The sequence below is a fragment of the Coptis chinensis genome, chromosome 6 (assembly GCF_015680905.1).
Source record: "Coptis chinensis isolate HL-2020 chromosome 6, ASM1568090v1, whole genome shotgun sequence".
NCBI lineage: Eukaryota > Viridiplantae > Streptophyta > Magnoliopsida > Ranunculales > Ranunculaceae > Coptis > Coptis chinensis.
In genome coordinates, this window is record NC_141461.1 from 14,772,363 (window position 1) to 14,826,868 (window position 54,506).

General features: G+C 40.8%; 4 protein-coding genes across 4 annotated transcripts; all 4 read right to left on the reverse strand.

Moving 5' to 3' along the window:
- Window positions 1-20,370: 20,370 nt before the first annotated feature.
- Window positions 20,371-20,811, reverse strand: LOC147491654 (uncharacterized). Its single transcript, XM_086567297.1, has one exon. The coding sequence runs from the start codon at window positions 20,809-20,811 to the stop codon at window positions 20,371-20,373; it is 441 nt and encodes a 146-aa protein (XP_086423423.1).
- Window positions 20,812-21,012: 201 nt separating this feature from the next.
- Window positions 21,013-22,149, reverse strand: LOC147491655 (uncharacterized). Its single transcript, XM_086567298.1, has one exon. The coding sequence runs from the start codon at window positions 22,147-22,149 to the stop codon at window positions 21,013-21,015; it is 1,137 nt and encodes a 378-aa protein (XP_086423424.1).
- Window positions 22,150-23,619: 1,470 nt separating this feature from the next.
- On the reverse strand, window positions 23,620-24,126 carry LOC147491656 (uncharacterized). The gene has a single exon (XM_086567299.1). The coding sequence runs from the start codon at window positions 24,124-24,126 to the stop codon at window positions 23,620-23,622; it is 507 nt and encodes a 168-aa protein (XP_086423425.1).
- Window positions 24,127-29,892: 5,766 nt separating this feature from the next.
- Window positions 29,893-32,462, reverse strand: LOC147491657 (bifunctional adenosine 5'-phosphosulfate phosphorylase/adenylylsulfatase HINT4-like). Its single transcript, XM_086568935.1, has 6 exons — window positions 32,280-32,462; window positions 32,146-32,192; window positions 30,997-31,073; window positions 30,830-30,893; window positions 30,336-30,413; window positions 29,893-30,244 (listed from the first exon to the last, which is right to left on the reverse strand). Exons 1-6 carry the CDS (start codon window positions 32,367-32,369, stop codon window positions 30,163-30,165), a joined length of 438 nt encoding a protein of 145 aa, XP_086425061.1. The 5' UTR covers window positions 32,370-32,462; the 3' UTR covers window positions 29,893-30,162.
- Between the last annotated feature and the right edge of the window lie 22,044 nt (window positions 32,463-54,506).

Consider the following 54,506-nt stretch of genomic DNA (forward strand, 5'->3'; position numbering starts at 1 on the left):
AAGCTATCTTTGTTAGTTCTTAAGGAATCTAGATCTAGTTAAAAAAAAGTTTAGTTTTGAAGTTAGTTTTTACTTAGTTATAATTGATAGACTTAGTTTTCATTTCAAATTAATTAGTTTTAGACAAAGAATTATTTTTATTTAGAATCAGATTTAGTTTTATAATAAAGAATTAGTTTTATGATTCAATTTTTATTTAGCTTTAGTTTGTTTTCCATTCATAATTAGTTATTCATAATCTTAGTTCTAAATTAGTTTTAAATTCAGTTTTAATTCATTTTGAATCTTAGACTATTGTTCAATTAGATTAATAAGGTTTAATTACTTATTCAATCATGACTTGTTCTTATTGTTTTTGTGTTAGAAATGGTAGTTTAATGATTCAAGGCTAAAACCTCCATTAGAGGGGTTGAGGAAGCCTTGATGAAACTTGATTGTATTAGTGTAGAATTGATTGTAATAATTTATTCCATTCTAGAAAGTAATTAGTTATCCATGAGAATGGGTTTGATTGTTTCACATATTGATTGTTAGTTGGTAGACATTACCATAAATAATTAGGGATTAGAAAGACCCAATTGTTATATGAAAGCATTTCAATTCAGATTATGACTTTTTTCCGTTAGTTTATCAAGTCAAATCAAGGTGGAATCAATCCCCCTAATTCCTCCTCATATTGACAGTTTAGTATTTTTGTAGTTTCAATTATCGCATCTTGATTGTTGATTCACCATCGTAGTTAAATTCAATCCATTACTCTCACGACTTTGTTAGCTTACACGAACTTGGAAACATTACACCTAAACGACTAGAAGTGGAACGAATTCTCTACTCTAAACGTATTACATTGATAATGAGAGTCGAAAACTTTCATACAATAAGCCAGTAAATAGTTTTAGTTTTACTTACATTTGAGTTTCATCGCTTATGCGTAGGTAAAACTATCATTTTACAGTTTATCAAATGGCGCCGTTGCCGTCTTAGTTGTGTTTAGTTTCATTTCCTTTAGTAGTATTAACCCTTCCCAAGTCCCATTAAACCCACCCACCCTTGTTTGGTTCTAACTGTGGTAGTTTGCTTTAGAACTGATTTTTTTTTTGCAGGAATACACTGAGCGCACCCTGCGTCCTTGTAGGCCAATTTGGAGTGCACCCCGTGCCCAAAGTTCTGGATATAGGACAAGGCACGAGCGCACCCTGCGCCCACCAAGGCAAATTCAGACCGCACCCCGCGCCCAAAGTGCCTGGACCTCGAGTCAGGCACAAGCGCACCCCTTGAAAGGTAAAATCAGAGCGCACCCTGCGCCCTCTTCTGAACTGCTTGATTTCCATAGGTTAGTACAAACTTCCATTTCTTCAAGTTATTCAGTGTTTCTAACTTGTTAAATACACTGAGCTCGCGTATACAAGACGCTATTCATAAGCAAAGCAAGGAGGCATTCAGGTACTTCTTTCTTCCACTCCTCGCCTCTCTTATTAGAGGATTTATACTAGCATATCAGGATTGTTTTGATTGTTGTCGTGTTTCTTTAATATTGGATTGAGCCTTGCATGAGATTAAAGTCAGGTAGAAGAAAAACGTCTAACGTAATCAATCGTCAACGTCAACACACACGCATATCTAGTATACCACACATTACAAACCTAGCTAGTATACCATACACTACACCTGAAATAATGGCTGAAGAGAGAGAGACTCCTCTCTCTCGACTTTTATAAAGCCTTGAACGATAGCCCTAAATCATGCATCGTTCTTGCAGACCCAGTGGGGGATTTCCGAATCCCCCCGAATATATTTAATTTGTTACCAGTTTTTCATGGGTTAAACCATGAGAAACCTTATCAGCATATGCGTAGGATTGAACAAGTTCTTACCACATTCCATCATCCTACGGTAGGTGCAGAACAAATTAAACTGAGGGTGTTTTCTTTCACCCTAGCCGATAAGGCGGCGTCTTGGTTAACTTCCTAAGCGCCTAATTCTGTGGACTCATGTGCCAAACTTGTTCAATTGTTTATGGAACATTTTTACCCACCACTGAAGACATATGAAATACTTTCAAGATTTATTTTTTCCGCCAGAATCCTCATGAATCCTTTTCAGAGGCTTGGAATCGTTTCACTGACCTTCTTATAGAGTGTCCACACCATAACCTTATGAAAGACACGTTAGTTCGTGCTTTTTCAAGGGGCTTCTACACCATCACAAAGAGGTCCTTGATGTAATGAATGGGGGTAGTTTCCTCAATAAAGGAGTCTCAGAGGCTTATAAATTTTTAGAAGATCAAACAAAGTATATAATAATAAGCGGGGGTAATGATGATATCCCCCGCTCAGCTAGTTCTTCTTCAACAGTTAAGGCTACCAGTATGTTTGAGGTTAAATATGATCTTGAGCTTAAAACTTTAATCGAATCTCTCACTAAAAAGGTAGAAGCTATTGTTGTTCAACAAAAGCTTACCCCTGTCATGAATGTTAACTCTATTCCCTGTAATTTATGTTTGAGTCCTGCACATCCCTACTCCTATTGTCCTCTAGTCTATGAACAAACATCCACACAGCTGGACAATGTTTGTTCCATTAATAGTAAACCTAACACACCTTGGCAACAAAACCCTAACTATGGTTGGCGAAATAATCAACAAGTTACACCTCAAGGGTATAATAATCAAAATGTTAGGCTAGCAAACAATTACAACCAAGCTCCACCGAGACAAGGACAAGGACAAGGACAAGGACAAGGACAAAGTAATTATAATAATTATAACAATAATAATTATAATGCTAATAGAGGTATCATTCTGATTAATCATAACTATCACAACCCACCTGTTAATAATCAACGTGAGATAGTTCCTGTCACACCACCTGTAACAACTACACATCCACAACCGTATCGTTTCGCCTTTATGCAAACCTAACAACATATTTTACAGTCCATCCAACTTTCTTTACAGTAGTTAACCCAAGAGAAAGTACAACCCAAAGGTGTGTTTCCAGGTCAAGTGATACCTAATCCTAAAACAACAAACACAGCCTTTGAGGTAAACGGTAATACTAGTAATGAAAATGGAAATGTAGGTGAGCTAAATGCCATCACCACTCTCCGTTATGGCAGAGTGGTTGATAACGCCATAACTATGCCTGTAGTTACCCTACCAGTAGTCCCTACACCTGATATTTTACTAGATATTGAAGTAGTAACTGAAGAACCTACCTCTGTAGAAGTACCAGTTAAACCACAACCTAAGAAACAAAATGCCAAGGTTAAGCATCTAGTTGATCCATATGCTAAATATAGAGAGAAATCACCGTTTCCCCAGAGGCTAACTATGTTAAATAAAGATACAAATTTTGACGAGATTAGGGAAGTTTTTAAAAATCTAACGATAAACTTACCTTTTCTTGAAGCAATTAAAAAGTTGCCACAACATGCCAAGTTTCTAAAAGAGTTGTGCACTACTAGGCGTAAAATAAATATTCCTAAAGACGCCTTTTTAACTGAACAGTTTCCAACTTTATCCGAATATAATGGAATTGTTAAATACAAGGACCCTGGTCGTCCTACTGTACAATGCATCTTAGGGGATACTCACACGACCACTGCTTTATTACACCTGGGGGCGAGTGTTAACTTACTCCTTTATTATTTATATAAACAAATAGGTCTATAAGAGATGCAACCTACTAAAATAACGTTGCAATTAGCTGATCGGTCTATTAAGTATCCCAAGGGTGTTGTTGAAAACGTGCTGGTTAAAGTTCAAGATTTTTACTACCCAGCCGATTTCGTTATCCTCGATACAGAAGTCGCTAATGACTCTGTTCTTATCATCTTAGGGCGCCCTTTCTTGGCAACTGCCAACGTACTTATAAACTGCCGTGATGGTTCGATGTCCATGTCTTTTGGCCATCTTTCTGTGGAGGTAAATGTTTTTAAACCGACGAAACAGTTCCCAGATACGACTGCTGATGGAGAGGTTAGCATGATGGAGAGCTTAGCTCAAGATTATTTCGACAACTCGTTTCTAGATAATCAGATGTACCAAATTCTTTCCTTCGGAAGTTCCAACATTAACGCCATGACAGAAGACAAATTTTTCACCCACTATCCCAGTAATTCTTCTAACCCACCTATTGAAGAATGTCTTGCATATCTAAAAACTTCTGATGATATCGACCTGAGAGCTCTAGCAGAACACCATTCACCCACCTCACATTATCCTGTCACTCATTCACCTTCCATTAATGTTCCCTGCCCTCCACCTTTTCAAAGGAACCTTGAGTTTGGACTTGACCCTCTTGTTTCTCCTGTGCTTCATGATTTTCTAAACTCTCCTAGTAAGAAACTACTACCTAAAGTGCCACCCGAGTTGTCCATTTTCAGATGTGTGATTATACCAACCCACTCCACCAATGAATGTTGTGATAAACCCACTCTCTCATTTCTTCCATTTCTTACTTCTACAATTCATCCATATCCACCATATCTTCCACAACCATCTATTTTCGCAAAATCATTCACGTGCCCACCCTTTCGTTGGAAAATCAAGAAGACTTTGCATGCTAGGCTAGATTCTAGATTCATCAGTATTCTCTCTCATCCCATTATGCCACGTCATGGGAAATCATGTAGGAACCGTTATTTCAAAACGAATATTTCTACAAACCGCGAGAACCCATGCGTAGCGGAATCAATGGGGTTCTCATGATTTTGAATAGAGAAAACATACCTTTGAGAACCAGTTTAGATAACTCTGAGAATCCAAGCTTTATGAATCCGAATCAACAATCAACCACTTGATCTTCTGTTGTATTCCTTTAAAATAGATTGGACGTTGTGTGAACAACGATCTACCAACCCCCTTCTTTCTCACAAGATCAAAAACGAATTCAGATCTACTTTTCTTGCCTTTTTTCTGTTCAGATGAATAGTGAATTTTGACCAGAGAGAGATTATTCTATTTATAGGCTACAACAGGGACCATGAGGAGAAATTAGGGTTGGGCCTCCAGTCGAGCTTGGGCTTCCCATGTTCTCCCCGAACACATGGCCCAAGTCCGTCAACAAATGGCTTATTCCACTAAAGGCCATTGTTGCACTACCGCCCTAATCCCAAATTACGTGTCAGCGTTTATGGGCTCCATATTATATGCTTGTGGATCTCCCCGTGTTTAAGATATCGAATGTCCGTTAATTAAGTCAAGTTACTGACAACTACATTAATCAACTTCTTATGTCCTTGAGTAGTACCACTCAACCTCATTGTCATGTCGGGAATAAATCCACTGCGGGGTTTACATGACAATCTTTTTGAGCTCCTCGAGGGAACATCATCAACCCGACTTCTGCGGGGCCGCGGAGTTCCTTCTATAATCAACAAAGACACCTTACATACAATGTCATTACCCAATTCATCGAGTTTGTTGATTCACAAATGAATCTCACTCATTGATGATTTAAAGTAATATATAATGCACGTAAGTGCCCGCTATTATTATATCGGATTAAGAGGACAAACATCCATAATAACATAGGTGTTTGTTCTCTTATATAGTCGATATAAGGAGAAACAATCTCACTTGGTCTGTTCAATACACACAAAGTGTACCGGTGTAATCCTATAGTCAAGATAGACTAATGCAGATTATACTACAACCGTACCAATGGTTTGTCCAAATCCATCTAGGTTGTGAGCGATTACTTATACTTTATAAAGATGCTCGATGATATGATCTTCTGTGTGTTCACACCATATCATCTACAACATAAAGTATTAGACACATGCATATAACTAATAACATATATAATATGCATAACATTTGTCCATATGATTCTCATTCAAAATATAAAGAACTAGAGTTAATACAAAAGTACTACTTTTAGTATATAACCCTATCAAATCATGATGCTTGATTGTGTTTGGATATGTTTTCTATGATCATTATTTATGGAACGATCCACAACTATTTCGGTTGTTGATATATGGTAAATTGCATGTTCATTATATACATATATTTTAGATAAAGTCTTGAGTATCTGACATTAAAATACTCATTTTATTGTTTGGTGTATTTCTTTTCACTTCCATATATTGGTAAGTGTATCATTCAGGTAATCGGGCCCTCCTTATAGAGTGTGTGGCTGTAAATACCGGATCCTAAGTCCACGTTTAACATAATTCACGTTTTCCACTCTTGCATATTTTCTCAGTTTTTGAGACATGTTCCTCTATAGTGTGAATTATGTCCTTATTGCTTTTTGTTTTTCCTTATATTAATCAGTATTCATAAAAAGAAAAAAAAATATTAAAACCATAAAAATAGTAATCTAGAAAGTCTCAGGAATCTGACTTTAAAAGACCCACGTTTAAAATAAATTTTCTAAACTCTATTCTATAAAAAAAAATTTGGGGGTGGGGTGTTGGTCTTTTCATTCTTGATTGTTTCCAATTTTGTTGCTTATGCCGTTTAATCGTATTGTGATTAAGGTTGACATTATCTATGAATTTAGATTTCATTTGTTCGCATAACTTACGTCATTCACGCACTTTGAGGCATTTTCCACCTTTTTATATGACAATCGCAGTTAGAATAGAGTGTTTTATAGATCATTGGATTGGGAATTCTCTCCTGATCGTTTTCATATCTCATTCGCAAAAATCGGACTGGTAACGAGTCGAAAAATTCAGTTTGAAATTTGCGCGCGTAGAGACAAATTGGACATTTTCCGAAATTGTTTGGGCTTGGGCCCAAGTCAACAGTAAAACCCAAGAACGGATCGCGTTCTTCTTCTTCCTCACCCAATCAGCTCCATTAACGACCAAACCTTAAAGGAAAAAAAAAGGGAAAACCACCATCGAATTTAACCACCACTGATTCCTTTCCACTCCAATCAACCACCCACACCAAATTTCGCCCCCTCCAGTTCACTTCTCTCTCCAACAGTTCGTCCACAATAAAAAAAAAGCCCAAATCAACCAACCACTCAAACCAAATTTTAGTTTCTTTGATTCAATACCTCTCCTCCACCTTACCCTAAACCCATTTTCGATTTTTAATATCAATGGCCCAAAAACGCAAAATCCTCCCGGAACAATATTTCAAATCGGACCATTTTGCATCGTTTTACGATGACGAGATGAAACATAGGGATTGACAATGGTTGTGGTATACGGAGGATGAGTTTTTATCATGAGGATTTAGTTTTGAATTTTTACAAGAGGCGGGAAATCGAGGGTAGGAGGATTTTTGTGAAGGTAAATGGTGCGAAGAAAGAGCTGAGTGCGCCGATTATGACTCATGTTCTGGGCATTATGCCAAAACCCTAGCTTGTAGCCACATTGCAGGAATCCCAGTATGGCGGGGTAGAGGCATTGATGAAAGACACGGTTTTGGAAGGAGAGTACAATCTGAAATCGCATTGCGTCCGACAGCGGTCACTGAGAACCAACCAACTGGTTGTAGCTCAGTGGGTTGGTAAGAATGTCATTGGGAAAGAGAAGTTCAGTGACATTGGTCTAAACTATCTGCACTTACTTTGGATACTACAGAAACAGAGGTACGATTTTTGCATCATTGACTTCTTGTTCACTATGATTAGAGGAGTTGGAGTAAGTACCGCACCTTTTCTTGTTTTAATTACGAAGATTATGTTGTCTTTGGGTGAGAAACCGAAAACTGAGCGGACTATGTTGAAGTTGCATGCCAATGCAATTGCTTATACAAATTGTATTCAGAAGGTTTGGAGATTGCCTGGAGATAGGGTTGTGGAAGAGGTTGATTCGGATGATGAGGAAGAGGACATGACATGTTTTGATGTTAATGCCTTGGAGATGTGTAATTTGGATATGGAACACATGTCATCGTGGCATGCGTTCTCTGAACCATATTTCTAAAGACTTGCGGAATAGGCAAGTTACCCTCCATAATGAAAATGCTAACCTGCAGAAGATTGTGGATGCAAATGTCCAGCGCGAGGATGAGCGTTGGGTAGAAATGAAGGAATTTATGGAGGCATAGCACCGGTTCCGAGTTGAAATTTTAGAACGCATGCCACCCATGGGGGTTCTTCCTCAGAGGAGTCTGTTAGGCATGTGCGTCGTCGCCGAAGGACGGATGACTCGGGCACATCTTCATCTTATGGCCCTTCGTCATCTCGTGGCTAGTTGTTTAGGAAATTTGTTGTTTTTATTGTTTTTAGTAGATTGGATATTGAGTTGTTAAATTTAGTAGTTAAATTTGAATTATGTAGTTAATTGTTATTTGAATTTCTATTTTAATTTAATTTGATTTTTGTCTAAGCATGCGATGATTTTTGCGTAAATCCCACCTTCCTGAATTGTTTGGGGGTGATATTATTATTTTTAGCATTGTTTTTATTCTTATCCACCGTTTAGAAGTTATATTTTGCAAACTGTGAAAATATGAGTTGTTGAGAATGTTGCCAATATTGGTGTGGCTAGGATATATTGTTGTAATGATGGAATTTCAATGAATTAGGAAGTTGCTATTTTGAATAAAACCAAAAAGGTATTGTTTTATATTCGGAATATGCACCTAACTTGTTTCCGTTTTGGTTTTAGAATATTTTTGTTTCCGGCAATTGCCTTAAATTTTTTTGGCAACTTGTGGATATTCATTTTAGAAGCTAAAACCCTTTAAATACTTCATTCCTAGAACTTACAAACCACACCTCTCACTTGCATCTCTCACCTTGAACCTCTAGATTTCTCTTTTGTTTTTCACTTCAGCCAACTCAGAGTACACGGAGCGCACCCTACACCCTACAAACACCATTCACGAGCGCACCCTGCGCTTCAACCTCTGGAACTTAAGCAAGGCAAGAGCGCACCCTGCGCCCTCTTCTTTGGACCTCGACCAAGGCACGAGCGCACCCTGCGCCCTCACAGGCCAATTCGGAGTGCACCACTCGCCTTGACCATTGTAGCCACTGAAATGTCATAATTTTTTGCGAGTTTTTCCAATGTTTGTTTGCAGCAGTTCTACAGTGTATTTGTGGTGATAACATCCCCTCGTATCATACCGGAGTAGTCTTTCGAAGACTTGTTAGGAAGCGAGACCTATGGAGGATGGTCCGCGACAAGATCGTGCAGTTTGGATGGTGACATCTACTGGTAAGTCCCGATGACTCATATTCACCTCAACTAACTGAATATTTCTATAATAATGTTAAATTCTTTTGTCAACCTGATGGAGAACAAAAATTCTCCGTCGAAGTTAATGACACGACAATGGAATTCAACAAGTTTTTGGTAGCGTTGGTTTCGGGAGTGCCTTTGTCTGACCCTACAAACACGTGGGGATATATGACTAATAATGCATACCTCTATAACTATGGGTATTTTCATGAGTATTATGGGGAGGGGTTTTTCGTGTAATGGACCAAGATCAATATAACATAGCCCTTAGTAGCATGTCCTTGAACGTAGGCACCACCATGTTATTTATCATGATTTGTTATTTATCATGATGAATATTTTAGGGGAGTGGCGGCTTACTTCTGTAAATAGTACCGCTGGTGACGTTTTCCTTGCTTTACCTGAGGGACGTCCCCTATATGACATTCCCAGAGTTTTAGTGGCTAGTTTAGCGAGAGCCCATAGCATGAGGCATAAGTATCTTCTTATGCCTGTGTTGGTTTGCCGCATCATGCGCGGTTGTTTACCTGAATTCTGTACCCAGTTCATGGATTGGGTTAGGGTTGAAATCATGAGACCCACCAATTGTGTTGTTCGTTCATTTCGAGTTATGACTTGGCCGGGATGGCAGGTGCAACCTCATTTGGTTGCTCCTTACACCCCATCAGACCGAGTAACACTTGACAGATTAGCACGGGTTGATGATACACGACAAAGGGCTTGGCAAATAATCATGGCATGGCAGGATGCGAAGGAACCTTACTTCTTTATAGAAGAAGAGGATAACGTTTAAACTCTGGTGATAAGGTAAGTTTTTAGTTTCAGTTAGTGTTTACTTATGTCCCAAACAATTTAATTCTTGTTATCCCCATAACGGGTGGAACTCATATAGAGTTGCGTCCGTTTTTCTTTATCTATATTAGTATGTTTTAACTTTGTTTTGCAGATGCTCTAAATTTTCACGCGTTTCAATGGTAACTCCTATCCTCCTTAATTCTTTACTTTGAGGACAAAACATGTTTTTGTTTGGGGGTGACATAGAAACACGTGTAAATTAAGGCACCTGTTAGGATATAGATATGTACAATATGCACTTGTTTTCTAGTAAAAAAATCAAAATTTCAAATATATATATATATATAAATAAAAAGTTATGCTATACACTTAGGAATATGGGTATTGTTTTCTTTCTATATGCTCTTAATAATCTAGAAGTCTCACGTTAGCTTTTGCATTAGAATAGTTTTTAGAAACTTAGGTTAATATGTAGGTAATATTCTTTGCATCTTTCTATAAATATATTGCACGAGTATTTATGATTGTTTGGCAGTAAGTTTTTGAAATCTAGGCTAGAGTACTTATTCTACTACAAATCCTGTGAGAATATAACCTAAAATCTTATATGAGTGAAATGTTTGAGAAATGACACAAGGGAGAAGTAAATTCCGAATAGAAAAATCACACGTCCACTTGCTTGACCACTATACCATATCCTAAGCGAGAATTTAGACCCTCTTTGGATCGATATATCCAGAAATTCAAACCTTATGAAATTATTTTCCGCTAGTCTCCCCTCTGAGCCTTTCTTTAGCCTTTCATAAACTGCAAATTCTTTACCCTTTTACAAAAATAAAACAAAATAAAAAAATCAACCTATCCATCTTAGAATGAGTATGAGAATAGAATGAGTGAAGAAAAAAGAAGAGAAAAACCTGTGTAAACAAAAATTAGTTAGTTGCTTCAGAAAAGAAAAAAAAAAAAAGTTTCTATCCAAGGAAAAGAAAAGAAAAGAAAAGAAAAGAAAAATAAAAATAGAATAAAAACTCCAAAAATAGAATAAAATGAGTCAAATAGCCAAAATAAAAAGGCTAAGGATGGAAACAAAGTGTAGAAGCAAAATAATAAGGTTTTCTCTAGTTACGTAATATGAAGACCCTATTATCTTAGACTTTTCCTTTTTGAATATCCATTTCCTTCCTTCTTAAACCATCTCCTAATCCCCGCAACACCTAATAAAGACCTTTAGCTCAATTAGGAATATGTTAGTATGATAGTAAGTGGCAGATGTGTTTGATCGACTTCGGCTTCCTTGTGTGTCATTGAGATTGTAAGGTAAAGTGTGCCCACTGCACACTGGAGTAGCAAAACTTGAGCGGAAAAATTAGAGTGTTTTTGTCTTGACTTTTATGTGAGGACCTACTTAAGGACGCGTTATTCCAAAGTTTCAGAAAAGGACTTGTTACTGCATTTCATAACATTACTCATTGTATATATATTTATTCGTAGATGATTGATTATTATGCATATATTAGCTTAAGTTTCGACTTGATTATTCTGTATTCATTGCTAGTGAGATGTATAGATATTTGAGAATAAATAAAGAAACAATAGTTTTATTTCTTAGTCATTGTAGTATAGATGAAGTTTGTGAGTACCTTCACTGGAAAACTCTCACGAGGCTATAACTCATCCACTAGAGAATTTCTAGTGGTTTAAGGCCTTGTTGCATATGGTCAATGCAATCGCACTCGGTGAAACGAGATTAGTTAGAACTCCATTTTTGGTCACTTATTCTAATTTCTCATATTTGCTTGAGGACAAGCAAAATGCTATTTGGGGGTGGTTTGATAAGAGGCCAAAAATGTAGTTTTAACCCCTTAACAATATCGTTTTTTGACCAATTATGTGAGAAATAAATAAGAGTTAGTGTTTTTTACGTGCTTTTATGTATTTCAGGCATTGGAGCCGGATATGTACAGAAATGCGTCCCTTCTGCGGAATAATGGAGCAAGGGTTGGTTGCTAAGAAGTTCTATGATTAAAGGGCAAGATCCAAGGATAAAAACCTATTTAAAGCCGATCAAAGCTAAAAAGTCAAAGTCAACTCGGGCAGAAACAACGTATAACGCCAATAGAACTTCCGCGGGCCATATCTTTGGACTTAGACCTCAAAATTGGGCTTACCATATGTAAAAACGATCGGCTCGGAAGGAGCTTTCTAATGGTCCAAGCCTTGACTCAATCAGATGAGCAAAAGTGGACGAAAAGACTATTTAAGTCATTTCCAGCTGAAAAACCCTTTGTGGACTGAAGCAATGAGGTTTTGGGTTCGATTTTTCTGCCCAAAACATAGCTCCTCAGCCCATGAACGAAATTGTGGATCTAGTCTCTTCTAGATCAGGAGACAAAAACTTAGCTCTTAAGCTATCTTTGTTAGTCTTAAGGAATCTAGATCTAGTTCAAAAAAAGTTTAGTTTTGAAGTTAGCTTTTACTTAGTTATAATTGATGGACTTAGTTTTCATTTCAAATTAATTAGTTTTAGAACAAAGAATTAGTTTTATTTAGAATCAGATTTAGTTTTATAATAAAGAATTAGTTTTATGATTCAATTCTTATTTAGCTTTAGTTTGGTTTCCATTTATAATTAGTTATTCATAATCTTAGTTCTAAATTAGTTTTAAATTCAGTTTTAATTCATTTTGAATCTTAGACTATTGTTTAATTAGATTAATAAGGTTTAATTACTTATTCAATCATGACTTGTTCTTATTGTTTTTGTGTTAGAAATGGTAGTTTAATGATTCAAGGCTAAAACCTCCATTAGAGGGGTTGAGAAAGCCTTGATGAAACTTGATTGTATTAGTGTAGAATTGATTGTAATAATCTATTCCATTCTAGAAAGTAATTAGTTTTCCATGAGAATGAGTTTGATTGCTTCACATGTTGATTGTTAGTTGGTAGAGATTACCATGAACAATTAGGGATTAGAAAAACCCAATTGTTATGCGAAAGCATTTCAATTCGGATTATGACTTTTCTCCATTAGTTTATCAAGTCGAATCAAGGTGGAATCAATCCCCCTAATTCCTCCTCATATTGACAGTTTAGTATTTCCGTAGTTTCAATTATCGCATCTTGATTGTTGATTCACCATTGTAGTTAAATTCAATCCATTACTCTCACGACTTTGTTAGCTTACACAAACTAGGAAACGTTACACCTAAACGACTAGGAGTGGAACGAATTCTCTACTCTAAACGTATTACATTGATAACGAGAGTAGAAAACTTTGATACAATAAGCCAGTAAATAGTTTTAGTTTTACTTACATTTGAGTTTCATCGCTTACGCATAGGTAAAACTATCATTTTACAATTTATCACCGTCTGAATCAACTTTGTCGATCACTCGATTTCCAAATTAAATCAAATAAAAGCCCAAACATTATTTCCAAATAACATAAAAATAAAATAAAATTACACTTGTTCCAAATTACATCAAAATAACAAGTCAAAATGAATTTACAAATTATATCAAAATATCATATCGACAACATACGAACAACTTAGTTGATAACATGTAATGTTGGATCTTTAACGGGCTTATTTTCTCATATTAGATTGGGAATGTTTAATGCCATAAATTGCAATTGCCTTGCTGTGAATGCCAAATTCCAACTTTCCGCAATATCATATCGAGCTCTAAGCCATTGGCGCATTACTGGAGGAACCAGACAATCTTCAACAAGTTCAACATTGACAAAATGATTTCCACCAACACTTTTTTCACTCTCTCAAGATTTTCTTGGGTTCTCAGCGGCATGATAAGGAAGCACTGACGAGCTCCTAAATGCAGGAGGACAACATTAAATCTTGAAGCAAATAGGTATCCAACAAAGGGCATGTTCATCCACTTATTTAAGGGTGCGGCTTCACATAAACAACCTCATTTTGAGTGTACAAAGTATAATAAAGGGGGAGGTGGTCAATAAGCTCTTGGTACAAGTCCTTTCTTATTTGCGGCCAATCTTCTTGACTTCTTCCTAATGCAATGCACAAAGCTCTATAACTGTAGTTGTCATCGCCAACAAGGTCATTGACTCTAACAATGTATTTGTGTATTTCTTCAGGAATATCCAACCCGTAATCCTTAGGACCCCTCGTCTTTCCAAAGTCGACCCCATCTTTCACATTTCGTAATCCGTAATCCTTATTTCTTGGTGTGGTTGTTTTTGGTGTTTTTAGAGAAGGCTTCTTTCTTGGTGTGTTGTGGGTGTTTTTGGTTGGTGTTTTTAGAGAAGGCTTCTTTCTTGGTGTGGTGTGAGTGTTTTGGGTTGGTGTTTTTGGAGAATGCTTCTTTCTTGGTATGGTGTGGGTGTTTTGGGTGGGCGTAGTGTTTTGTTGTGACGAGACCCACTCCTCATGGTCACGTTGAGAATGTTCAAAATGAGATGGATCTCGCTTTGAAGAGTTCTCATCTCCAGTTGGAAGCTTTCTCCTTCAGCTACCTTTCGGCCGACCTTTGGTTTTTGCTTCCTCACGAGGCGGTACTAGCCATGTACTTTATGGTACGACAATCTACATAAGCTTCCTAATCATAACCCTCTGCTCTTCTTCAGAAACCATTGCAAACCTTTTCATGAACAAGTCGATCGAAGGTGTAACATCGGGACCAACACCCACTGACACATTGGGAGAAGCATACATGCAATGTTTTCCAAAAGGGGTCGATAGCAGTCAAAGGGATGGACCGCTCTTGCTCTTCAAACTCAATTAATTCATGAGCACATGGCATTCCATGGCTCGTGTGCAAATAGCACCAACACCTGATCTGTCCATCTTTAACACGTTTTTCGCAGGTATCTATTTCTTCAAATAGCAAGTCCAAACATTTGCGTGAGACAAGGCCTCTGAGTTCACAAAACAAAGGAATCTGGTGGTGGTGCTGAGTTACAATCATACTCCTCTCGAAGGTAGCTCTAATCTCGGACATCTGGATCTCTAGAATCGGGTGGATTAAGCTAAACATACTAAAAAAATCATGATAGTTTGCATTTCCTAGTACACGCTTCACCTGAGCATGAGACCATTCAACTCTATTGGTCGTTGTACTCCCAAAGTGAATGTGTTGGTCAGTCCAATAATATATGAATCGATCCCTGTGAGGAAACCAAGTCTCTTGCAAACAACTAACAAAATTAGAGTACTCAACCCTGTAATATTTTTCCAAAGTATCCCATCTACGCTGGAAAATAACCTATGTCTTCAATTTGACTACAGTGTTCCACGAGAACTGGGCCTTCTCTATAAGTTCTATGGTTGGAAAAATATCGTAACATTTTGAAAGGACGCACGTAGCGATGTGCCATCTACATAGATGCTTGTGTGGGTTAGGGAAAACTTTATCAGTGACACTTCATCAGGGACAAGTCCCTGTCAGACACGATCACGGATGGACTTATGTCACCAAGCAAGCCATTAAACTGACGCAGGGCCCACTCATAGTCGATTGTTGTTTCAGACTGAAACAGCACTTGACACACGGTGAAAAACTTTCAAATTGAACTCACCCCAACAAACTGTACGAAAGGCCACCGATACATGTTTGTTTTGTAGGTAGCATCTAACATGAAAATTGTTGGAAAAATCTGAGCCAACTTAACACCTTATGGATGGGCCCATAATAACCCCATTATCTCCTCGGTATTCTCATCCTCTCTCAACTTCTCAAAATAAGGTTCTTTTGCTAACAACTCATACAATCTCTGCAATTGTGTGAGACCGTTCATATCCAATCTTCTCACCTTCTGCCTTGCAGTGTAGACTTGGGATATACTAGATATGTTTTCATGATACCTATTCTTGATAGAATCCAAAATTTGTTTAGGCTTTATTCCACACTTACTCATCTCTGACAAGTACTCGAACTCTGGAACGGTCAAACGAGTAGCAAATGCATGTCCTTCAAGGGTTTTCGCCAATACATGGTTGTGAATACCATTTCTAACTTGTATTTTCCAACTATCGACAGTGCTACGTTGGAAAACACCTTTTAACTTAAATGGACATCCCGATTTCTTGGTTCCCGACCTTCTCTTATGAGCCCTCCCTTCGCCTTCCTTCTTATGTGACTGATACACACCCGAGCACTCGCATGCCAAATTCAATCTTGCTACTCGGTTTCTGTATTGACCTAAAAACCCCACTAATCTATTGATGAGAAAATGATGGACTTACAACCCTCCTCCTCCTCTCACTATGTGCGGCCTCCTTTCTTTCTCTTCCCATCTCCTTCTCTTTATACCTGTTTCTTCTCACTTCCTGACCGTCCAACTGTCCTCCCATCCGACTGATCCCCTTCCTGCCGTACACTTGCCACGTCCGCGATCTAGGGTTTTTCGGCTAGGATCGCATACTTCCCGATTTATATTACGAAGATTCACCCCATTAGTTGTCCTGCTGACCTGGTCCTTTCCCTGGCTCGGTTCCTATGCTCCTGCTTTATCATATTACTCTGACTCCTACATGACGTCCGCTAACCTGCCATCATTTTCATAATTGGGCCTATACAAATGCCCCTTCTCGATTCCGCGGTTTTAGTTATGGACCCGGGGTCGAGAACCCACTTCTCCTCATTTTCTGTGCACCTTTTCTTCCCACTCCTGGGATTGTGTGAGAGAGTGATTGTACTCATCACGTGCGTTCTCTGCCGCCTCTCGTACTTTGTGCTGCCACGTGTCCCTTTTAGGCTAGCTCGCTGTCTTGTCGCCTCGGTTTCCTCATTCCTTGCAATTACCCTTCTACCCCCAGTCCCTTCAGTCTTTCTACCTCTTCAAAACTACGCTTTTACCCCTCCACTATATAATCCCCTCGCCTTTTTCTTTCTTTCCCATTTCATCTCTCTCATTTCACTTCAGTTCTTTTCTTTTCCACCTTGCTCTCGTTCTTCACTCCGGCCACCATCCAGTTTGTGACTACCTTCCCTTTCTTTCCTCGGTGCACTTTTTCTTCCTTGAGCATTCTACTGGGCAACAAACTTCCCCACTAGCTTTCCTTGGTAAGTTTCTCTGTGCTCGAATCTTTTTAATTTTCGCTTTTATTTGAAATATTCAACTTCTAGAGCCTGTTCATCTTCCCTCGATGTTAGTTTCTGAAGATACTGATCCCTCATCTTCCCAATCTGATGGGGTAGCGTCGCCGCCCCCTCCGGTTCCTACTGCGGTCCCTTCGACCTCTGGTCGTCCGACCTCCTTATTGCCGCCTCCTTCTCGCTGCCGCAAACCTAATTTGGCCGCAATTAGGGCTTCCTACAGTATTCCGGCCAACATAGTTTTAAGAGCATGTGCCAGCTATCACCCATTACCCTCATCTGGTTCCCCGACGTCCGGGGTACCTTGTAGTCACAGTGGGCCAAATTGTAGCCGGCTTGCGGCTACCTCTTACTTTGTTAGACGTCGAGGTATGTAACCATTTCCACATTCCTCCCTGCCAAGGCATAGGGAATTTTTGGAGAATTATGTATGCGATGCGAACTCCTATAATAAGTCTGGGGACCCCAAGATCACGAGCCGCGACATTTTTTCTCAGTATTATATCAAAAAAAGTACCAAAGACGTCGGGGTAGGGTACCAGTCTTTCTGTGTGCGTCCTCGCAAGAAGAATTTCCTACTTTATATCACCTCCTCGGATAAAGTATGGTTCCACTACCCATTGTACGTGTCAGGCCAGTTCCTATCCGCGGATCTCCCTGATGATTTAACTCTTAACCATCTCGCCTTCAGATCACGCGGTGCGTATCTCGGTTTTCCCCTTTTCTCTAGATGTATTATTCCACTTTTTCCTAACTGTGGTTTCTCTTCCTTGTACAGGGTGGCGGTCAGATTCCAAGTCCCAAATCTACTATGGTATTTCAAGTCCTATCTTTCAAAGACTCCGCGACCTCGGACCTGACCAAGCCGCACACCTGGGTATTCATCCTACCACTGCGACCCCACTACTGCAAGTTCCCGACCTATATCATATAGGCTGTTTATCAGCTCCTTTTTACTGCCCTCCCCCTCCAAAAGAACGCAAACCCTGAGCATCCCCCCGGCCAAGGCCCCACTCCCACGCACCCCGCAGCAAACGAACCAATTCCGCTACCCCTCCTCCCGTCTCCCGCAGATCTCAAGACACTCCTACCTCTTCTGCTTCGGAAGGTGTCCCCTCATTCCGCTCTATCTCTGACTGGGACAATCAATACCACAACTCTCCTATAGACGACATGGATGTTCACAAGCAGAAGCTGTTTGACAGCGACTCTGATGATGAAGCAGTCATCGAGGTTTCCCCCACTAACGTTCAGACTTCCACTGAACAGCCGCCCCTTAAGAAGCCGCGGACCGCATGCTTTGCAGAGCCCGACCTCTCCATGCATCAAGCCCCTGCCTCGGGAGATCTTGCATCCAACCCTTCAACTCGGTCCCAGGTCGTTTCACCACCCCCCTTTCATCGGGTTGGCAAGGAACCCGCAAGAGACGCACCGTAGATGCCCCAAAGATCCGTCCTTTCTCCGCGGAAGAAATTTTGCCTTTTGTCTTCAAGGTGCACAATTGTCGAGTCAATATTGACGACTCTGCTCTGGACAATGCCGCGGTTGCCTCCTCCCTGTTTTACAACTCTCATTTGCCCCGGGACATTGCGTATGCAGATGGAGGCACGTTCGATTCGCACCGTACTTCGTTGTACACTAACTGGGAAAGGGTGCATTTTTTTATTTATTTTTTTTTATTAACCTTCTCCCTTGGGTCTCAGGTCAGCTTGGACATCTCTTTTATGATCCGCGGCCTGCTCAGCGCTAGAAACAAGCTGACTGCCTTGGAGAGGGAGTTGGACGGCTCCCTGGGCTTCAATCCGAGTTAGCGGTTGCCAACTTGGCCAAACTCAAGGCCCAAGACGAGCTCCAGACCGCAGAGAGTTATCATCAAAGGTACATGGACCAAGTCAACGACCGTCTAAGCCAGCAACGGGATTCCCTTCTCCAGCACCATCAGCTCAACTTGGAATCCATGGCCCAACAACATCAGGACGCCCTGGAGGCACTCCAACAGAAGCATCAGGAGCCTGTGCCGCTGAGTCACAAAAGACCTTGTCCGACATGAATACACTCCGCGACCGCTTCAAGCTTCTGGCCGACAAGAGGGTGGCCAGGAAACTCCAAGAAGCAATGGATAGGCTCATCCAAGAAGGTTGCCTTCTCCCAGAAAAGCCTGCCACTCCAGCAACCAACCCCTATGAGGCCACCGGGGACGTGTTGCTGGCTCCCGAGGTCCTTTCCGCGCAGCTGGAGTCGGAGGAACGTACCACCTTGGAAGCTACCGCGGCTCGCCCCGCAAAAACCTCTGAAGATGTCATTGCCGCCAATTATCAAACGCCCTCCGATGTGTTGCCTGTTAATGAATCTGCCACCGACATGATTTAGTGACCCTTGTGTTGTAATAAGACATTTTCGCTTTCCTGGCCCTGTGATTGGTCATACTTTCTCTTTAACATGATATTTTGTATGTTATACTATTGTCTCTTTATCATTTGAGGCTCCTTATCAGTTTGATCTACAACTTTTCTCTTTATCTAGATCTCTACTTCCTTTTTTATTCTCCTCCAAGCTCTCTTCCTCTCTAGCATCAGCGAAGGGCTCACACCCTCCGCTGCCTCTTCCCCTGAGACATTCTGAAATAGACCGGGGACACTCTCTTTGCCCTCGTGTCTCTAACATCTCTATTCCGTTGAGGGCTCATCCTACTCCACGACTCATCAGGCTCTTACACCTATTGGGAGCACTCTATTGCCCCACGTATCTCTGACATCTCTATTCCGCGGAAGGCTCATCCCACTCCGCGACTTATCAGGCTCTTACACCTGTTGGGAGCACTTTATTGCCCCACGTGTCTCTGACATCTCTATTCCGCAGAGGGCTCATCCCACTCCGCGACTCATCAGGCTCTTACGCCTTTTGGGAGCACTCTATTGCCCCATGTGTCTCTGACATCTCTATTCCGCGGAGGGCTCATCCTACTCCGCGACTCATCAGGCTCTTACACCTGTTGGGAGCACTCTATTGCCCCACGTGTCTTTGACATCTCTATTCCGCAGAGGGCTCATCCCACTCCGCGACTCACCAGGCTCTTACACCTGTTGGGAGCACTCTATTGCCCCATGCATCTCTTCTCTCCCCGTTGGTACACGGTTTATACTCTTCCCTAAAACATTGTAGGTGAGAAACACGATTCCATTCACAAAAGTGCCGTGGTTTTATACATTTACATATAGATGTCGTCCTCTATTTTGGACTTCCTTACATTCAATGGTAAAACTTTTTTAACAGTCTTACATTCCAGGGCTTCTCTACCCGTTTACCTTCCATGGTCTGCAATTTGTAAGTTCCTGACCCTCCCTACTCTACCACGGTGTACGGCCCCTCCCAGTTAGGGCCTAGCTTCCCATCATTCTCTTTTTTTGTACTTGGGGTCACCCGACGCAGCACCAACTCCCCTATCTTGAAATGCCGTGGTCTGACCCTTTTGTTGTACTGTCTCTGTAGCCTTCTGTGATATTCCTCCAATCGGATGCGAGCTGAGTCCCTTTTCTCTTCTATCAGGTTCAAGTCCCCAGCCAATATGCGCCAATTCAACCCATCCTCCACAGCCCTGGTTCTCATTGTAGCCGCGATCATCTCTGAAGGAATCACGGCTTCCACTCCATATGCCAAAGCAAATGGTGTCTCCTGGGTGCTCATTCGTAGAGTGGTTCGGTAAGCCCAGAGCATATGGTTTAGCTCATCTACCCACGCGCCCTTCTTATCCTCCAATTTCTTTTTCAGGTTGTTCATTATCATTTTGTTGGAAGATTCCGCCTGTCCGTTGCCCTCTAGATTGTAGGGGGCTGAGAATCCTTGTTTCACTTTGTAGGCCTGTAGAAACGCTGCCACTTTAGCTCCCGTGAACTGTGTCCCATTATCTGCGATGATAGCATACGGCAACCCAAACCGACATATGATGTTCTCCCATAGAAACTTAATCACTTGCGCTTCCTTGACCTACTGCAAAGGGACGGCTTCAATCCATTTAGTAAAGTAGTCTGTGGCTGCCAGCATGTATCTCCTCTTGCTGCTTGCCATGGGCAGCGGTCCCACAATATCCATAGCCCACATGGAAAATGGCCACGGACTCGATACATTATGCAGGGGTTCGGCGGGTGCGAATATCCGTTGTGAGAACCTCTGGCACTTGTCGCACTTTTTGGTGAAATCCACCGCGTCCTTCTTCATATGGGGCCAAAAGTAACCCTGCATCAACAGCCGGTGCGTGGTGGTCCTCCTCGCCGAATGGCTCCCATAGTCACCTTTGTGCAATTCTCCCAACACCTCTGCAGCCGACCGTGGCCCTAGACACTTTAACAAGGGCCCGTTAAAGTTTTTCCGGTACAATTCACCTTCCACTAGGACGTACCTTTGGGACGTCTGTTCCAACCTTCTCTTTTCTTTCTTGTCTGTTACCTCCCTTCCTCCCAAGAAGTTTCTAATGAGATCCATCCAACACTCTCCCTCCTCAGTAACCTGATACACCTCTACTAACTCTTCTGTACTACGCTTGTCCAATCTTCCTACCCGTATCGTCCTTTCCTCTGACCCCGGCATCGCTGCCGCCACATATGCCAGCGCGTCTGCATGCCTATTCTCTCCGTGACCCAGATGAACAAATTGAATCTTCGCGAACTTTACAGACCTCTCATGCACTACCTTCAAATACTTTGCCATTCTCGGGCATCGAGCTGCGAACCCACCATTAACTTGGCAGACCACGAGATTCGAATCTGAGTACACTAGCAGTTCTTTGACCCCCAGATCCTCGACCATCCTCAATCTCGCTATCACTGCCTCATACTCTGCTTCATTACTGGATGCCACAACACCCAACTTTGTAGTTAGCTCTATTCTATGGTTATCGGGTGTAACCAACACCACCCCTATGCCACTGTTTTCGTCAGTGGCTGATCCATCCGCGAACACCCTCCATCCATTTCTCTTATCCCAAGGGTCTAGCACGTTGGGCTCCACATCTCTCTTTGGTTCCATAACCATCTCTTCTCCCCAATTGGGACCCTCAGCAGGGAACTCGCTAGAAATTCTGCCATCGCTGCGCCTTTTTGCGGTCCCACGATCATCGTATCTCATACACGCTAAGCATCACTGCCCATTTCAACATTCTCCCAGAACTCTCGACCCTTAATGCCTATTTGAGGGGTAGGTTTGTGACCACTTCGACGGAGTGAGATTCGAAGTAGGGCTTCAGCTTCAATGCCGAGAAAATTAGTGCCAGAGCATACCTTTCGATTTTGCTATCCCGCGTCTCTGCGTCCAGTAATGTTTTACTTTGAAAATACACCAGTTTCTCCATCCTGTCCACGAGGCGGACCAATACCGAACTTACCGCATACTCGGAGGCCCCCAAGTACAAGTACAACTTCTCCCCCTTTTCTGGCTGGGATAATAAAGGTGCCTTGCCCAAGTACCCCTTCAATTCCTGAAATGCCTCTTCACACTCCGCGGTCCTCAATAGTCCGTACAGCGGCCTGCATTTGTCAGATGATTTGGAAATGAACCTATTCAACGCCGCCACCCTTCCTGCCAGTCGTTGTACCTCCTTTACATTCTGCGGGGATGACATTTCCATCAAGGCTCTTATCTGCTCAGGGTTGGCCTCTATTCCTCGATGAGTCATGATGTAGCCCAAAAACTTGCCCATGGTCACTCCAAAAGTGCACTTCTCTGGATTCAACTTCAAATTATACTTCCACAATATACTGAATGTCTCCCGTAAGCCCTCCAAATGCTCCTCCTCCGACATGATTTTCTCCACCATATCATCTATGTATATCTTAAACCCTTTTTTGATCTTGCTTTCAAACATCTTCTCCCCCAATCTCTGGAACGTGGCTCCATCATTCTTCAACCCGAATGGCATCCTTGTATAGCAATATGTGCGCCTTCTACCACAAATGTTGTTTTCTCCTGATCCGGCCCATACATCGCAAGCTGGTTGATATACGCGATCCATGAATGAGAATACCTTGTACCCCGCGGTCCTATCCACCAACTCATCTACCCGTGGCATGGGGTAGCTATCTTTCGGGCACTCTCTATTCACATCCATGAAATCGACGCACATACGTACCTTGCCATTCTTTTTAGGTACCGCGACTATATTGGACAACCACTCGGTGAACTCCATCTCCCGTATTATGCCAGCTCCCTTCAACCGCAATACATCTTCGTGGATGTCCTCCATATACTTTGGTCTTATGCTCCGCATCCTCTGTCTTACCGGCTTGGCATCTTCCCTCATGTGCAACCTATGGCATGAAAATTCTGGGTCTAATCCCGTAACGTCCTCAATTGTCCAAGCAAACACATCCCTATTCTCCGAAAAAACTGTATTAACTTACTCTTCCAGTCATCCGACAGACTAGATCCTACCAATGTGAGCCTTTCTTCCTCCCCATCCCCTATATTCACCACTTCAATTTCATCTAGCATCTTTGTACCCTCCGCAGGTTCCAACTTACTCTCTGCGGAGGCACTCTGTAATTGCTATGCCTGCCTTTTCCTTGGGTGGGAACTCTCCTCTTCTATTCCGTGTACCAATCATTTCACTGTTCCCCTATGATTGTTCTTGGCCATCACCTGATCGCCGCGGACTTCATACATGCCCGTTGGAGTAGGGAACAATATCACTTGATAGTACGTAGATGGGACGACCTTCATCTCATGAATCCATCTCCTCCCCAATATAGCGTTGTATTGCGAGGCGGAATCTACCACCATGAACCGTGCGAATACTGTCACCGGTCCCGTGGTTACCGGCAACAAGAGCTCCCCTAAAGGCTCTGTCATACTTCCATTGAACCCGTATAAATTAGTGCGCGGAGACCTCAGTTGCCTAGGATCCATTCCCATTTCTTCCAAAGCTCCTTTGAACAAAAGATCCACCGCACTGCCACAATCCACTAACACTCTCTTCACCAGGTAATTGCCCATTGCCACCGTGATCACCAACACGTCCTCATGGAGGGAGTCCACTGCCCGTAAATCTGCCTTGCTGAAGGTGATCGTGTCTTTGTCCTCGGTTGACCTCCCTTTTGGTCGTGGCATATCAATCCTGTCATTGATTTGTTGGATGCTCGCGATCCTTCTTACCCTGTCTGTATGTGCATTGTGACTTAGTACCTCTCCACTGAAGATCACATGTATAGTCCCCAATAACTGATCCTGTCGCGGCAAGCGCTCATCATTCTACGCATCCCTCACAAACTCCTTCATCTGGCCCTTCTCCACCAATCTCTGAACCATCCACTTCAAAGCGTAACAGTCATCAGTCTCATGGTTTCGCATCTGGTGATATGCGCAGAAAGGTTTATCCGGCAGTTCTATTAGTGTGTTCCGTGGACCTTCATACCCCCGCAAGTTTTTAATCAAAAGCAATATTTCTCTCAACGGTCTATTCAGTGGCGTCACCTCTGTCTCCCGATATGGCTTCCTTTCTCTATTCTCCCGTCGAATCCCTTCCCATACTCTCTCAACCCTCGGGGGGTAACCGCGATACCCCTCTGCTTCCCTTCTCCGAGGCCCCTTCCCTGCGATGCTCCCTATCTCTCTCTCTAAGGACAAAATAGCTTTCCCTGATCTCTTCGATACAATGTCCTCATACCTAATGTATTTCTCTACCCGCGGATATAGTTTGTGCAATGTTGCAATCTCATTCTTTGTGACCGACTGGTGCACTCCCGTCCCTGGACGCAACCCTCGCTCAAATGCGATAACCGCGGTCCTCTCATCCAAATTCTCGACCTTCAACGTCTCAGCTTTGAACCGACATAAATACTCTCTCGCTGTCTCTGCTGACCTTTGTCTCACGTTGAACAAGGCCGCGATGTCCACCGCACGCTTTTTCTGTTGTATGAAATGATCCACAAAGGCCTGTTCCAACTCTTGGAAATTCTTTATGCTCCCCGCCGGTAACCGATAGTACCAATCCGATGCCCCACCTTTCAAACTTGCCGGGAACATCATGCATTGCAATCCATCATACCGCTACTCCTGCCATAACGACATCTGTTGCCTGAAATGGTGGATATGGTCCGCTGGGTCTCCTTTTCCATCGTATCTCTCGAATCGAGGTTGATTAAAGCAGGGCCCAAAATATCGCCGAGATATCGGATATCTCGCCCGATATATCTCGATAAATTGGTACACCGATATCGATTTTTCCGAGATATATCCACCGAATATTGAACCCCTTTTTTTCCGAGATATATCGAATTTCGATATGAAAGTTTATATCGCCCGAGATAATCGATAAGTGATAATCGATATATATCGGTTGACTTTTTGACCAATTGTTAATAATTTAATATTGAAATTTCGAAATATCTATATATCCGGAGATATATCAAAGAGATCCGAGATATCCGAGATATATCGGTGAGATATCCGATATTTTAGAAACTTTGATTTGGTCACCAAAGAACCGAGATATCCGATATATCTCGGTTTTTGGGTACACCGATATATTAACCGATATCGAAATTTTGGGCCTTGGATTAAAGTGCTTTGGGACCTCCGAAGCCCAAATGCCGTCCGCCAAAGGGTTGCGGTTTAGCCCCGCCACCACCTGACTAGCCGCTCCTCCGCGACTTTTCCCCTTCTGCTGGTTCGCTTCTTTGTCCTTGTCTATCATCTCTTGCACCTGTTCAATTGTCAAGCCGACCACTGGATTTTCCACGAGGTTTGGCTCCTCTTCTTCCTCCTCAGAGCTATCATTTGCCTCTCCGCCTGCACCTTCTCCTTCTCTGTCCCTCTCTCTTCTCAACCCGTCGTTCTCCTCTCTTAGTCTCCCAATCTCTTCCCTCATAAGCCGTGTCTCCTCCGTCTCCAGATCCTCTCTCCTACCTTCTTCTTCGTCAATCACCGCCTCTGGTGTCGATTCCTGCACTGCCACGATCTCTTCGGTCTGCCTACTTGTTTCTTCGGTGCCATCTCTACTTTGCCTTTGTTTTGTCCCCACATATGGCGCCAAATGTATTGACCTAAAAACCCTACTGATCTATCGATGAGAAAATGTTGGACTTACAACCCTCCTCCTCCTCTCACTGTGCGGCCTCCTTTTTTTCTCTTCCCATCTCCTTCTCTTTATACATGTTTCTTCTCACTTCCTGACCGTCCAGCTGTCCTCCCATCCGACTGATCCCCTTCCTGCCGTACACTTGCCATGTCTGGGATCTAGGGTTTTTCGGCTAGAATCGCATACTTCCCGGTTTATATTATGAAGATTCACCCCACTCGCTGTCCCGCTGACCTGGTCCTTTCCCTGACTCGGTTCCTATGCTCCTGCTCTATCATATTACTCTGACTCCCGCATAACATCTGCTGACCTGACATCCTTTTCATAATTGGGCCTATACAATTTCCCTTAGCATACTCTGACTTTTCAATTACCACAACCACATTAACTTGTTTTCCTCTAGCGGTTGCCCAACCAATTGCCTCGCCACGTGTATGAAAGACCTAAACACATAAAAGACAACAACTATTATTAATACACTAATAAAATTATATTTAGGAAAAAAAATGAAATTAATGCCTACTCCATTATACCTCTTCCATAGTAAAAATTTATGTTGTATCACTTAAAATCGGTTGACAAATCACGTCATTCGAGTTTGTAGAGGATCGGTTCTCGGATAGCGGCAAAGGATTGTACATATAGAATAAAACAATAGTCTAAAACAATTTGTGTTATGAGGGATTTCAAAGTCACAAAAAAAAATGAACTTCCCACTAAATTTAGTCCAAACGACCAGCTACATCGGCCAATAGGGTTCCTAAACGACCCATTCATGTAGTTCCATAGAGGGTCCAAACGACCCAGCCATGTAGTTCCATAGAGGGACCAAACGACCCGGCCATGTAGTTCCATAGAGGGACCAAACGACCCAGTCATGTAGTTCCATAGAGTCCCCAAACGACCTAGAGGTGTCATTTGGGCTCAGGTTCTAAATGTTGTTGATTCATTCATTCAAGTGTTTTGCATTCATTCATTCATTCAATCAATCAAGTGTTTTGTATTCATTTTAATCAATGCTCTTTTATAGATTCATTCATTCATTAATTCAATCAATCAAGTATTTTGTATTCATTCTAATCAAGTGTTACATCATTATTTACATTTGCTTGTCTTTGTCGTCGACGATTTCTCGACATCTCATTTGCTCGACTAGTTGCATCTTATATTTCTTCAACTTCTTCACCTTCACCTTCAACATTTTGTGCCACTTCTTCACTTTCAATATTTCTTCTATTTTCTCCTTCTCTAATTTGTTGTTGCACCTCAAGCATTACCTCAAATGCTTCTTCTTCATCTTTGTGTTCCATTTTGGATTTTGATTGGGTATTCTATGTAGAGAAACTTGAGTATTCTATGTAAGGAGTAAGGATTTTGATGGAAAAAAGGAGTAAGGAGTAAATGATAAACTTGAGTATTTTATGTAAAGATATTTGAAAATTTGATATATTTCGAATAATTGAGTGAAATATGTTTGTAAACCCTAAACCCCAAACTAGTTTATTATTCACAATTGGAAAAAAAAAATGGAAAATAACAAGTTTAGATATAAAACAAATTATTATTTTAGATTTGGATAATTGAGTGAAATATATTTGAAATTAAAATATTTTTATGTCGGTACGAAATTTGTAAACCCCGAACCCTAAACCCTAAACCCCAAACTAGTTTATGATTCACAATTTGAAAAAGAAAATGGAAAATAACAAGTTTAGATATAAAACAAATTATTATTTCAAATAATTAAGTGAAATATGTTAGTACAAAATTTGTAAACCCTAAACCCTAAACCCCAAACCCCCAAACTAGTTTATGATTCACAATTTGAAAAAGAAAATAAAAAATAACAAGTTTAAAACAAATTATTATTTCGAATAATTAAGTGAAATATGTTGGTACAAAATTTATAAACTTTGAATACTAAACCCTAAACCCCAAACTAGTTTATGATTCACAATTGAAAAAAAATATGAAAAATAACATGAAAAATAACAAGTTTAGATATAAAACAAACTATTATTTTAGATTTTGAATTGACATATTTGATTACATTATTTTAGATTTTGAATTGGCATATTTGATTACATGATTTTGAATTGGCATATTTGATTACATTATTTTAGATTTTGGCATGTTTGATTACATGTTTTAACTTGGTTATATAGATACTATGTCATAACAGATAAATAGTGAAAAGTGCATGTAATTGTGTTGGTGCAACTAATTGTGTTGTTCCTAACCCAATTTTTTAAATCGGATTTCAATTTTGCTAATTCAATTGGGATGTGTTGATAATTGATCATTACTAATTCAATTTTGCAGATCATTGTTTAAATAAATTATTGTATAATTATAATCGATTAATGATTTTGTATTATAAGAAAAGTGTTCGGTGTTTATGTATAAGAAAAGTGTAATTGGTATTTATGTAATCAATTTTTATTGGTTAATCGGATTAATCATTGGTTAATCAGAAATTTCCTTGGTTAATCGGGCTAATCAATTATTTTAGTCCAAACGACTCACACTGGTTGCCCCATAATAGCCCCAAACGACCCGGACATACCGCTTGCATGTGATACCAAACGATATATTCAAGTCGTTTGAGTGTACACTCAAACGATATGGTGGTACCATTTAAGTGTACACTCAAACAGCACACTCAGACCGTTCCATGGAGATTCCAGGAGCCAATTCTCAAACGACAAACTCATACCGCGTGGATGTACGTATACTAGAACGATATAATCAAGCCGTTTGAGTGTATACTAGAACAATGTGGTGGTACCGTTTGAGTGTATACTCAAACGACATGGCGGTATTGCTTGAGTGTATACACCTACGACATGGTGAGACCGTTTGAGTGTACACTCAAACGACTCGGAGGTTTCGTTATGGCGAGACCTGTTGAATTGGTTGTTGGGCCTGGGTTTTGATGGCAAACTTGTAAATTTTTTTTTTTTTTGGGAGTTGCCCAATCCAATTTGATGAGTGCCCAATTAAACTATCTTGTTTTATTTCTTATTCTTTTGACCCATAACCAGCCAGCACAGCGTAACCAAGTACAAGGGTGGAGCAATAGTGGCCCTTTGAATCTTCTCATTTAATTCCCCATAACCATGAAACCACGTCTCCATTTCAACTTTATTGAGAACTTAACGTGGATCCCAAACAACTGTTGCACCATACTTGTCTATATATATCACTTTAGAGTTGATCTTACACTTCAACACAAGTCCAATTACATCTTTGAGCACTCAAAGCACTCAACGCATTCTACTTTCTTAGTTTCTTCACATCTTTTTTCATACACAATGACTTCAGCCTCTGCTTATGTGCAATCCACCTTGTCGGTCCCAACATGTGTCGGTTGGACAAGCGGGAGAAATGTGTTTACTCCTACACTGCATTTTCCATGATATGCCAGCAAAAGAATAATAGCTTGCGAGTGCAGTGCATGAGTTTTATGGCTTCCTTGGTACCCTTGATTAAGGGCATCGGTGTCGAATCGAAATCCAACGGTGTGATCGATGACATCTGACGCAGAGATGTGGAACGGTTGATTTGCTATGTTGGGTTTGGTTGCCTTGGTGTTCACTGAATTTGTGAAGGGTGGTGCCCTTGTGTAGATATTGTAACATTTCTTTGGTGATACAAGTGTAAATGCCAGAGAGGGTGTATTATTTGGTTACCGATAGTAAATAAAAAAAAATTGCTTTTAGCTTTAGAGTATGTAGACTTACAAGGATGAAGCTGCTTGGCGTTTAAGAACTGCTCCCAAAACTGAACATAGCATCAAACCAGAAAACTTGAAAAATGATATCTATAAGTTACAGAATTCCATGTTTATTACAATCCCAATCCTTCCAGGGAAGCATATGATTCTCAATTTATAAACTGCACAGCTACACTTAATTAGCACAACAGTTGGGATGGGTTTACGTCTGATGTAATTGATTCTTAAATATAAAGAATTTGGGATTCGAACCGGGGGATGGGTTTACATCTGATGTAATTGATTCTTAAATATAAAGAATTTGGGATTCAAACCGGGTGCAGATAAAATCTTATGGCTTTATCTTCTCCAACAACTTCTCGGCCTCAATAAACCCAAGAGGCCCCATGGACATGTATTTTAAATGCTTCCATCTGGTCAATTATCGAGAGAGTTAAAGCAAGGAGTAGTATATAACAGGTATGCTGCATACTCTAGCAGTCTAGTTACATCAAGAAAACCTACCTTGGTGAGAAGGGAAGTGCCAAGCAGTGGAGATGAAGATGGTTAACACTATTGAATGGAGGCTGATGAAATCCAAATCTGCACAACAGAAAACAGAGAACCTAAAGCATGAGTAACATTTACATGCTAGTTTCCAAACTCGATGACTTCGTCTTAAAGGACCAACACGCAAGTTCCTCGGCTCTCAATCTTTTGGTATGTGAGAAATAGAAGACATAGAGTCGTAAAACAGGCTAACAAAAGAAAGGAACTAGATACAGAGCACACTCACAGTTAAGAGTACCCCAACTCCCAACTAAACCAAATGAGATTATGCTACATAAATAATAAAAGAGAAATGAGGACTGTTAAGCACTCAACAACTCTCAATGGGACCGAGGCTGGCACAACTGCTCCTTGATGAAGTTCCACACAATGCAAGGGTAAATAGCAACTGAAAGGCATCAATGATCAATCACATCAATCAAATAAGTTTTCACAATAAAGGTTAATACCTGTACTTGGATTCAGGTGCATCTCTATGTATTAGACTTTGCCCCACACTCAGCATGTGACTCACTGCGAATCGGTCAAGGAATAGGATTAATCAAACTCTGATGAAATTTACAGGAATCAAAGCTTTCAATAATTCAGTTCGACCCTCACTAAGACCAGGAACTACCAAGATTATAATCTTCAGTTCTCCTTTGAAGGTCTTTGACTGTTGAAATGTGTTCCACAGGTATTACCAGGTAGTGCCTATCAGTTTGTTGAAATTGAAATGAACAAGATAGAACTTTGGGAATCAGTATAGAGTTCATTCCATTAGCAGGAAACAGATAAATTATGGGACCTATAAATCTCTAAAAGACTAGTTCAGTTATACACAATTCTGGTATTCTTATTGTGTTACTTAATCCGGTATCAAGTATTATAATGTTAGTAAGAGATGGAAGCTAGTAGAGAGAGGTTCTTAAGGTATGAGCGGGGAGATAGAAGATAGGGAAGCTGCGTTTTTCAAAAGGTAGCATCCTCTAAACTCTTTGAAGACTTTAGACCACTGATATAATAAGGCTTTTATATCAAATGTCGTAATTAGTAGATAAATTGAATCCAAGTTGTATCAACATGCTTAGTTATAGTGGGAAAAAAGTACACAGAAAAATAGATGTTAAAAATAACATAAATATATGAGGATTTCAAAGAAGAGGTATGTGACGTTTTGATAGATGTAGTCGGTGGAGAGATCTGAGTTGTCTAAATAGTCTCTTTTTTAAACGTTATATCAAGTATGAAGTTCACTCCAAACTGCACTTTCTAGCAAAATCTAGCTAGGGGTTTGGCGTTGGACGGAACTTGAATGACTGGAAATCAGTTTGCTTGAAAAAACAACTACAAACAGGTAGAGGAAATAGACAAATCTGACAAGAATAACAAAGGTATCTTCTATATAAAGTCCTTCTACCTAGCCCTCGCTTGATTGTCCTTGAGAACATTCCTAATTGTATCCATCCACCCAGCTTACTACATCCCCTGTAACTTTACCCACTTTCCGTACAACTCATTGTAAAGCATACAACCATTATACACATGCTCCCATATTGATTTATAAAGCTGAAATGCTCATCTCAACTAATCTAATAATTTCCGTTCTACGATCCAAATACATCCTAATAAATTGATGTCCTAATGTTTCAATTCCAAATCCTTGCTTTCATTCTCCATTGGCATTGCATGTGTTAGCTTATATATATATATTGACACAAACTAAATGACTTATTAAGATGCACATTTATACTAATAAAAAAATTACTAGAAATTTAAAAATGACCTGAACGCAGCAGGCTTAATATCTTGAAACGCAACAACTTTATCATCCTGCAAAGGAAGGAAGAGAGAAAACATTTTATTGAAACAACTAGGCCGGGAACAAAAAGGAGATGGGTAGGTGGGGAATAACTTAACTGTGTGGAGAAGATGAGTTGAAGTGGATGAACGAGCTATTTGACAAAACAAACAAGCGCTTCCTCCTCCTACTACTCCCACTCCTGCCATTTTTAGCTCAAGACTGGAAACTTGGAAAGTGAATAACACATTCGTTATTTACCAGGGTGGAAATGATAGCCCATATCGAGCCGTTTGGGCTCCAGCCCATGTAGTTTGCTATTACTCATTTTAAGTATTCGATTCATGACTCATGGTAATAAATAAATAAATAAATAATATCTACCACTTTCTATCCATCATCGTGACCCCATCACATGTTTTTTTCAACCTCTTCGAAATCATTTGATTTTGTTTTATATCTATTCAAATAGTGATTGTTAATTACTTTTTTATTATAAGTGTTTTTTAAATTAGGAATATTTTCTCGACATTTTACCCTGATGTGACTCCATGCTAATTATATGAATTATGTTTATTTTTATAAACTAAAACTTATATATAGTTCTAAAACCTATAGTAAATTGTTAACATTAATATGCTTTTGTGGTTAAACAAAATGTGCTCTCTCTCTCAACGCGTTTTGGTTTTTAGGAGACTTCTAAAAAAAAATTCCCAATTATTAGGGATTAGGCTGGAATGTTGGATTGTTTATGTAATTGGTTTAATATATCAAATAGACTTCAATTAATATTTGTCTATTTCCTTTTTAGTGCTATAAAAGATTTTGAACATATGTTAATCTTTTTTTTTTTTTTTTTTTTTTTTTTTTTAATCACCATGGAGACAACATTCAAACTTCGCATGGACCAATATTCCAAACACCACCAAGTTTCAACAAACCAACAAATACTTTCACACAAGGACAAGGACAAAGTACCTATAACAATCAGAACAGAGCATTGGTTCCATCCCAATTTAACAAGAACTATCAAAACCAACCTATCAACAACCAAAGAGACCTAGTCCCTGTTACACCATCAACTAGTGTCTAAACAGATAAGCCCACCGAAATAATGTTATTTGTCATGCAACAACAAACCCAAATCCTAGCATCCATGCAACAATCTCTGAACTTGTTAACCTAAGATAAAACCTAGAAAGGTTTGTTCCCAGGTCAAGCTATTCCTAATCATAAACCAACAAACACAACATTTGAAGCAACAAGTGATGTGAACGAAGCTGGAGCGCTAAAAACTCTTTCTTAATCATCCCATCTACGAGGATTGAATCCTCATTTCCGATGTATTCCTTTCCTTTAAGGGGATACATCAATAAGGTGACTGGACCTCTCCACTTGGAGGGTGTGGTTGTAAGTGCCGGAGCCTTAATCCACAGTATATCTCGCATATTCTTTGTAAAACACTTTTTACTCGTCGTTAGAGTAAGTGTGAACCTATGGAGCGAGTATACAATTTTTATTTTCTTTATTTTACACTTCTTTTTCAAAAATGTTTGATTTCTTTGTGCTATTAATGATAGATTCTCGATACATCAATAGTTAAGTAATTTTTCAAAATGGCCAATGGATTTTACACAGACCAACCCCTAGAACTATGCAATCTAGGGCTGGTTTGAAATCAGCTTTGCTTACTAAGGATCGCCTATATCGAGAGCTATTCTCCGGTCGGGACATTCCATGTCTTCTAAGTAAATCCCCAACTCGCTGTAGAATTTGAAGTTAAATGTCTGTCTAAATTGGGTTCGCCCAGAGTCCATTAATTTAAAAGTTGTCTAAGAATATCTGTTATGATTTGTTTTAAAGTAGTAACATATAGAATCACAACTTTTGAGTACGAATTTCTTAAAACATCTCTCTATAGTTTTCAAAACTAGACAATATAAAAAATAAAAGTTATACATCCGGAGTAACCAAAATGATACCGGATTAACGTATAATTTTATCTTCTTGACAAAACCTCTATATGGATAGAGATATATTTTGAATGAGAAAACAAACCAAAAAATAAAATAAAAAAATAAAAAATAGACGAGACGTCTTCAAATGAGAATTAAACAAATGGAGTAGCCCAGAGTAATACTATTCTCTGTTCAATTTTATCTTTTTGCATTTAATTACCTCTCTATTTTGTCTCAAGAATCTGACGTTAAAAGATTCAAAAAATTTCAAAAATTTCCTTTCTTAAAGATCTTTCCCTTCTCGTTTAAATCTTTTCCCCTTCTAAATCTCTCTCGTTTCTAAAAAAAAATTCAAAAATGTCTTCTGTAGCAAACAAAAACCCTCCACCTAATAACAAGACTAGATGGATCAGTTTTAATGATCGTGTGCAAGCACTTCCTAGAGAACTGCAGCTTAAGATTTGTACACATATACTGAAAATCATTCCTGGTTTAGGTAAAAGTTCATACTCACGTAAGAGACGAGCTAAGAGAGAAGGCTGGTGCTCGAATTGTCAAACATCAACTTTCCCCCGTCTTCAACCTCATAACAATTCAGTTTTTATGGTTTTCATGTGCCAGCCACCTACTCATCGAGCACAACTGAAGAGAGTAATCCAGCCATCTGGTTGGGATTGACTCAAGTTTTCAAAAACTTCCAAGTCTTGGGGATTTGAATTTAAACGACTCACCTTTTTAAAATTTCCTTACAGTTCCTGTACAGTTCTTTCCATCATCTATTTATCATCTACCATTGTATGTGAGTGTATCCTATACCGTTACGTTGCATTTTTTATGCTGATCGTTTTGGTACCTCACGGGTCAAGATCGGGCGAGTAACAAAGCATGGATCGGCTCTTGAAGTTGGCAAGGCACTGAGGACAAGATTGGAATTTCGATTCAATTGGGCTTGGGCCAAAAAATTTAATCTCTTAAAAAAGGCACGTGATCTCCCCTTCCTTTCTTCTCCACCCCAAAATTTCCCAACCCTAGCCGCCCCACTTAGCTAGCGCTCGCCCCTACTCTACTCGCGATCGCAACCTCACCCCGACACACCACCATTCAATTTTTTTCACAACCTTCTCTATTTTCAACCCTCATTCCAACTCAAAACCCCATTTTTTCAAATCCTTACTTTAAATGGCTCGAATTCTCAAAATCGTGCCGGAGCAAAATTTTCAAGACCTTTTCTATTTCGACCGTTTTGAAGTGCACTTCGTTTGAGATCCAAAGAAGAGGATGGGAACCTTTGGTTTTGTTGGAAGATGCGGTATATTCTCCCTCTCTTACTCTTTCATTTTATAATTGCATGATTAGAGGGGGAGGATGACCGTGATTATGGTTGTTAAGGATGGCCGCTTTCGCTACAAGGTCTTCTCTTCTCTTCTCGGATATTTATCCAGGTTCTCAACTCATCACCGAAAGTAAACTTTTATTGTGTGTTGTAACGGGTTAGGAATTTTTGGTAAAGAATAAAAAGGCTTTTTAGACAAGGGCGAAGGCTCAATAGGGTAACCTAGAGGAAAAACTATCTTTTTGGGTTTTTAACATTTATTTGGCTATATCAATCCAAAAATAGCCTAAATTCTCTCTTAGGATATGGCGTTGTGATCAAGCAAGTGTACATATGGTCTTTCTATCCAGACATCCTTTGTGTCATCACTCAATAATCATTCAGATGAGGCTTTTGGCTAGATTCTCATAGGATATGAAACTTAATTATTCTAACCTTGGCTTCGAAAACTTACTGCTATATACAAACAAATGCTGATGCATGTCATTCATGAAAAGATGCATAAACTATTGCACGTATATTAGTCTAAGTACGAAAAACGAATCCTTACTCTGTTGCTATAATGAGACTTCTAAACTTTTTATTCATCATAGAAAAAGGAAACAAGACTTTTTAATACTAAACGGAAAAATATTTTTGGTCTTTTTCGAAAAAAAAATTAGAAATGAAGAAATATACTATTATATCTACTATATAGAAAATGCCTAGTGTTTTCACCAAATATGATCAAAACACTAAGTGGTGACTTTAAAGAAACGAAGAATGTAGAAAAGTAGTTAGAAAAGTGGTGGTGATCGGAGAATGATGAGATTGTACTTTGCGGTTGCCTCACGCACCAAATTATCGATGGGATCAAGTCTCAAGAACGTAGTTCTGTATGAAAAATAGTTTGGTATTTATATAGGTAAAGTAGAGACTCCTTGTAGCTTAAGTAATTGTAATTGAATATAACTCTCAGCTGATAATTATCTATTTGATAATAAACGAATCTGAACATAAATTAATGTACATTAGTGGCAAGTTATGTGGCTAAGGTTCAGCCTTAGACACATGAGTTAATGAGCTTGTACATTGATCCATGGTATTGCAAATTGGGCTTTAGCCCTATTGATTAAACGAATAAAATAGAGACCCCTACTAATGAACGTTTGCCACGTAGGTGGGGGTCGAAACACCGCCCCCTCTTTGGCATGCGAACAAAATTCATATGGCAAAAAAGAGAAGAAAAATCAAAGAAAAAATGGAATAGGAAAAGAGTGAGCGGAATGTATAACAAAGTGTCGTGTGAACGTAAACGATAAGAAAATGGACAATCGGGAAAAAGTCGTGAATTATCAAGAACGAAATAATGTCAAACTAACGTATACGGGACGCAATGTAGTTAACTACAAGATGGCTAAAAATGCACATAAAAAATAAAAGATGCACAGAAAAAATTGCAAAAGAAATTGATAGCAGAAACTATACCGAATGCATTACATAAAAATACGAAAATTGATTTCGATGATGCATGCCAACGGAATAGCGATATTAGGATTAGACAGTGAAAATTAAATGTAGGGGCAATTTAGTAAGAATAGGAAAAAAAAGAAGTGAAATACGAATTAGATTCGAAGGTGAAGACTTGAGCGACTAAAATTGTATGCCACCCTGAATTAGATAAGAATCCGGGTTAGATAAGAATCCACCCGGCAATGTAAAACTTTATCTACGAAATATTATATAACCATACTCGTAGACCAGACTAGATCTAAGAATATAACAATACTCGTAGACGAGATAAAGTTTGCTGTTTTCAAATCAACAACCCAGTAGAGAAACAAGGTTTGGGTGACTAAGTCTTGAGAGGGCTTCAAGTTCACAATAGCGGTGAAAAGAAGATTTAATGGCGTCGATCTTTTACTTGACCCCTTCATCACATGCCTTTCACGATTGTTTTGTTAGAGCAAGTGCCATAACTCTTGCATGAATTGTAAAAGAAATCTCAATCATACATACAGTTAACGAGTATGACTTAGTTGTGTTGTACATTCTGCCGTGTTGGAACGCAATAAACTACACAAGTAGCTATCGCTCTCTGTCCTTTCTAATATATTACACTTTCAAACTAGGAACTGATCTATGCCTATCCAATAAAATTGACGAAATTTGTAGTCAGATGCTTGCGAGCCTGGTGACAACAAAGGCTGATTACTTTCACAAGGAAGCATTTGCCAAAAACCAAGAAAACCGAGTAAGTTTTGGGTGAGTTATGAACGTTGTTATTGTGTTTTCCCTTTCCTTAACTGTTCTCCATCGTCATCTTATCGGAACAGAAAGTTTCTTGAAGATGAAGCTCTTTATCTGCAAAAACACGAAACTCTGTGGTTGCGAAAGATGATGACGCCAGTATTTAAAACTGGTTTGAACAACACGATATGGTGCAGCGCCAGCAAAGGAAGGGCACTGTACCTGTGTCGCACTGATTTGGCACGGTGTACCCCATTTGGATCAAGTGAATCTAATTTTTGAGCTATCTGGCCTTTTTGCCGCAGGTAGAAATGACCGTATTATACGAGTGAAAGATAATCGAGAAGAAGAAGGCTCGATGACGATCGTAGACTTGGTGAGGTGGAAAGAAGGTGACAAATACAATGAATACACAAAGCCGCGGCGATGGTCACTTAAGGAACTACAAAAAATATTAGTACTCGAGAGATTTGAGATGAACGAAGTGTATGAATTTGAAACGAAAGTCGAAGAAGATGAAGTAGTAATGGCTTACTCACAATTAAGTTGCGGGAGTGCAATTCTGTTGAGCAAAGAAATTGTGCAATTATTGGAGTGGTAGCAAATTGCACCGGGACAACTGCCAATTTATTTTTGGTTAATCTTTACGAGAGCGCACCGTTTACAAAATAAATTTAACAGAAGGTTCGAGGCTCAAGAATTCTTTGCGTTGATACAACCGAAAGCCATACTGACGAAAGGGTATATAAAATTTGAAGTTGAATTCAAGAATCCAAACAGAAGATTTAAAGGGTTCCAGAAAATATATACCGGATGGGATAGATTTTTGTATAAACATGAGGGAAACTGAACTGGCTGCAGAGTTTAAAGTGCCAAACAAATTTGAGATAAGCCAAAACATTAGTATTGAAAATTGTACTACGAAAGTAAATTGTTGACTAATATGAGTTATTTTGTGTCTAACAAAACGGAGTATACTACCAAACATTGAATGGACAAGGAAATGGAGAACAACCTTCGTTTCTTCTTTAATGAATGTTCCAACGAAAGATTGGTAGATCTGAGCTACTTTGATGATATTGTTGATTTCAGAAACTATGAGGGTATCGAACGATAGCCTGATAGGTCAAGGGAGACACATAGTGAAATGGAGAACAGGAGTAAAAGACTCAAAAATGCAATATTTGGTAGCGATAGCGATAGTGAAAAAGAAGATGGAACAAAATTAAAAAAATGAGAATTAGTGTTGAGCTTGCCAAGCACAAATAGCGAATTATACAAAAGAAAATGTTTCACAAGAAACAGGGCGAACGAAGACCAAGATAGACAAACGATGCGACAATGTATGATGCCCCAGGGATGAGACTACAATGCACAAAAATAGCCCATCTGAAATATAAGGCGTTCTCAACACAAAGAAGAAAAATGTATATACCAAAAAAAACATAGATATGTAAAATGGCGGGGATATGTAATATATCGATTCGCTTTGGTATATCACGAGGAAAAGAATAGCTAGGAAGAGAACGAAAGCGATTGATACTTGCAAAAGATAGTGCAGCGAATAACACAAAGTTAGTGAGAGAAAACAAAGCGAAAGCAAAATGCAGGAACAAAGAATCGACCAGCGGCAAGAAATCCGTGGGGGGTAATACTACTCACGGAGGAAAACCACAGAATCTATTAACAGTAAGTTGACCGTTGAATTTTATTATTGTGTTTGGACGGTAAAGAAATTTGTGTCAGAAACTCAGAAAAAGAAAAAAAAACAGCGAAAAGAATCTGTCCAAGCCAAAAGAAAATCAAGAATCGTGGTCAAAAAGAAAAAACGATGAAACGAGTGAGATATTATGGGAGAATGTGGGACAGACAAACCAAAGAATATGGGATAAAGACAATGTGTCGTGCCCAATGGAGGGACTCAAAAAATATCAAAAATGTGACCAAAACACGGAGAATATCGGAGAATATGACAGAGAAGTCTCAATGATTTTCGATAGTATGAACCAGGTATGTCAGTATTTTTAATCAGTTATTGTAAACTTGTGATTAAATTTGAAAAATGGATGAAAAACTAGATATCTTCTTGCCACAGGTTAAGACTGCGGTAGTACGAGCAAAAGAAATTCACGAAAAGGCCGCGAAGAAAAGTTTCGTTCTGAATGAAGTTAATGTCATAGAAGAAATAAAGAAAGTGAAGATACTCAACCGAAAATTGGAAGAAGCAAACAAAGCATTAAGCAGAACCAACAGAGAGTTAGAAGACGAAAACAAAGACTTAATCGAGCGGACGGAAGAAGCAGAGCGGAGATCGTACGAAGAATTCGGGAAGGCCTATGAGATAATGGAAGAACACAAACACTTAAAAGCAGAGGTGATAGAATTGAAGTCACTCATGGCGACCAAAGATCAGGAACTTAAACATGCGCAAAAAGAAGTGGAGAAAATTAACAAGCGGATGATAGATGTAAACGAGTGGCTTGGCCAAGATCACGTGCAAATGGCACATTGTGAATCGACCGTAAGATAATTAACAGAGAACCCAACGTAAAACGGAGATAAACTAGAACGTGAAAAGATGAATTACAAAGATTTATACAAGTTGTATAAGCGTAGAACTGGTAAGGAACCATTGGATTTTCCCAAACCAATTATTATGTGATTGTGTGAATGTAATACCAAAAGCTAAAAATTTTGTTGATGAAAATAAAAATAAAATATGTGTTGGCAATTGAATATCGTTGCGATGTCAGATAATCCATATGGAAAACTGATAATGTTGTTGAGTTATGTAGATGAAACGAAATAGAATGAAACGCCCCCAATGCTAACTTTAACTTGGCAAAATGAGACTAAGCGAGCGTAAAAACGTTCAAACTCAAAACTGACAAAACGAAACGGGATAATTTCGTCAGATGTTGTCATAGCGAGAGTAACGTACTAAGTGAGCGTAAAAATATTCAAACTTAGACTGACAAAATTAAACGTGGTAACTTCGTCAGATTTTGTCGTAACGATAGTAACGGACTAAACGAGCGTAAAAACGTTCAAACTTAGAATGATAAACCTAAACGTGGTAATTTTATCAGATTTTGTCGTAGCGATAGTAACGAACTAAGTGAGCATAAAAACGTTCAAACTTAATTAGACTAACGAAATTAAACGTAGTAATTTCGTCAGATTTTGTCGTAGGAATAGTAACGAACTAAGCAAGCGTAAAAGTGTTCAAATTTAGACTGATGAAATTAAACGTGCTAACTTCGCCAGATTTTATCGTAACGATAGTAACGGACTAATCGAGCGTAAAAGTGTTCAAACTTAGACTAACGAATGAAGCTAAACGTGGTAGCTTCGTCAGATTTTGTCGTAGCGATAATAAGGTTCGCTAGAACCAAAATAATACCATTGGAACTGAAGTGAAAGAACTACTTCTTTATTGATTATCGAGTCTTGAAAAATGCAAAGATAATAACGGAAAATAAATGACTGAACTGGAAACAAACTAAAGATTGTTTTTTTTTTTCTAGGATAACGGGAAAACAACAAATAAAATCTACTTATAGAACTTGCGCAGATGAAACGTATTCCACGGCTTATCGAGAACAGTCCCATCTAAATCTCCGGAGAAAATAAGATCCTTTGGTGGCGGGGCAATCAACCTCCAAATTTTCTCCGTAATCTATCAACCTTGTTTTCTCCAAATTTTCTCTGTAATCTATCAACCTCGTTTTCTCCAAATTTTCTCCGTAATCTATCAACCTCGAGAACAATCCCAGTTTTCTCCAAATTTACCGTAATCTATCAACCTCGTTTTTCAACAGAGTACCCAATCATCTTTCTCAAACACTTTAAATCGAACTTTCTTATTATATTTTCATTTCATATCAACTTGATAATGAATTAACTGTTGAAGACCAACATCTCTCGTCTCATCTATCAAGGCTTTGGCTTGGGCAAGTGCTTGATCATTCGACTCCAATTCCATGGCAGAAGTTCGTGTGGTTGGAGTCATCAACTCAGAGGGCAAGATACGTACCCGTCAAAAGCAAGATTAAACGGAGAAAATTCCGTTGAATACTTAGGTGTGGTTCGATAACCCCACATAACCGCAAGAAGTTCCTTAACCCAATTTCCTTTGGCCTGTTAAAGTCGTCACTTGAGCATTGCAAGAATGGATTTGTTAGTAGCTTCAGCTTGTCCATTAGCTTGAGGATGGTACGGTGCTGAGAAATTGTGACTAATCTTCAGGTCAGGACAAAATTGTCAAATTTCTTCAGCATCAAATTGTTTGCCATTGTCAAAAATCAATGATGTTGGAATACCGAAACGACAAACAATGTCACGCCATAAAAACTTTTTAACATCTGAAGCATGGATCTGGGCTAAGAGCATAACTTCAGCCCATTTGGTAAAATAATCAGTTGCGACGAGTAAAAAACGAACACTACCAGGAGCTTTCGGAAGATAACCGACAATGTCAAGATCCCACTTCACAAACGGCCAAAGGCTCAAGATTGGATGAAGTTCCATCGCTGAAAGAGTTCCCATCATATTAGCATATTTCTGACAAGGAACACACTTCTCAGACAAAAGCTTAGCATCCTTTTGCATGTATGGCCACCAGTACCCTTGTGTCATTGCTCTATGAGTGAGACTTCGCCCCCAGGAGTGGTTCCCACATAGGCCTGAATGAATTTCCATGAGGACGAGTAAACCTTCAGCTCTGCTGAGACAACGAAGCATAGGGTTAAGACTTGTGCCTTTGCTATAAAGTTGTAAAAGACCGTCCGAGGTCGAGATGAGACAGTATTTCCAAGCATTGCGTTTGACACGATCACCCACTTTATGATCGGGAGGCAAGATGTGACCATGTAAATATGTGATATAAGGAATACGCCAATCATCCTCGTTACAAGGTGTAAGCGGAAAACTTAGCTTTATATCAGGAACTTCTGGAGCATTGTCAGCTTTATGATCATCGTCGGTATGGACCGAGACAATATCATTGACAGGATTATTGGGGCCATCTAATAACATAAGTTGTGGATCAAGTGTTTTCTCTGCAACGACAGCTTGATTATCAAGATCACGCTTGCGCTTCCTAGTCAGCATAGGAGATATCAAATTGACATGATGTGATTCACGTAAAATGTCCGGGTGAAAAACAACTCGAAAGTGATGTACATATCGCATAAATCCTCGATGGATAGATCGATACTACCCTTTGAAATTCAATGGTAATCTGGTGAGGCTTATCCGACTTAACCGCCACAGATAAATATGCGTAGAGAATCAAAGATGTCGACATCATGATGCGGGCGTTAACAATAACATCTGATAGATTCAAAATTTCGAACAATCCATGAATTAAGTCCAAATAAGCTGCCATTCTCTCATCACGAAGCTGCATACGATCCTTCAAACCTGCTAGCGACTAACTTAGAATCGCGGAATAATTGTAACTTAGTCGCCTGGTGAAGAGCAAAGACGCTAAACCCGCGGAAATGACGACTTTGTACTCGACCTCATTATTTGAAGCATCAAAACCCAAACGCATCGGGATTTTTAATTTTTTCTCCATTTGGTTGCAAGATTACACACCCAATATCGAGAGACTTTATTATTATGCTAACCATCGCTGTAAACAATCCAACAATCGGTAGCAGATACATCCGATAAGTGTGGTAAGTCATCGCCTAGAGGTAGTGGCGCAGGTTGTCGATTTACATTTTTTCGCCTCTAGTAATACGTCGGACATAGGAATATCATCAATAGGAAAATCATTCATTAGCTTAAGCCAAAGCTTGTCCTTTCGTACCTATAATGAAGTTTCAAAAAAATAATGCTATAAGCGCTAAGGTAACTTTCCCATTTTGCAAGGCGACTTGATTCCTGGGCATTACGAAAAAGCTTTTACAGTGGATATTCGGTATAAACTTTGACAACTCAACCCTGGAAATAAGGCTTAAGACGTCGGGCAGCATGAACCAAGGCTAATACAATTTTTTCCACTCGAGAATACCTTGTTTCAGCCGTTGTAAGAGTATTGCTAACAAAGAATACAGAACGACCATCATCACCATTGACAAATAAGACGACGCTTATGGCATGATCAGTAGCGGCTAAATACAGACCTATAAGCTGCCCCGTTACTGAACTGGAAGGAACTGGAGGTTGGACTAAGTATGCTTTCAAGTGACGAAATGCAAGTTCACAGTCCTCCGTCCAAATTGATGCGTCTTTCAATATTTGGAAAAAAGGACGACATCAATCAGAATACCGAGAGATAAAGCGATTTAGGGCAGCCAAGCGTCTTGTAAGTCGTTGAATCTCTTTCTTTGACGCCGGAGAAGGCATTTCAAGGATAACCCGAATCTGATCTGGATTTGCTTCAATTCCGTGTCTAGTCATCATGTATCCTAAGAATTTACTAGACAATAAACCAAAAAGAACACTTAGCGTGATTTAAACGATGTTGACATTGGAGACTCCAAAGAGCGCCAAACCACGAGCATCCCCGGCCAAGGCCCATCACGCGCCATGACAAGCGAACTGATTCCATTGCCCCTCCCTCCCGCGTCTCCAGCGGATCTCGAGACCACTCCTGCCTCCTATAGCCGGAGGAGTGTCACACTCGTTCATTTCTATCTGCGGCCGGGACAATCAATACCACAACCTCTCATAGGCGACATGGATGTTGCACAAGCGGTGTTTGACAAATGACTTCGATGATGAAGCGGAGCCATCGAGTTTCCCCGGCTAACGCTTGGACTTCGCGAGCGGCCCCCATAAAGCCAAGGACGCATGCTCTGCGAGAGCCCGACCTCTCCATGCGTCAAGCCCACGCGGAGATCTTGCATCCAACCCTTCAACTTCGGTCGAGGCGTTTCACCACCCCCTTTCATGGGTTGGCATGAACCGCGGGCGGCAAGACGCGACCCGCGGATGCCCCAAATCCGTCCCTTCTACCGCCGGAAATTTTGCCCCGCCTTCCGGGTGTACAATTATCGAGTCAATATTGACGACTCGCTTCCTCGACAATGCTGTGATTGCCTCCTCCCCCGTTTTACAACTCTCATTTTGCCGGGACATTGGCGATATCTGGTGGAGCGTTAGATTCACAACCGTTTCGTTGTACACTAACCGGGGAAAGGGTGCATTTTTATTTATTTTTTATTAACCTTCTCCCTTGGGTGCGAGGTCAACGGACATCTCTTTTATGATCCGGCGGGCTCCATTAAAACAAGGCCGACCGCTTGGAGAGGGAGTTGGGCCCTCGGCTTGAGCCGGCCTATCGGGACTTGATCCGAGTTAGCGGTTGCCAACTTGGCTTCTCAAGGCCAAGACGAAGCTCGGACCGCGAGAGAGTTATCATCAAAGGTACATGGACCAAGTCAACGACCGCCTGTGGCGGGATTCCCTTCTCCAAAGACCATCAGCTCAACTTAAATCCATGGCCCAACAACATCGGGCATACAGAGGCACTCAACAAGCATCGGGGAGCGCGTCAGCGTAGAAAAGACCTCGTCCGACATGAATACACTTTCGCGATCGCTTCAGCTTAAATGCCGACAAGAGGGTGGCCAGAAACTCAAGAAGCAATGGATAGGCTCATCCAAGGGTTGCCTTCTCCCGGAAAAGCTCGCCACTCCGGCCAACCAACCCCATGGGGCCACCGGGGCGATGTTGCCGGCTCCGAGGTCCTTTCCAAGGTAGAATGTCGGAGGAACGTACCACCTTGGCTACTGGCGCGGCCGCGAAAACCTTCAAGATGTCATTGCCGCCTTGATTATCAAACATACTCGATGTGTTGCCTGTTAATGAATCTGCCACCGCATGATTTAGTGACCCTTGTGTTGTAATAAGACATTTTCGCTTTCACCCCCGTGATTGGTCATACTTCCTCTTTAACATGATATTTTGTATGTTTATACTATTGTCTCTTTATCATTTGAGGCTCGCTATCTCGGTTGATCTACAACTTTTCTCTTTTATCTAGATCTCTACTTCCTTTTTATTCTCCTCCAAGCTCTGCTTCCTTCAGCATCAGCCGGGGCTCACACCCTCACGCCTCTTTCCCTCGAGACGTGCGAAATAGACGGGGACACTCTCTTTGCCCCGTGTCTCTAACATCTCTATTCCGTTGAGGGGCTCATCCTACTCCCGACTCAATGCCTACACCTATTAGGAGCACTCCTATTGCCCCACGACATCTCCATTCTATTCGAAGGCTCATCCCACTCCGCGACTTATCGAGCTTGCACCCCGCTGGGAGAGCACTTTATTGCCCCACATGTCTCGACATCTCTATTCCATGAGAGGGCTCATCCCACTCGTCAGGCTCATTCTACGCCTTTTTAGGAGCCTCTATTGCCCGTGTGTCTCGACATCTCTATTCAGCGGAGGGGCTCATCCTACCTCGCGACTCATCGATCTTACACCTGTTAGGAGCACTCTGTTGCCCCGTGTCTTTGACATCTATTCCAATTCCAGGGCTCATCCCGCTCCGCTGACTCACCGGGCTCTTTTTGTTGGGGAGCACTTTCTACGTCCGTGCATCTCTTCTCCCCGTTGGTGCACCGGTTTATACTCTTCCCTAAAACATTGTAGGTGAGAAACATCATTCCATTCACAAAAAGTGTAGGTGGTTTTATACATTTACATATAGATGTCGTCCTCTATTTTGGACGTCGTCCTCTATTTTGGACTTCCTTACATTCAATGGTAAAACTTTTTTAACAGTCTTACATTCCAGGGCTTCTCTACCCGTTTACCTTCCATGGTCTGCAATTTGTAAGTTCCTTACCCTCCCTACTCTACCGATTATGCTCCCCTCCCAAGTAGGGCCTAGCTTCCTTCTCTTCTTTTTGTGCTTGGGGTCACCCATTGCGCAACACCAACTCCCCATCTTGAAATGCCGTGGTCCGACCCTTTTGTTTATCGCATCGTAGCCTTTCGTGATATTCCTCCCAATGGGATGCGGCTGAGTCCTTTCTCTTCTATGGTTCAAGTCCCCTGCCAATATGCGCCAATTCAACCCATCCTCCGCATTACGGATTCTCAATGTAGCGCGATCATCTCCGGAAGGAATCACGGGCTTCTCCATATGCCAAAGCAAATGGTGCTCCCGGTGCTCGTTAAGGGAGTGGTTCCGGTAAGCCCGGAGCATATGGTTTGGCTCATCGCCCCACGCTTCTTCTTATCCTCCAATTTCTTTTTCGGTTGTTCATTATCATTTTGTTGGAAGATTAAAGCCTGTCGTTGCCCTCTAGATTGTAGAATGTAGAATCCTTGTTTCACTTTTTGTAGGCCTGTAGAAAACGCCGCTGCCACTTTAGCTCCGTGGAACGTCCATTATCACTGATGATAGCATACGCAAATCAAACCGACATATGATGTTCTCCCATAGAAACTTAATCACTTGCGGCTTCCTTGACCTCTTTGCCGAAGGACGGCTTCAATCCATTTAGTAAAGTAGTCCGGCTGCCCGGCATGTATCTCCTCTTGCCCGCTTGCCGTGGGCAGCGTCCCATTAACATCCATAGCCCACATGGAAAATGGCCCGCGGACTCGATACATTATGCGGGTTTGGGCGGGTGCGAATATCCGTTAGCGAGAACCTCCTCGCACTTTGTCGCGACTTTTGGTGAAATCCGCATTGTCTCTTCACCGTATGGGGCGAAAGTAACACAAATCGCGCCATTGGTCTGGTCCTCCACGAATGGCTCCCCATAGTCACCTTTTGTGCAATTCTCCCAACACCTCTCGAGTTGAGCCGTGGCCCTAGACACTTTAACAAAGGCCGGGTCAAGTTTTTTCCTTCGATAATTCACCTTCATTTACTAGGACGTACCTTTTGACGCCTCGCTAACCTCTCTTTTCTTTCTTGTGCTTTACCTCCCTTCCTCCCAAGAAGTTTCTAATGATATCCATCCAACACTCTCCCTCCTCATTAACCTAATAATACACCTCTACTAACTCTTTTCATTGCCCCTACGGCTTGTCCATCTTCCTACCAGATCGTCCTTTCCTTCGACCCTTCATCATTTTGCCGCCATACATATGCCAAATAGCGTCATGCCTATTCTCTCCGGTGACCCGGATGAACAAATTGAATCTTAGCGAACTTTTACCAGACCTCTCATGCACTACCTTTCAAATACTTTGCCATTCTGCATCGAGCCGCGAACCCAAAGATTAACTTACGGACCACGGATTCGACCGAGTACACTAGCGCTCTTTTTGACCCCGTATCCTCGACCATCCCTCCCGATCCCGCTATCATCGCTTCATACCGCTTCATTATCGGATGCCCTGACACCCAACTTTGTAGTTAGCGCTCTATTCTATGGTTATCGGGTGTAACCAATACCACCTTTGCCACTGCTGGGCCGCTGGCCGATCCATCCATGAAGCCCCCTCCATCCATTTCTCTTATCCCAAGTGCAGCATGTTGGGCTCCACATCTCTCTTTGGTTCCATAACCATCTCTTCTCCCCACCGGACCCTCACAGGAACTCGGCTAGAAATTACGCCGCTTGCGCTTTTTGCGGTCCTTACCCTTTGTATCTCATACACGCTAAGCATCCTTTGCCCATTTCAACATTCTCCCCTCTGGCCCTTAATGCCTATTTGAGGGGGTAGGTTTGTAACCACCGACGGAGTGAGATCTTCAAGTAGGGCTTCCGTCAATGCCGAAAATTAGTGCGAGCATACCTTTCGATTTTTGCTATCCCGCGTCTACTGCGTCAAAGAATGTTTTACTTTGAAAATACACCGCCCATCCCGTCCATGGTATGACCAATACCGAACTTACCGCGATACCGAGGCCCCCAAGTACAAGTACAACTTCTCCCCTTTTCCTCCGGGCGATAATAAAGGTGCCTTGCCCAAGTACCCCCTTCAATTCTCGGAATGCCTCTTCACACTCACAATGGTCCTCAATAGTCCGTGACAAATGTGGGCCTGCATTTGTCGATGATTTGGAAATGAACCTATTCAACGCGCCCCGCTTCCCCGCGGTCGTTGTACCTCCTTTTACATTCTCTTGGGGATGACATTTCCATCAAGGCTCTTATCCGCCTTCGGTTGGCCTCTATTCCTCGATGAGTCATGATGTAGCCCAAAACTTGCCCATGGTCACTCCAAAAGTGCACTTCTCCGGATTCAACTTCAAATTATACTTCCACAATATAACAATGTCTCCCCGTGAACCCTCCAAATGCTCCTCCTCCCACGATTTTTTTCCACCATATCATCTATGTATATCTTAAACCTTTTTGATCTTGCTTTCAAACATCTTCTCCCCAATCTTCCGAACGTGGCTCCATCATTCTTCAACCCGAATGGCATCCTTGTATAGCGATATGTACGCCTTCTACCACAAATGTTGTTTTCTCCCCGATCCGCCCATACATCGCAAGTGGTTGATATATACGTCCATGAATGAGAATACCTTGTACCCCGCGGTCCCTATCCACCAACTCATCTACCCGTGGCATGGGGTAGCTATCTTCGGGCACTCTCTATTCACATCCATGAAATCGACCTTTTATCATTACCTTTGCCATTCTTTTTAGGTACCGCTGACTATATTGGACAACCACTCGGTGAACTCCATCTCCCCGTGATATGCCGGCTCCTTCAACCGCATTACACATCTTCGTGGATGTCCTCCACATACTTTGGTCTTATGCTCCGCATCCTCTGTCTTACCGGCTTGACATCTTCCCTCATGTGCAACCTATGGCATGCAAATTCTGGGTCTAATCCCGTAACGTCCTCAATTGTCCAAGCAAACACATCCCTATTCTCCGAAAAAAACTGTATTAACTTACTCTTCCAATCATCCGGCCTAGACTAGATCCTACCAATGTGAGCCTTTCTTCCTCCCCCCATCCCCTATATTCACCACTTCAATTTCATCTGAGCATCTTTTGTACCCTCCGCAGGTTCAACTTACTCTCTGCCCGGAGGCACTCTATGGTGCTATGCCCGCCTTTTCCTTTGGGTGGGAACTCTCCTCTTCTATTCCGTGTACCAATCATTTCACTTTGTTCCCTCTATGATTGTTCTTGGCGCACACCGATACCAAGGACTTCATACATGCCCGCCGGAGTAATGGGAACAATATCACTTGATAGATAATGAGATGGGGCGACCTTCATCTCATGAATCCATCTCCTCCCAATATAGCGTTGTATTCGCGGCGGAATCTACCACCATGAACCGTCGAATCTTGCCACCGGGTCCCGTGGTTACCGCAACAAGAGCTCCCCCTAAGGCTCACATACTTCCGTTGAACCCGTATAAATTAGTGCGGCGGAGACCTTTCGGTTGCCTAGGATCCATTCCCGTTTCTTCCAAAGCTCCTTTGAACAAAAGATCCACCGCCTTTGCAATCCACTAACACTCTCTTCACGGTAATTGCCCATTGCCACCGTGATCACCAACACGCTGGTCCTCGTGGAGGAGTCCACCGCCTCGTAAAATCTGCCTTTGGCCGAAGGTGATCGTGGTCTTTGTCCTCGGTTGACCTCCCCTTTTGGTCGTGGCATATCAATCGGCATTGATTTGTTGGATGCTCGCGATCCTTCTTACCCTGTCTGTATGTGCATTGTGACTTAGTACCTCTCCACTGAAGATCACATGTATAGTCCCCAATAACTGATCCTGTCGCGGCAAGCGCTCATCATTCTACGCATCCCTCACAAACTCCTTCATCTGGCCCTTCTCCACCAATCTCACAACCATCCACTTCAAAGCGTGAATAGCCATCGGGGCCTCATGGTTTCGCATCTGGTGATATGCGCGGAAAGGTTTATCCGGCAGTTCTATTAGTGTCTTCCGCGGACCTTCATACCCCCGCAAGTTTTTAATCAAAAGCAATATTTCTCTCAACGGTCTATTCAGTGGCGTCACCTCTGCCTCCCCGATATGGCTTCCTTTCTATTCTCCCGCCCGAATCCGCTTCCCATACTCTCAACCCCTGGGGTAACCGCTGGATACCCTCGCTTCCCTTCTCCAGGCCCCTTCCCCTGTGATGCTCCCCTCTCTCTCTCTAAGGACAAAATAGCTTTCCCCGATCTCTTCGATACAATGTCCTCATACCTAATGTATTTCTCTGCGCGGATATAGTTTGTGCAATGTTGCAATCTCATTCTTTGTGACCGACCGGTGCACTCCGCCCCTGGGCGCAACCTTTCGCTCAAATCACGATAACCGCGTCCTCTCATCCAAATTCTCGACGCTCAACGCTCCCGCCTTTGAACCGACATAAATACTTTCTCGGCCTGTCTCTGGACCTTTGTCTCACGTTGAACAAGGCCGCTGATGTCCACCGCGACGCTTTTTCTCGTTGTATGAAATGATCCACAAAGGCCTGTTCCAACTCTTGAAATTCTTTATGCTCCCGCCAGAATCCGATAAGTACCAATCCGATGCCCCACCTTTCAAACTTCCGCCGGAACATCATGCATCGCAATCCGTCATACCGCCATTATCCGCCATAACCATTTTTCCCGGTGATATATCCACCGCCATTTTTCCGGTGATATATGACATCGTTTGGTGAAATGGTGGATATGGTCCGGCCAATTTAATATTGAAATTCTGGTCTCCTTTTCCATCGTATCTCGAATCGAGGTTGATTAAAGTGCTTTGGGACCTCCCCTTGATTAGTGCTTTGGGACCTCCGCAAATGCCGTCCGCAAAGTGGTTGCGGTTTAGCCCCGCCACCACGACTAGCCCGCTCCTCCGCGACTTTTCCCGCCTGGCTGGTTAAACTTCTTTGTCCTTGTCTATCATCTCTTTTGCACTGCTCAATTGTCAAGCCGACCCACTGGATTTTCCACGAGGTTTGGCTCCTCTTCTTCCTCCTTAGAGCTATCATTTGCCTCTCCACCGTGACCTTCTCCTTCTCTCTCCCCCTCTCTCTTCTCAACCTCATGCGTTTCTCCTCTCTTAGTCTCCCAATCTCTTCCCCTCATAAGCCGTGTCTCCTCCATCTCCTGATCCTCTCCTACCTTCTTCTTTCATAATCACGCCTCACGTGTCGATTCCTCGCGACCGCCACGATCTCTTTTGCGGTCTGCCTACTTGTTTCTTCGGTGCCATCTCTACTTTGCCTTTGTTTTGTCCCCACATATGGCGCCAAATGTATTGACCTAAAAACCCTACTGATCTATCGATGAGAAAATGTTGGACTTACAACCCTCCTCCTCCTCTCACTGTGCGGCCTCCTTTTTTCTCTTCCCATCTCCTTCTCTTTATACATGTTTCTTCTCACTTCCTGACCGTCCAGCTGTCCTCCCATCCGACTGATCCCCTTCCTGCCGTACACTTGCCATGTCTGGGATCTAGGGTTTTTCGGCTAGAATCGCATACTTCCCGGTTTATATTATGAAGATTCACCCCATTTGTCATCCCCAACACCGGTCCTTTCCCTGACTCGGTTCCTATGCTCCTGCTCTATCATATTACTCTGACTCCCGCATAACATCCGCTGACCTGACATCCTTTTCATAATTGGGCCTATACAATTTCCCTTAGCATACTCGACTTTTCAATTACCCGCAACCACATTAACTTGTTTTCCTCTGGCGGTTGCCCAACCAATTGCCTCCCCGCGTGTATGAAAGACCTAAACACATAAAAAGACAACAACTATTATTAATACACTAATAAAATTATATTTAGGAAAAAAATGAAATTAATGTCTACTCCATCATACCTCTTCCATAGTAAAATTTATGTTGTATCACTTAAAATCGGTTGACAAATCACGCCATTCGAAGTTTGTGAGGATCGGTTCTCGGATAGCTGCAAAAGGATTGTACATATAGAATAAAACAATAGTCTAAAACAATTTGTGTTATGAGGGATTTCAAAGTCACAAAAAAAATGAACTTCCCACTAAATTTAGTCCAAACGACCCGATACATCGGCCAATAGGGTTCCTAAACGACCCATTCATGTAGTTCCATAGAGGGTCCAAACGACCCGAACCATGTAGTTCCATAGGGGACCAAACGACCCGCCATGTAGTTCCATAGAGGGACCAAACGACGACCATGTAGTTCCATAGAGTCCCCAAACGACCTAGAGGTGTCATTTGGGCTCAGGTTCTAAATGTTGTTGATTCATTCATTCAAGTGTTTTGCATTCATTCATTCATTCAATCAATCAAGTGTTTTGTATTCATTTTAATCAATGCTCTTTTATAGATTCATTCATTCATTAATTCAATCAATCAAGTATTTTGTATTCATTCTAATCAAGTGTTACATCATTATTTACATTTGCTTGTCTTTGTCGTCGACGATTTCTCGACATCTCATTTGCTCGACTAGTTGCATCTTCTATTTCTTCAACTTCTTCACCTTCACCTTCAACATTTTGTGCCACTTCTTCACTTTCAATATTTCTTCTATTTTCTCCTTCTCTAATTTGTTGTTTCACCTCAAGCATTACCTCAAATGCTTCTTCTTCATCTTCGTGTTCCATTTTGGATTTTGATTGGGTATTCTATGTAGAGAAACTTGAGTATTCTATGTAAGGAGTAAGGATTTTGATGGAAAAAAGGAGTAAGGAGTAAATGAGAAACTTGAGTATTTTATGTAAAGATATTTGAAAATTTGATATATTTCGAATAATTGAGTGAAATATGTTTGTAAACCCTAAACCCCAAACTAGTTTATTATTCACAATTGGAAAAAAAAAATGGAAAATAACAAGTTTAGATATAAAACAAATTATTATTTTAGATTTGGATAATTGAGTGAAATATATTTGAAATTAAAATATTTTTATGTCGGTACGAAATTTGTAAACCCCGAACCCTAAACCCTAAACCCCAAACCAGTTTATGATTCACAATTTGAAAAAGAAAATGGAAAATAACAAGTTTAGATATAAAACAAATTATTATTTCAAATAATTAAGTGAAATATGTTAGTACAAAATTTGTAAACCCTTAACCCTAAACCCTAAACCCCAAACCCCCAAACTAGTTTATGATTCACAATTTGAAAAAGAAAATAAAAAATAACAAGTTTAAAACAAATTATTATTTCGAATAATTAAGTGAAATATGTTGGTACAAAATTTATAAACTTTGAATACTAAACCCTAAACCCCAAACTAGTTTATGATTCACAATTGAAAAAAAATATGAAAAATAACAAGTTTAGATATAAAACAAACTATTATTTTAGATTTTGAATTGGCATATTTGATTACATTATTTTAGATTTTGAATTGGCATATTTGATTACATGATTTTGAATTGGCATATTTGATTACATTATTTTAGATTTTGGCATGTTTGATTACATGTTTTAACTTGGTTATATAGATACTATGTCATAACAGATAAATAGTGAAAAGTACATGTAATTGTGTTGGTGCAACTAATTGTGTTGTTCCTAACCCAATTTTTTAAATCGGATTTCAATTTTGCTAATTCAATTGGGATGTGTTGATAATTGATCATTACTAATTCAATTTTGGATCATTGTTGTTTAAATAAATTATTGTATAATTATAATCGATTAATGATTTTGTATTATAAGAAAAGTGTTAGGTGTTTATGTATAAGAAAAAGTGTAATTGGTATTTATGTAATCAATTTTATTGGTTAATCGGATTAATCATTGGTTAATCAGGAATTTCCTTAGTTAATCGGGCTAATCAATTATTTTAGTCCAAACGACTCCTCTGCTTTGGTTGCCCCATAATAGCCCCAAACGACCCTACATACCGCTTGCATGTGATACCAAACGATATATTCAAGCCGTTTTGAGTGTACACTCAAACGATATGGTGGT

Bases quoted from the DNA above. Each gene is read 5' to 3' on its own strand.
- LOC147491654 (XM_086567297.1), bottom strand. From the start codon at position 20,811: ATGATAATGAACAACCTGAAAAAGAAATTGGAGGATAAGAAGGGCGCG.
- LOC147491655 (XM_086567298.1), bottom strand. From the start codon at position 22,149: ATGAGATACGATGATCGTGGGACCGCAAAAAGGCGCAGCGATGGCAGA.
- LOC147491656 (XM_086567299.1), bottom strand. From the start codon at position 24,126: ATGCCACGACCAAAAGGGAGGTCAACCGAGGACAAAGACACGATCACC.
- LOC147491657 (XM_086568935.1), bottom strand. From the start codon at position 32,369: ATGGCAGGAGTGGGAGTAGTAGGAGGAGGAAGCGCTTGTTTGTTTTGT. The intron at 30,894-30,996 runs GTAGTTCCTGGT...ACCGATTCGCAG, and splicing joins AACTGAAGATTATAATCTTG to TGAGTCACATGCTGAGTGTG. The intron at 30,414-30,829 runs GTATTAACCTTT...TCTGTTGTGCAG, and splicing joins GCACCTGAATCCAAGTACAG to ATTTGGATTTCATCAGCCTC.